Source organism: Mustelus asterias, chromosome 4 (genome assembly GCF_964213995.1).
Source record: "Mustelus asterias chromosome 4, sMusAst1.hap1.1, whole genome shotgun sequence".
NCBI classification, from domain to species: domain Eukaryota; kingdom Metazoa; phylum Chordata; class Chondrichthyes; order Carcharhiniformes; family Triakidae; genus Mustelus; species Mustelus asterias.
In genome coordinates, this window is record NC_135804.1 from 68168619 (window position 1) to 68240707 (window position 72089).

Here is a 72089-nt window from a genome sequence, read left to right on the forward strand (position 1 = left end):
TTTACAGCATAGAAACAGGCTCTTCGGCCCAACTTTTCCATGCCGCCCTTTTTTAAAACCCCTAAGCTAATCCCAATTGCCCGCATTTAGTCCATATCCCTCTATACGCATCTTACCCACGTAACTGTCTGAATGCTTTTTAAAAGGCAAAACGACACCCTCCTCTACTGCTACCTCTGGCAGCCTGTTCCAGATACTCACCATCCTCTGTGTGAACAAAATTGCCCCTCTGGATACTTTTGTCTCTCTCCCCCCTCACCTTGAACCTGTGCCCTTTAGTTTTAGACTCTCCTACCGTTGGGAAAATATATTGACTAGCTGATCTCTGCCCCTCATTATTTTATAGACTTCGATAAGATCACCCCTCAGCCTTCTGCGCTCCAGAGAAAAACATCCCAGTCCATTCAGCCTCTCCCTATAAGTCAAACCATCAAATCCCGGTAACATCCTCGTAAATCTTTTCTGCACCCTTTCCAGTTTAATAACATTCTTTCTTTAATATGGTGAGCAGAACTGTACACAGTATTCCAAGTGTGGTCTTACCAATGTCTTGTACAACTTCAACAAGACGTCCCAACTCCTGTATTCAATGTTCTGACCAATGAAACCAAGCATGCTGAATGCCTTCTCCGGTTTCCTCCCACATTCCAAAGATGTGGTTAGGTGAATTGGCCATGATAAATTCTCTCTCAGTGTACCCGAACTGGCGCCAGAGTATGACGACTAGGGGATTTTCGCAATAACTTCATTGCAGTGCCTACTCGTGACTAACAAATAAATTTTACCTTACTTTACATTGACGTAATTCTTGACTGGAGGTGCGAAAAGTATGGAGGAAGAAAACTTCAATCAAATTCTGGAACGAGATAAAAGTAGTAACAGTGTGTTTATCGCAGAATTAAATTATCCTAATATAAATAGGTAAAAACACTGAGCCAATGTATTCAACTGGAAAAATAACAGTGTCATTGAGCTGGAAATGGATCAGGGTCCAGCTGGCATTACAAAGCAAAACTTACCAGAAAACCAGGGTTCAGGGATATTTGGGTTTTGTGGAGAATCTGACGGTCCTTTGGTCAAAGAGGGATGAGGTTAGAATTAATTGAAATGTCAAAAAGTATATGAGGTATTCAACATGTGAATAGGAAGGAACTCATGACGATGGCAAGATATGTAGTTAAAGGAAACAGAATCAATGTAAAAATGAAAAGAACTAAGATGCGAGTTGTGCATTACTCCAGTTTTTTAAAAACAAATATGACTTCGTTGGTTATTGTGAGCTGAAATGCACTATGTGAAGGGATGGCGGAAACAGAGTTCAAAAATAAATTTGATAAATTGTCGAAGACATTTAAGTGCAGAATCATATGTATAATCCTACAGTGCAGAAGCAGGCCATTCGAGTTTGTGCTGACCACAATCCCACCCAGGCCCTATCCCCATAATTCCATGTATTTCCCTAGCCAGACCCCCTGGCACGAAGGGGCAATTTAACGTGGCCAATTCACCTAACCCGCACATCTTTGGATTGTGAGAGGAAACCCACGCAGACACGCGGAGAACTACAAACTCCACAAAGACAGTGACCCAAGCCCGGAATCGAAACCAGGTCCCCTGGCGCTGTGAGGCAGCAGTGCTAACCACTGTGCCACCATGCTGCCCAAATATCAATGGAACATGTGAATACAACAAAATGCTTGTCTCCCTAAAACAATTGGCAGTCAGGTGGCCAAAGGACCTTCATCTGCCTTTCATTTTTCTACGATCTTAGGGTTCTATCATGTCTTGAGATGGAGTACTGACAGTGAGCACTACAATTGGACAAAAGATATGGGATGAATTACATTTGCTACATCTTTCTGGATATCAATTAATGTTAGGAAGGGTCAGGGGGTGAGACATACGTAATAGCGGATTCATGCCTCACCAGATTTAGAGTCATAGAATCATAAAAGTTTCCAGCATAGAAACAGGCCCTTCGGCCCAACTTTTCCATGCTGCCCTTTCTTTTTTAAAACCCCTAAGCTAATCGCAATTGCCCGCATTTGGCCCATATCCCTCTATACCCATCGTACCCATGTAACTATCTAAATGCTTTTAAAAGACAAAATTGTACCCGCCTCCACGACTCGCTCTGGCAGCTTGTTCCAGATACTCACCACCCTCTATGTGAAAAAAATGCCCCTCTGGACACTTTTGTATCTCTCCCCTCTCACCTGAAACCTATGCCCTCTAGTTTAAGACTCCCCGACCTTTGGGAACAGATATTGACTAACTAGCTAATCTGTACCCCTCATTATTTTATCGTCCTCGATAAGATCACCCCTCAGCCTCCTGCGCTCCAGAGAAAAAAGTCCCATTCTATCCAGCCTTTCCTTATAACTCAATCCATCAAGTCCCGGTAGCATCCCAGTAAATCCTTTCTGCAATCTTTCTAGTTTAATAACATCATTTTTAGAATAGAGTGACCAGAATTGCACACAGTATTCCAGGTGTGGCCTTACCAATGTCTTGTACAACTTCAACAAGACATTCCAACTCCTGGACTCAATGTTCTGCCCACTGAAACCAAGCATGCTGAATGCCTTCTTCACCATTCTGTCCACCTGTGACTCCACTTTCAAGGAGCTATGAACATGTACTCCGAGATCTCTTTATTCTGTAACTCTCTCCAACGCCCTACCATTAACTGAGTAAGTCCTGCCCTGGTTCAATCTACCAAAATGCATCACCTCACATTTGTCTAAATTAAACCCCATCTGCCATTCGTCAGCGCACAGCCCAATTGATCAAGAGCCCATTGCAATTGGAGATAATTTTCTTCACTGTCCACTATGCCACCAATCTAAGTGTCATCTGCAAACTTACGAACCATGCCTCCTGTTGTAGGTAAATAATACCTCTGAGACTAGTCATGAGTCAAAGTACAGTGGTTTATTTTCACAAGCTTGTGGGAGAAGTCCGATTCCTAAAGCGGTTCTCCAGACTTCTCCCCGAATACAACTTAAAAGCAAATATTTATATATATATTTTCGCCCCTAGTCACGTCCGCATTTTCTCATGATTATTGCTACCTTGGTGGTTCTGCCCTTCGCGTAGCCATCTCAAGGCTGCGACTAACTGTTCTGTCGCCTCTATGTGGCAGACATCTGTGGTTTGTTTATCCAGCATACAAGATTATAGGTTTGCACAAACAAGTTAGCTGAAGTACGGGGGCCTATATGACAATTTATACCAGTGAGGATAAATAGTACATAATGAATATATATGAATCTATTATTATACGATCACAGAAGGCATGCAAGTAAGCTCCACCGTGTTAAACAGAAGTACATAATATCAAAAAACACAAAATAGATACTAGCTGGGTTAGCCACATTCCTGAACACAATGAGCAGGGAAAATCATAAGCCTGTGTACAGCAGCAGGGACAGCTGCTTCTTTTATCTGTTTTTGGATACACAAAAACAAGTTCCACAGACACGAAAACAAGTTCTACAATGCTTTTTAAAAATCTCTAAGTATTGCAAAGTTCATTAACCTGTTACCGTCTTCATTCCCCCCTTTTGGACGGGGCCAGGTCCAAGCATGGCCCCATGACCAATTCATGACCAAATGTTATCAGCATATGGGCCCAGCTCCTTTGTCAGGAGGTGTGCCCCCTCTGCCTGTACACTTTCGCCCGTCATAATCCGCGCTGTTACCGGATTAAAACAGGCGTTCAATAATGCCATACAAACAGAGCAAGCAATTACAATTACAATTAATACAATCAATCCATGCATCAGGTATCAACCCCACGACCCGAACCATTGCCCCAGCCAGTCTGGGGGGCTATAATTGTGATATTGGTTCCCCTCATCCTGTATTGCTTTCGCCACGTGTTTAATATGATCTGCCAAGCGAGTTATATTCTCCGAACCATCTGGAATATACATACAGCATTCGGAGCCAACTATAGTGTATGTTCCTCCTTCGGAGGCTAGCACATAAGCGAGTGCCAATCAGTTCTGTAACGCAACAGTCCGAGCAGCTCCGACCTCTGCAGATACTTCAGAGATGGCCGTGCACGTCCTCAAAATCATCTTCAGTCTCATTTGCAATTTTCTCTAGGGTCGAGACCATCCGTATAAGTTCCTGTGCTGCCTTTGCCATCCCACAAAATAGGTAGGCTATCATGAAGAACCGTTCTCACTAATGGCTTGCTTAGCCCGAGTAAGAGTTTTAACAACACCAGGTTAAAGACCAACAGGTTTATTTGGTAGCAAATACCATCAGTCTTCGGAGCGCTGCTCCTTCATCAGATGGAGTGGATCCACTCCATCTGACGAAGGAGCAGTGCTCCGAAGGCTGATGGTATTTGTTACCAAATAAACTTGTTGGACTTTAGCTTGGTGTTGTTAAAACTCTTATTGTGTTCACCCCAGTCCAAGGCCGGCATCTCCACATCTTGCTTAGCCCTAAGCAGGTGTATCTCGGGGTGGTCCCGTAAGTCAGTGTAATGGTGAATATAGGGCACCACATGTGCCAAATCAAATGATCCTGCCCAATTGCAGGGAAGCCACGGGTAGGCATTGTTTCCACAGACAAAATAGGTACCATTTTCTGCAGTCATCCTGTATACATAAGCGGAGAAGAGGCTATGGGGCACAGTATTGTGACGTGTTGTACCATGGCCCAAGCGTCATTAGTGACATTAATCTGCTGTATACAGTAGCTACGGCCAACAGGTATCGTTCCATTTCCTGTCAGGCAGATAGGTCTCCTTTGTTGATTTTTCACCACAGAGTAGGGTGGGGAATCTGATCTGTCATAGCTGGGTTGGTAATGTTTCTTCAAGGTCTATAAAGTGCACCCTCCGCCCCCTAGCCCTAAAACAACATCACTGTTGCTGATATTAAACGTACCCTGCATGGTGGTCCCCAATGGGGTTTTGAATGTCAGTTTCCTTGTCCCTTCCTGGGTTCCATTCTGATTTAAAATTCATTCTATCATTTCCGGAGCTGATAATGGGATCGGGAATAAAGGATTTCCTCCCTTTCCTCCGTGCATGGGAATGTGTGAACAGACCCAGCACTTGCTCAGATTTGATTGTGATGCATACAGGTAAGACATATACACAAAGATGTTCATACAATAGACAGAGTCATCGTTACAGAGATGTTCACTGTGCTTCATCCCTAAATCCTCATAATTCCATCTATACTTTCCCTCAATGGCTAACAGGGCCAGGGTCGTGAGAAACAGCATGTGAAGCATCTTCTCACTCACTAATAATCCGCGTGACTGTTATACAATGGTTCAAAGGCTATATCACCCGCGCGCAACTTCCCGCAAACCCGTTCAGCTTGCTTGGAGGTCAGCCGTCTCATGTATCTGTGAATTGAGCACATTAAATGTGTTCCAATTGGTGCCAGTGTATTCTTTCAACTGAGTCCAATGTTTCCAGACGCCCCTGCCTTGCATATCTATGCAGGCACAGGTGTCTCCATTGATGATAACCTCATAGGTTATTCAATTTGGGTCCGAACCCAGGTTTTCTGGGTAGTGTTTTCTCTAGGACGTGACTTCCCGTTGTTGGGACGGGAGGGATCCTTTCAAGCTCTCTCTCCGTGTCTCTTATTTCCTGATTGTCTTTTACCAATTTGCGCATCCCTTTTAGTGGGGTGCTTAGTTCCAAAACATATCTCCTGATTTTATCTTCTATCGGTCCCACCTGTTATGATGCCTCCTGGTAATTGCATCTCCCGTCCTGTCATTAGTTCATAAGGGGTTAATCCGGTTGTCTGGTTTGTGGTAGCCCTTAATCTCATTAGTATCGTGGACAATACCTCTGTCCACATTTTTCCCGATGTTTCTATGGCTTTAGCTGGTGCATTATACATTTAATTACATATCCCCCTTCCATAGAAAGCTTAGTGTGAATCAAATAACACTTTGCACTGGCTCTTTGGCTGCAACTTGACATCCATTCATTTGTATATAATCATCTCAAAAAACATCGCTTTCCCCATTAAAATCACATGCCATACAGCTCCGATCTTTATATGATATACTGTTACATTATATCTAATTTGATCATTTTTTGTGTGCAAGTGCCGCATTACAGTACTTCACAAAATGCCACGACCTTCCCTGCAAAGAAGTCCATTCAAATCCTCGCACCAACATTTAGCTTGGAATAAAAAGCCTTTTCTCCTACAGAATTATGTTTTTATCAATGCACAATATATATTATATAAAATTGGTTAAGGCTTTTCAGGATTTGGTTTTATTCTCGGGTCTATATGGCAGTGCTTATACTGTATAATCATCGAGCGGCAGTTGTATCATGCCGCTTTACACGTCATAACTGTGATATCCAAACCCTTTTAATTTAAGCCGTTTCCATTTTTAAACTGAGCTCCAGATCAAAAACCCCCGCACTCTCGGAAAATAACAGGTGCCAAATCAAAATCAAAGTAGGTATAATACATACTCGTTAGTTGATGAGAAACGTTTTGGTTTGAATCTTAACTGGCTAGGTTTTAAGCTTTGCAGTGTTTTTATATTTGGCGGACAAAGAACAAAGAACAGTACAGCACAAGAAACAGGCCCTTCGGCCCTCCAAGCCTGTACCGCTCATTGGTACAACTAAACCATTCGTTTGTATCCCTCCAATCCCAGAATGCTCATGTGACTATCCAGGTAAGTCTTAAACGATGCCAGTGTGTCTGCCTCCACCACCCTACTAGGCAGCGCATTCCAGGCACCCACCACTCTCTGTGTAAAAAAATGTACCTCTGATATCTGAGTTATACCCCGCCCCTCGTACCTTGAGCTCGTGATCGTCACCTCAGACCTGGGAAAAATCTTCCCACTGTTCACCCTATCTATTCCCTTCATAATTCTGTGCACCTCTATTAGGTCTACCCTCATTCTCCGTCTTTGCAGAGAGAACAAGCCCAGTTTACCCAATCTCTCCTCATAGCTAAGACCCTCCATGCCCGGCAACATCCTGGTAAACCTTCTCTGCACTCTCTCTAAAGCCTCCACGTCCTTCTGGTAGTGCAGCGACCAGAACTGGATGCTGTCCTTGAAATGTGGCCTAACCAGCGTTCTATACAGCTGCAACATCAGACTCCAGCTTTTATACTCTATACCCCATCCCATAAAGGCAAGCATACCATATGCCTTCCTCACCACCTTCTCCACCTGTGCTTGCACCTTCAAGGATTTGTGGAGTTGCACACCTAGGCCCCTCTGTGTTTCTCTACTCTTGATGGCTCTGCCATTTATTGTATAACTCCCCCCTACATCAGTTCTTCCAAAATGCATCACTTCGCATTTCTCTGGATTAAATTCCATCTGCCATTTCGCCGCCCAATTTTCCTGCCTATCTATATCCTGCTGCATTGTCCGACAATGTTCATCGCTATCCGCAAGTCCAGCCAACTTTGCGTCATCCGCAAACGTGCTGATAACACCAGTTACACCTTCTTCCAAATCATTTATATATATCACAAATAGCAGAGGTCCCAGTACAGAGCCCTGCGGAACACCACTGGTCACAGACCTCCAGCTGGAAAAAGACCCTTCGACTGTTACCCTCTGTCTCCTGTGGCCAAGCCAGTTTTCAACCCATCTAGCCACCTCCCCTTTTATCCCATGAGCCTTAACCTTCTTAACCAACCTGCCATGAGGGACTTTGTCAAATGCCTTACTGAAATCAGATAGACGACATCCACGGCCCTTCCTTCGTCAACCTTGAACAATAGATGGCAAATGATATTCCAACGGGAATTTTAACCAGTTACAGGATACTGAACTATCAGACGTTCATAATTCGCGATATTCTGCGGACCTTAATACTATATTGCACTGACTCGGTATACTTTAAACTGACTCATAGACAATATATTCACCTCATTCCTTTGTTCCTGCTTTTCTACTTCTCCACAAAATTACTTATTTTCTTCACCTAACTTCTCAACTACTCTCTTATAATTTCTACTTCAAGACAAAGGAAAGAGCACATGGTTCCTTCTGAGGTTTAAATCCTTTCTTAACATTAAAACATTAAAGAAAATGAAACATTCAAAGAGAATACAGAACGTTGATTAACATGGTCACTTTTATTCTTCTTTCTTCCAAACTGTAATTCAACTCAAAACAGAAGTAAATTCAAGAAATCTTATCACTTTAATCATTAACATTTTTAACACTTCCCCGGCCCACCGAGGCTAAACCAAGGTGCAAAGCACTGCATCCAATGTCTGTAACAAACACTCCACAAGAATAAACAGGCTTCAACAGCCCCTGCTCTCAATTGCAGTATCGTAAACTTTCAACTGGGGGAAAGTAATTTATTAAACTCACACACAGAGAAGCAATTCACTTTGACCTGCTATACCCTATTCCACCACATGAGGCTCTCGATCGCACAATTATATATTCTCTCTCTCTACGTGCCATACAGAGTCAGTGCCTGCTTGTTTCTTTTAACCCTTTACTCCCCTCTTTGGTCTATCACGCTTCAGACCAACCAATTTAACCTGATTTGAGTCCCTTCTGTCTTTGCAGCGGCACTGGCGCTGGTGTCTGTTACATTCATCGGGGCAATGACGGCTACCTTAGATTTCTGGTGGTTATCTACAGACGTTGCGGAACTTTCCAAATCATCATAATTGTTAAAAGGTACCAGCCCTGTCTTTAGTATCGCCTGGTGCGCAGGACTCAGTCCGTCACGATATAATTGGAGGAAGGCTGGGGTGGAAGCTGGGGTAGGGGTTGAGTTGGTGGTGGCAGAGGTGGATATAACGGTTGGGGTGGTCGTTCTAGTGGGGCACTGGGTCTATTCCACCAATCCTCCTCCTCCTGTTCATCCGTATCAGTATTTTGGAACAACTCTGGCAAGCCAGATATGTCAGGAGTTACCTCCGGTTTTTTATCTTTCCTTTGTTCGGCTTGCCGTTCTAATCCTTTTTCTCAGTCTCATCTTTTTCTTTGCAGTCTCTCTTGTTCTGCTCTATCTCTTTTGTCCTTCTCATACTTCTCCCTTCAACATTCCCCAAGTTTAAGGCTTTCCCTCATTATCACATTCACTGATCCCTCTCCTACGTGTATTATCTCCCCCCAGCTTTGATTTCTCGGTGAATTCATCATAATCCCGGGCACTGATTTTTTGGTGAGCTGTTGACAGCCCATTTAAAATGGTGGAGGGGCTGGCCACGATGGGGTGTAGTTTTAGGTGTTATTTTATTTAAAGCTGTATAATTAAAACATTAAAGCCAACAACAACAAACATCGACGCAACCACTTTGTTAAACACACACAGACACACATGGAAGCTTCCAACATTTTAATTTTTGCTTTGTCATCAGCTCATTTCTTGCCCAAGACTGAGGCCTGTTCAGTTAATCCATCCAATTGGTGAACTACCAAAACTCCAATTTTCTTCGTTCTGTCTTTCTTTTCCTTTTTCAACCGTTTCCGTTCTTGGTCTAGCGGATGGGATGAATCCCTCCCCTCTTTGCTCATCTGTTTCATGAATTTGTCCCTCTTAGTCGTATATTCGTTTATCAGGGATCCCGTGGTCCCCAATGTCCTTGTCCCGCCATAACACCGATAAGTTTATCCTCACCGCCTGGAGTCTTCTATTCTCCCTTCTCGCTCTCCCCCTCCTAGGTCGCTCTTGTCAGAATCCGGTGATACCTGCCAGGGGTGATCAGATCCCTCCGCACCACAGCTTATACTATTAAGCCGGCTTTTACATGAAGGCTTTTCCTTCTACTCCCGCGATCAATCAGACAGTCTCTTTCTCACTCACGTCTGAACATCGCACCTCAGGCAACCTTTTTCCGCACTCTACACCCACTTCATGGTCCTGACCATCGCGTGGGGGACTTCCCCTCTTAACAACTGGTCTAAGGCTGCGTGTTAGAGTGAATTGCCTCCTTGTCCGTATGTGCTCAGTTCAGACGTCTTTCACGCTCACACTCTCTCAGGACAGATGATCACGTACTGTAGTTTGACCCACCCTGTTAAGTTCGGTATTCTATTCCAGTGACCCGGTCATGGCTATTCGTCCGGACCCGTAAACAGATCCCAGGTTTCAACACCAATTTGTTATAGGTAAATAATACCTGTGAGACTAGTCATGAGTGAAAGTACAGTGGTTTATTTTCACAAGCTTGTGGGAGAAGTCCGTTTCCTAAAGCAGTTCTCCAGACTTCTCCCCGAATACAAGTTAAGAACAAATATTTACACATATATTTTCACCACTGGTCACGTCCGCATTTTCTCACAATTATTGCTGCCTCGGCAGTTCCGTCCTTTGCATAGTCTGTGTAATCGCGGCCATCTCAAGGCTGCGACTATCTGTTCTGCTGCCTCTATGTGGTGGACATCTGTGGTTTGTTTATCCAGCATACAAGATCATAAGTTTGCACAAACAAGTGAACTGAAGTATGGTGGCCTTTATAACAATTTATATCGATAAGGATAAATAGTATATAATGAATATATATGAATCTATTATTATACGATCACAGAAGGCATGCATGTAAGCTCCACTGTGTTAAACAGAAGTACATAATATAAAAGAACACAAAATAGATACGAGCTGGGTTAGCCACATTCCTGAACACAATTAGCTGGGAAAATCATAAACTTGTGTACAGCAGCAGGGAAAGCTGCTTCTCTTATCTGTTTTAGGATACACGAAAACAAGTTCTACAAACACGAAAACGAGTTCTACAATGCTTTTTACAAATCTCTAAGTATTACAAAGTTCATTAACTCATTTCCGTCTGCACCTCCTATATTCTCAGCCAAATCATTAATATAAATGACAAATAACAGTGGACCCAGCACTGATCCCTGAGGCACACCGCTGGTCACAGGCCTCCAGTTTGAAAAATAACCCTCTACAATCAACCTCTGGCTTCTGTCAAGAAGCCAATTTTGTATCCATTTAGATACCTCACCCTGGATCCCGTGAGATTTAACCTTATGCAACAACTACCATGCAGTACCTTGTCAAAGGCCTTGCTAAAGTCCACGTAGACAACATCAACTGCACTGCCGCATCGACCTTCTTGGTTACCCCTTCAAAATACTCAATCAAATTTGTGAGACGTGATTTTCCACTCACAAAGCCATGCTGAATATCCTTAATCAGTCCTTGCATCTCGAAATGTCTGTAGATCCTGTCTCTCAAAATGCCTTCCAACAATTGACCCACCACAGATGTGAGGCTCACTGTCCTGTAGTTCTCAGGCTTTTCGCTGCAGCCGTTTTTAAACAAAGGCACAACATTTGCCACTCTCCAATCTTCAGGCACCTCAGCCCTGACTGTCAATGATTCAAATATCTCGACTAGGGGACCCGCAATTTCCTCCCTCGCCTCCCACAATGTCCTGAGATACACTTCATCAGGTCCTGGGGATTTATCGACCTTGATGCGCTTCAAGACTTCCAGCACCTCCTTCTCTGTAATATGTATACTCCTCAAGAGATCGCTATTAATTTCGCGAAGTTCCCTAACATCCCTGCTTTTCTCAACAGTAAAAACTGATGACTATTGCCCTTCCCATTGAGCTCAAAATTAAGGTCACACCCGCTCCTAAAATTTTAAAACAGAACATCTTTATCTTTGAACTTTATCTGTTGTTTCTCTGGACTGATTATATTTCCTACGGTTTAATTTTGTTTGAACACTTTTAAATATTGTGGTTTTTTTTATTTGATATTTCCCACGGAATGCCATGTCCATCATGCAAACTCATCAAATTTCCCTTCAGATGCTGAAGGAAACAGCTGAAGTTATCTCTTCAGATGCTGAAGTTTGTGCTTCTGAGGGTTTGAAGCATAAGATCTGGGTCTTTTGCAGAATTCCAATGAATGACCTTTAATGTAACAAGCTATTTATTTGCATTGAACTGCTACCATCATGAACAGGGCGGCACGGTAGCACAGTGGTTAGCACTGCTGCTTCACAGCTCCAGGGACCTGGGTTCGATTCCCGTGCTTGGGTCACTGTCTGTGGGGAGTTTGCACATTCTCCTCGTGTCTGCGTGGGTTTCCTCCGGGTGCTCCGGTTTCCTCCCACAGTCCAAAGATGTGCGGGTTAGGTTGATTGGCCAGGTTAAAAATTGCCCCTTAGAGTCCTGAGATGCGTAGGTTAAAGGGATTAGCGGGTAAATATGTGGGGGTAGGGCCTGGGTGGGATTATGGTCGGTGCAGACTCGATGGGCCGAATGGCCTCCTTCTGCACTGTAGTGTTTCTATGATTCTATGAAAACTAACTCCATGGTTCATGTTTCCAGAGTACATTTCTATCACCTGTATTAAGTTTATCGTGGCTTCCATTTTGGGAGAAAGTCGCAATATTCTGAGAAATTCAAAATGACATCCCGATGCCAGCTGTGTGCACAGAATTTTCATTTTGATATCCACGCATAAATCGTGCAATTTTAGACAGATTTCACGAACTCGCAAAATATTGCCTGCTTTCTGTGTGTTTGTTTCCTCGCACCGGACGCGCATGCCCCTTAGTTGACGTTTTTTATTTGCGATGTGCTTCATTACTTACCCGGGAATCACGTGCGTAGCCATCTCTATTGTTTCATCCCAATGTCCCTCTCATGCTGCTTTCGGAATTTGCCTCATTTATTCATATTTGGTGTCTTATTATGATTATCAAATTAATTTTGCGCTAATTTCTGCTGAAAGTTTAGTTTCACTCTTCCCGAACAGCTGAGCTCATGAACACACTAAAAAAGTCCAAATAATGGGCCCTATTTCGCAATCTCTATTTTTTCAAGATAGCTGAGATATAGAACATAGAACATAGAACATTACAGCGCAGAACAGGCCCTTCGGCCCACGATGTTGCACCGACCAGTTAAAAAAAAAACTGTGACCCTCCACCCTAAACCAATTTCTTTTCGTCCATGAACCTATCTACGGATCTCTTAAACGCCCCCAAACTAGGCGCATTTACTACTGATGCTGGCAGGGCATTCCAATCCCTCACCACCCTCTGGGTAAAGAACCTACCCCTGACATCGGTTCTATAACTACCCCCCCTCAATTTAAAGCCATGCCCCCTCGTGCTGGATTTCTCCATCAGAGGAAAAAGGCTATCACTATCCACCCTATCTAAACCTCTAATCATCTTATATGTTTCAATAAGATCCCCTCTTAGCCGCCGCCTTTCCAGCGAAAACAATCCCAAATCCCTCAGCCTCTCCTCATAGGATCTCCCCTCCATACCAGGCAACATCCTGGTAAACCTCCTCTGCACCCTCTCCAAAGCCTCCACATCCTTCCTGTAATGTGGGGACCAGAACTGCACACAGTACTCCAAGTGCGGCCGCACCAGAGTTGTGTACAGTTGCAACATAACGCTACGACTCCTAAATTCAATCCCCCTACCAATAAACGCCAAGACACCATATGCCTTCTTAACAACCTTATCTACTTGATTCCCAACTTTCAGGGATCTATGCACACATACACCTAGATCCCTCTGCTCCTCCACACTATTCAAAGTCCTCCCGTTAGCCCTATACTCAACACATCTGTTATTCCTACCAAAGTGAATTACCTCACACTTCTCCGCATTAAACTCCATCCGCCACCTCTCGGCCCAACTTTGCAACCTGTCTAAGTCTTCCTGCAAACTACGACACCCTTCCTCACTGTCTACCACACCACCGACTTTGGTGTCATCAGCAAATTTGCTAATCCACCCAACTATACCCTCATCCAGATCATTAATAAATATTACAAACAGCAGTGGCCCCAAAACAGATCCCTGAGGTACACCACTTGTAACCGCACTCCATGATGAATATTTACTATCAACCACCACCCTCTGTTTCCTATCCGCTAGCCAATTCCTGATCCAATTTCCTAGATCACCCCCAATCCCATACATCTGCATTTTCTGCAGAAGCCTACCATGGTGAACCTTATCAAACGCCTTACTAAAATCCATATATACCACGTCCACTGCCTTGCCCCCATCCACCTCCTTGGTCACTTTCTCAAAAAACTCAATAAGGTTAGTAAGGCACGACCTACCTGCCACAAAACCATGCTGACTATCACCTATCAATTCATTACTCTCCAAATAACTATAAATCCTATCCCTTATAATTTTTTCCAACATCTTGCCGACAACAGAAGTGAGACTCACCGGTCTATAATTCCCGGGGAAGTCTCTGTTCCCCTTCTTAAACAATGGGACAACATTCGCTAACCTCCAATCTTCTGGTACTATACCAGAGGCCAACGACGACCTGAAGATCAGAGCCAGAGGCTCTGCAATCACTTCTCTTGCCTCCCAGAGAATCCTTGGATAAATCCCATCCGGACCAGGGGATTTATCTATTTTCAGACCCTCCAGAATATCCTGCACATCCTCCTTATCAACTGTAATACTGTCTATTCTACTCCCTTGCAACCCAGTGTCCTCCTCAGCTATATTCATGTCCCCTTGCGTGAACACCGAAGAGAAATATTGGTTCAATGCTTCACCAATCTCCTCCGGTTCCACACATAACTTCCCTCTGCCATCAATAACTGGCCCTAAACTTGCCCTAACCAACCTTCTGTTCTTGACATACCTATAGAACGCCTTAGGATTCTCTTTAACCCTATCCGCCAAAGTCTTCTCATGTCCCCTTTTAGCCCTTCTAAGCTCGCTCTTCAACTCCCTCTTAGCCAATCTAAAGCTTTCTAGTGCACTACCCGAGTGCTCACGTCTCATCCGAACATAAGCCTCCTTTTTCTTTTTAACCAACAAAGAAACTTTTTTGGTGCACCACGGTTCCCTAGCCCTACCAATTCCTCCTTGCCTGACAGGGACATACCTATCACAGACTCGCAGTAGCTGCTCCTTGAAAAAACTCCACATGTCGGACGTTCCCAGTCCCTGTAATCTCCTAGTCCAACCTATGTTTCCTAATTCTCTCCTAATAGCCTCATAATTACCCTTCCCCCAGCTAAAACCACTGGCCCGAGGTTCATGCCTATCCCTTTCCATCACTAAGGTGAACGTAACCGAATTGTGGTCACTATCACCAAAATGCACACCAACTTCCAAGTCTAGCACCTGGTCTGGCTCATTTCCCAGCACCAGATCCAATATAGCCTCACCTCTAGTTGGAAGTTTACTCGTGCAAACCTCGCGAAACGAATGTTGTCCAAAATGGTGCCTAATATAATGGGCCTCTAATTTACAATTAATTACTGTAGATGCATAAAATTACTGTTACGTTGTGGAAAAAAATCCTAAATCTGTAAATAAAATGGGTGGCTCGTCCCGAATAACTTTTTAGTGCTCGTGTGGGCATTTGCAAATCTTACCCGTTTTGCAAGGAGAGGTGCCATGTTTTTGAGGAAGAGAAGGTGTTACAGGCTAATAGGCTGGAGGAAATAGATGGTTGGAGGGAGGATGTCCTGGCAGTTCTGAATAAACTGAAGGTCGATAAGTCCCCTGGGCCTGATTAAATATATCCTAGGATTCTTTGGGAGGCAAGGGACGAGATTGCAGAGCCTTTGGCTTTGATCTTTGGGTCCTCGCTGTCCACAGGGATGGTGCCAGAGGACTGGAGAATGGCGAATGTTGTTCCCCTGTTTAAGAAAGGGACTAGAAATGACCCTGGTAATTATAGACCGGTTAGTCTTACTTCGGTGGTTGGTAAATTGATGGAAATGGTACTGAGGGATGGGATTTACGACCATTTAGAAAGATGCAGATTAATCCGGTATAGTCAGCATGGATTCGTGAAGGGCAAGTCGTGCCTCACAAATTTGATAGAATTTTTTGAGGAGGTAACTAAGTGTGTTGATGAAGGTAGGGCAGTTGATGTCATATACATGGATTTTAGTAAGGCGTTTGATAAGGTCCCCCATGGTCGGCTTATGATGAAAGTGAGGAGATGTGGGATAGAGGGAAAGTTGGCAGATTGGATAGGTAACTGGCTGTCTGATCGAAGACAGAGGGTGGTGGTGGATGGAAAATTTTCGGATTGGAGGCAGGTTGCTAGCGGTGTGCCACAGGGATCGGTGCTTGGTCCTCTGCTCTTTGTGATTATTATCAATGACTTAGAGGAGGGGGCTGAAGGGTGGATCAGTAAATTTGCTGATGATACCGAGATTGGTGGAGTAGTGGATGAGGTGGAGGGCTGTTGTAGGCTGCAAAGAGACATAGATAGGATGCAAAGCTGGGCTGAAAAATGGCAAATGGAGTTTAACCCTGATAAATGTGAGGTGATTCATTTTGGTAGGACTAATTTAAATGTGGATTGCAGGGTCAAAGGTAGGGTTCTGAAGACTGTGGAGGAACAGAGAGATCTTGGGGTCCATATCCACAGATCTCTAAAGGTTGCCACTCAAGTGGATAGAGCTGTGAAGAAGGCCTATAGTGTGTTCGCTTTCATTAACAGGGGTTTGGAGTTTAAGAGCCGTAGGGTTATGCTGCAACTGTGCAGGACCTTGGTGAGACCACATTTGGAATATTGTGTGCAGTTCTGGTCACCTCACTATAAGAAGGATGCGGAAGCACTGGAAAGGGTGCAGAGGAGATTTACCAGGATGCTGCCTGGTTTGGAGGGTAGGTCTTATGAGGAAAGGTTGAGGGAGCTAGGGCTGTTCTCTCTGGAGCGGAGGAGGCTGAGGGGACACTTAATGGAGGTTTATAAAATGATGAAGGGGATAGATAGAGTGAACGTTCAAAGACTATTTCCTCGGGTGGATGGAGCTATTACAAGGGGGCATAACTATAGGGTTCGTGGTGGGAGATATAGGAAGGATGTCAGAGGTAGGTTCTTTACGCAGAGAGTGGTTGGGGTGTGGAATGGGCTGCCTGCAGTGATAGTGGAGTCAGACACTTTCGGAACATTTAAGCGGTTATTGGATCGGCACATGGAGCACACCAGGATGATAGGGAGTGGGATAGCTTGCTCTTGGTTTCAGATAAAGCTCGGCACAACATCGTGGGCCGAAGGGCCTGTTCTGTGCTGTACTGTTCTATGTTCTATGTTCTATGCAAATGAAAAGCTTAGCGCCTATATTGTTAAAACATAAACATTATGAGTGCACGAGCCAACATCATGACAGATAATGCGTTAATCTTCCGTTCAAATTAAAACATTTTAAACGAAGTTGTATATTATTTATGATAGAGAATAGAAGAGATCATGTGTTTCACGCATCTCGAAAATAAATACTAAATATTTACAATAATACTATGTACGTTAAAGTCATGCAAGATTATTTCCTACCTTTTCAGTACAGGTTAAAATCGTTGCCCATTTTTTTCTGCACCGTCTCTCTCGTTCTGAACCCGTCCTCTGACGACGCATTCAAGACCGTCTCTTTCAATTAAATATGGCATTAATTATTTTTGCACAATGAGCCAATGACATCCGTTACCTTTTGTATAAATAGGATTGAATCCCAGAAGAAATTATGAGGAAGAGATATATATTCATAAAATAGTACTTTGGAAAGTATACATAAATACAGAAATAGAAGCTAAATAACATGAGAAATCAACGCAACCTCGAAAAGACCTGGAGCTCATCGCAGGCTATTAAGGGAAACTTGTTTGAAGATAGTCGTTGCGCCGATAATTGTCTTTTAATCGTCTCTGGATGTAAAAGTGGTGCCCCGGAATGGAGGATGGCACAATTGATACGAGGAGAAGCTGGCAACTCTTAATGCCCTCTGAAGCTAATGCCTGTAATGGGAATATTACTGGAGACGATTGTCAACGATAACAGTCATTCGACATGGTAAAGCGTACGTTAATAAGCGGTGGCCAGAACTGGGTTGTTAAAATTACATGTTTCCTCTGTAACCTCAATGAGTTATTTGATGTCGTACCAGAGGGACTATTTGAAGATACTTCACTGGATAAATGAACATTCAAAATTCAGTTAAAAAAAACATAAGTACCGCATACGAGAATGCATTGGCAAAGTGGAGCACATGGCATTACGGACACATACGTATGGATGTGCGCAATGTGTTTCATGACAAAATTAGGTGAATCGTGCTTTCATAGAATCATAGAAACCCTACAGTGCAGGAAGAGGCCACCTGGCCCATCGAGTCTGCACCGACCACAATCCCACCCAGGCCCTTCCCCCATATCCCTACACATTTTATCCGCTAATCCCTCTAACCTACGCATCTCAGGACACTAAGGGGCAATTTTAGCATGGCCAATCAACCTCACCCGCACATCTTTGGACTTTCTGGTGAGATGTTTCACCGATTCATTAACGACAAGTTAGATTGAATTTGATCTGTCTGTGCTGGACCGTTCCAGAATTGAAGAACACTGAGAGAAAGTACTGCAAGCAGTATGTACCAAACGATCTACTAAAGCAACTTTCCTGGAATTCTGCACATCGAGACACACACACAGTAATAGCCTGCACTTCCGCAAAATTGCTTCAAATACAACTTGAAAGAGTTGGGTGACGGAACGCGGAAGAAACTTCCCGTTGAACTAAAGGGTATATTTTGGGTATGGTACCTTTTTGTAGTAGATTTACTGGAATTATAAACAATTCTAGGCAAATTCGTGACATGCTCATTCCGAGTATGCGGCAGGAAATATCGTTCTTGGTGAAGCATCTAGTGACCTGCAAATGTAAATCGCGTGTGCACACGTCTTCTTCTTCTTCGTAGGAACATAACTTTGTAAAAGCAGCTACCACCATGTTAATCCGTGAGTAGTCACAAAGGCGAAGCCACTCTCATTTTGCGCAATGCGCAATGGAACTCTCACCTACCTTATTGCACAACCTCCACTTCAACTGATAAATGACATTTTCCACCAACACCGTGGTTAGTCGGTCCCACCTCTTCATCAAGCTCTATCTGGGACAGTCATATTTTCGTTGAACCAAATAGCGAGGGCAGAATGTGCAATGGTTATCTAATTGCTTTTCGGTGATCGATTTCTTTAACACACAAAGTTTATTTCCTGTAAACTGGCGTAGAAACAGTTTCTGAAACATTAACTCCAGCACTTTCCCCACTAGTCTCACTAGGAACAACCTACCAGCATTGCACGGAATCCACTTTTTAAAAAAGTTTTCTTTCCTGTCTTCACCATATTGTTCCATCGACACTGGTCAATTTTCAGCAAAGCAACAACCTCCTCTTACTTCCGAGCAGACTCATCCGCAGTTAATCATGGTTTCGCGTCTCATATCACGGACGCCCACTCTGCTTTTGTTCTCTGTTATAGGGTTTTATATAAGAACATAACAACTCGGAACAGCAATTCAACACAGCCATGCTCCGGCATTCAGTACGATAATGGTTGATTTTATCTCGGCCGCAACACGATTTCCCTGCCCATTCTCCACAACCAGTCATTGCATTACGAGTGAAACACCTTTCTATCTCCTAATTAAACGTACTTAATATCCTGGTATCCACTGCAATCTTCAGCAGTGAATTTCCTAGATTCACGACCCTTTGAGATAAGTAATTTCTCCTCATCTCATTTTAAATGGATGTCAGGTTGTCCACTGCGGTAGCAAAAATCGGAAGGCAAATTATTATTTGAATGGGTATAAATTGAGAGAGGTGGACATTCGGTAAGCCTTGGTGTCCTCGTGCATCAGTTGCTGAAAGTAAGCACAGGTACAGCAAGCAGTGAGGAAGGCAAATTGTATGTTGGGCCTCCATAGTAAGAGAATTTGAGAATAGGAATAGGGATACTGTACTGTAATTGTACAGACCGTCGGTCAAGCCACACCGGTAATACTGTATACAGTTTTGGTGTCCTTATCTGAGGAATGATCTGACTGCAATAGAGGGAGTGCAGTGAAGGTTTACCAGGATGATTCCTGGGATGGCATATAAGAAGATACTAAGCCAATTAGTATTGTATTCAGTAGAGTCCAGAAGAGTGGGTCGGGATCTTATAGAAACTTGTAAAATTCTAATAAGATTAGAGAGGGTAGACCCAGAAAGAGTGTTTCAGATGGTGGGGGAGTCCAGAACCAGGGGCCACAGTTTGACGATCAGGGGTAAACTTTTAAGACTGAGGTGAGCAGACATTTCTTCACTTAGAGAGTGGTGAATCTGTGGAATTCACGACCACGAAATGTAATTCAGGCCAAAATATTGTGTGATTTCAGGAAGAAATTCGATATTATTCTTGGGGTTAAAGGGATCGAGGGATATGAATGGAACACGGGATCAGGATATTGATTTTGAAAGTCAGACATGGTCAACCTGAATAGCGGAGCAGGCTTGAAGGGCCGAATAGCCGACTCCTGTTTCTATTTTCTATTTTTCTGTTTCTATGTAAATTTACAATCATCTGGAAAGCTTCTGTCTATGTCTTCCCTGACAAATCGGTTTATCATCTTATATACCATAAATAGAACTGTGCTCAATATTCTATTTCTCGAGTAGAGCTAAACTACTCAAACTCTCTTCATAAGACAACCCCGTCATCAATGGAATCAATTTAGTGAACATGCTCTGACATTTCTGCAATGCAACGACATCCCTCCCTAACAAAGGGGTTCACAGAGTACACAATACTCCAAGCGCAGCTTCATTATTTCATTGTACAGTTGCCGCAGCAGGTCCCTGCATTTGCATTATTTTTCTTCAGCCACAAACGCCAAAATTCTATTTGTTTTCCTTGTAACTTGCTGTACCTGCATAATTGTTTCCTGCAATTCGTGCCCGAGGACATCTGGATAGCTCTGCACCAAAGCACTCCGAATTTTCTCTCTGTTTGCAAATAATAAGTTGTCTTTCTATTTTTCTGGCAAAAATTGATAACCTCACACTTAGCTACGTTAATAACCAATTGCCAAATTTTGGCGCATTGTGATATTCTATCTATATGCATTTGTAAATTTCGCATTGCCTCATTGTAATCATAGAATTGCTGCAGTGCAGAAGGAGACTATTTAGCCCATCAAGTCTGCACTGACGACAATCCCACTCAGGCGCCATCCCCTTAACACTATCTATTTACCATGCTCGTCCCCTAACTCGAAGAGTCAATTTAGCACGACCAATCAACCTCTCCTGCACATCTTTGGTGTGTGGGATGAAACCGGAGTACCTGGAGGAAACCCACACAGACACGGGAAGAACGTGCAAACTCCTCACAGACTGTGACCCGAGGTCAATTGAACCCGGGTCCTTGGCGCTTTGAGGCAGCAGTGCTAACCACTCTGCCACTGTGCTGCCCATTGCAACTTACTATCCCATCTAATTTTGTGGCATCTGACAATGTAGCTATAGAAACTTCTATTCTGGCATCAAAAATATTAATAAGACGTGTACATAGTTGTGGGTGGAGGACTGAACCCTCTGGAAACGCACAAGTTACATGGTGCCGTCCAGAAAAAGACCCATTTATCCAGAATCATGGTTTCTGTTGTTTCGATGTGGAGATGCCGGCGTTGGACTGGGGTAAATACAGTAAGAAGTTTAACAACACCAGGTTAAAGTCCAACAGGTTTATTTGGTAGCAAAAGCCACACAAGCGTTCGGAGCTGCAAGCCCCTTCTTCAGGTGAGTGGGAATTCTGTTCACAAACAGAGCATATAAGGACACAAACTCAATTTACATGAATAATGGTTGGAATGCGAATACTTACAACTAATCAAGTCTTTAAGAAACAAAACAATGTGAGTGGAGAGAGCATCAAGACAGGCTAAAAAGATGTGTATTGTCTCCAGACAAGACAGCCAGTGAAACTCTGTGGGGGTTACAAATAGTGTGACATGAACCCAATATCCCGGTTGAGGCCGTCCTCGTGTGTGCGGAACTTGGCTATCAGTTTCTGCTCAACGACTCTGCGCCGTCGTGTGTCGCGAAGGCCGCCTTGGAGAATGCTTACCTGAATATCAGAGGCCGAATGCCCGTGACCGCTGAAGTGTTGGGGAGCACTTCAGCGGTCACGGGCATTCGTCCTCTGATATTCGGGTAAGCGTTCTCCAAGGCGGCCTTTGCGACACACGACGGCGCAGAGTCACTGAGCAGAAACTGATAGCCAAGTTCCGCACACACGAGGACGGCCTCAACCGGGATATTGGGTTCATGGCACACTATTTGTAACCCCCACAGAGTTTCACTGGCTGTCTTGTCTGGAGACAATACACATCTTTTTAGCCTGTCTTGATGATCTCTCCACTCACGTTGTTTTGTTTCTTAAAGACTTGATTAGTTGCAAGTATTCGCATTCCAAGATTATTCATGTAAATTGAGTTTGTGTCTTTATATGCTCTGTTTGTGAACAGAATTCCCACTCACCTGAAGAAGGGGCTTGCAGCTCCGAAAGCTTGTGTGGCTTTTGCTACCAAATAAACGTGTTGGACTTTAACCTGGTGTTGTTAAACTTCTTATTCTGTTGTTTCGCCAGTCCTCTACCAGAGCTAATACTTTGCCCCAAATCCCATGTAATCTTACCTTTTGTATTAAACTTTTGTGTGCTGAACCTTAGTAAATGTCTTCCGGAAGTCCAGATTTGCTCCAGCCACAGAAGCCCCATTATCGGTTTTGTTGGTATATCTTCGAAGGTCTCCATCCAATTACTCAAACATGTTTTCCCTTTCATAAAACCTTGCCGACCCTGATGGATTGCGTTTTGATTTTACAAATTTCCGGTTACTACTTCGTTAATAATGGATCCTAACAATTTGCCAACGACACATTTTAAATTAACTAGTCTATAGTTTGCTATTTTCTGTCTGCCTCGCTTTTTGAACAAAGGCATTCTATTAGCACTTTTTCGATTCGACTGAAACCTTTTCCGCCTCCAATGACATTTGGAATATTATAGCCAATAGATCCACTGTTGCAAATTGCTGCCAATTCCAATAAGACCCTACGATGTGGACCATCAGGCTCTGGAGACCTGTCTGCCTTCAATCCTCATAGCTTGCTCAATACTTATTCCCTCGTGATGATGATTGTTCTAGGTTCTTCTCCATGACGTCTTGCCCAAGGCCCCTCACTGCTTGAACAGAAAAATGCCACTCTTGTCCCTTCCTTTTTCTCCAGCATTCACTATTTTGAGAACAAGAAGGCGAATCTTCACCTGGCATATCACCCCTTCCACGTGAGATAGACCAATTCCCTCTATGCCCTCACTTGGGTGAAGATATTTGCTTTTGAAACAGGCTAAAACTGAGATAATGGGCAATGGATTTGTCCAGTAATGAAAGGAATCTTGTCTTTCATTTGATTTTATTTGATTGATTTTATTTGATTTGATTTGATTTATTAGTGTGACATGTATTAACATACAATGAAAAGTATTGTTTTTTGCACGCTACACAGATAAAGCATACCGTTCATAGAGAAGGAAACGAGAAAGTGCGGAATGTAGTGTTACAGTCCTGGCTAGGGTGCGGAAAAAGATCAAGTCAATGCAGGGTAAGTCCATTCAAAAGTTTGACAGCAGCAGGGAAGAAACTCTTCTTGAGTCGGTTGGTACGTGACCTCAGACTTTTCTATCTTTTTTCCCGAAGGAAGAAGGTGGAAGATAGAATGTCCAGGGTTCGTGGTGTCCTTAATTATGCTGGCAGCTTTGCCGAGGCAGTGGGAAGTTTAGACAGAGTCAATGGATGGGATGCTGGTTTACGTGATGGATTGGGCTACATTCACGACCTTTTGTAGTTCCATGCTGTCTTAGGCAGAGCAGTAGCCATACTAAGCTGTGATACAACCAGAAAGAATGCTTTCTATGGTGCATCTGTACAAGTTGGTGAAAGTTGTAGCTAACATGCCAAATTTCCTGGTCCACTGAGAAAGTAGAGGCGTTGGTGGGCTTTCTTAACTATGGTGTCGGCATGGGGGGACCAGGACATGTTGTTGGTGATCTGGACACCGACAAACTTGAAGCTTTCGACCATTTCTACGTCGTCCCCGTTGATGGACATGAGGGATGTTCTCCTTTACACTTCCTGAAGTCGATGACAATCTCCTTTTTGTTGAAGTTTTGTTTAGTTACATATCGCACAATCGTCCAGAACAATAAAGAATTTAAAACATGCCGATATCATCATTGCACCTTGTGCTATTCTGCACTCTACGTTTGTAATATCTAGTTTATATTAATAATGGCACAATTTCCACTCTTTTCCCACTGGACATTAAAGCCATCCATTGCTCAATGCCGTTCAATATTCGGAGGCACTTTCCAAATGGCCAATCCTCACCTTTTCGTAACATTTGCAATTAAACTGACAACGTCTGGAGGGGGTTTCACAGTAACTTCATTGCAGTATTTATGAAAGCCTACTTGTCACACTAATAAATCAACTTTAAAACTTTAAAAACATTTCAAGCTGCAATTGAAAAAGTGCGGGAAAGTGTCGTAAATAAGCAACGAATTATTAGGCGAGTGGAGGGAGAAACTGTGAAAATATTTCAGGTTAATTGCCTGCAAAACTGAAATAAATTATGAATATAATAGTCTTGCATTACAACGTGCAAGATAAATAAAAGCAGGGGCATACGTCGGAGGGAGGGAATGAATGAAAGCAAAAAATGATTGGTTCTGCGATAAAGTGAACGGAAGTATGATTAAGTGACAAAAGGGATAATAATGCTTGGAATAATATGGGCGGTAATTGGACTAGAAAAGCAAGAAAATTATATCTGGATTAATTTTGCATTTTGATTATTGTTTTAACTATTTTGCTTTGAACATTGCCGAATTGCACTTATGGTTTTTCAAATTAATTCTGTGCCCTAAGTTTCTCACACAATGCACTGCAGGAGGAAAAAGATGGAGCGGAAATATAAGCCAAATGGCACCACATATTTCTTCAGATGACGTGGATATAGCGCACCCAAAGAGAACATTCATACCAACTAGCTTATACCAATCAGTATACGAATTAGGAGAAGCAGTAGACCACTCGACCTCTCTACCCTGCTCTGTCAATCAATAAGAACATGGCTGACCTGACTGTTATGGAACTCCACATTCCTATCGACCCTAGGTAACCTTTCACCGGCTTATTAATCAAGAAGCCATCTCGGTCAGCCTTAAAATATTCAAAGACTCCGTTCCTACTGTTTTTCGAGGATGAGAGTGTCAGAGACTCAGAACCTTCTCAGGGAAACTAAATCGTATCTCTGACTTAAATGTGTGATGCTTTAAAAAAAACCAGTGCCTCTCAGTTTTAGAATTTCCGACAAGAGGAAATGTCGTTTCCACAGCCACCTTGCAGATATCCCCCCACGATTTCAATCAAGTCGTCTTTTACTCTTCTGAACACTAGCACAATGCGAACATTTCCTCATAAAACAACCAGTCCAGTCCGAGTATTAATCCAGGAAACGCTCTCGAAACTGCTTCTGACTAATTTACATGTTTTCTTAGATAAGGTGACCAATATTGTACATAACATTCCAGATGTGGTCTCACTAATGCGCTGCAAAACGTCTCTTCTCCCATAATCCATTTAGAAACATAGAAACATAGAAAACTATAGCACAAAACAGGCTCTTCGGCCCCACAAGTGATATGTGCCGAACATATCCCTACCATTTAGGCCTACCTACAACCCTCCATCCTATTAAGTCCCAAGTACTCATCCACGAGTCTCTTTAAAGATCCTATTGAGTTTGCCTCCACCACCACTGACGGCAGCCGATTCCAGTCGCCCACCACCCTCTGTGTGAAAAGCTTCCCCCTAACATTTCCCCTGTACCTACCCCCCAGAACGTTAAACCTGTGTCCTCTCGTAGCAGCCATTTCCACCCTGAGAAATAGCCTCTGAGAGTCCACCCGATCTATGCCTCTCAACATCTTATATACCTCTATTAGGTCTCCTCTCATCCTACTTCTCTCCAAGGAGGAAAGACCGAGCTCCCTCAGCCTATCCTCATAAGGCATGCCACTCAATCCAGGCAACATCCTTGTAAATCTCCTCTGCACCGTTTCAATCTTTTCCACATCCGTCCTGTAATGAGGCGACCAGAACTGAGCACAGTACTCCAAGTGGGGTCTGACGAGGGTCTTATATAGCAGCATCATTATCCCCAGACTCCTAAACTCAATCCCTCGATTGATAAAGGCCAGCACACCATACGCCTTCCTAACCACCTCCTCCACCTGCGGGGCCGATTTTAGAGTCCTATGTACCCGGACCCCAAGGTCCTTCTGATCCTCTACCGTACTAAGAGTCTTTCCCTTTATATTGTACTCCTTCATCCCATTCGACCTGCCAAAATGGACCACGACGCATTGATCTGGGTTGAAGTCCATCTGCCACTTCTCCGCCCAGTGTTGCATCTTATCTATGTCCCTCTGTAAATTCTGACATCCCTCCAGACTATCCACAACCCCACCAACCTTTGTGTCGTCAGCAAACTTACCAACCCATCCCTCCACTTCCTCATCCAGGTCATTTATGAAAATGACAAACAGCAAGGGTCCCAGAACAGATCCCTGGGGCACATCACTGGTGACCGACCTCCAATCAGAAAACGACCCATCTATACACATTCTCTGCCTCCATTGGGCAAGCCAGTTCTGGATCCACCGGGCAGCAGCCCCTCGGATCCCATGCCCTCTCACTTTTTCGAGAAGCCTTGCATGGGGGACCTCATCGAACGCCTTACTAAAATCCATATAAACCACATCTACCGCATTCCCTTCGTCAATCAGTTTAGTCACATTTTCGAAGAGCTCCACCAGGCTCGTAAGGCACGATCTGCCTTTGACAAAGCCATGCTGAGTATTCTTGAGCATACTAAACCTCTCTAAATGCCCTTAAATCTTGTCCCTCAGGATCTTCTCCATCAGCTTACAAACCACTGAGGTTAGACTCACTGGTCGGTAATTTCCTGGGCTATCTCTATTCCCCTTCTTGAAAATAGGAACCACGTCCACAATCCTCCAATCCTCCGGCACCACTCTCGTCTCCATCGACGATGCAAAGATCATCGCCAGAGGCTCTGCAATCTCTTGTGGCACGGTAGCACAGTGGTTAGCACTGCTGCTTCACAGCTCCAGGGACCTGGGTTCGATTCCCGGCTTGGGTCACTGTCTGTGTGGAGTTTGCACATTCTCCTCGTGTCTGCGTGGGTTTCCTCCGGGTGCTCCGGTTTCCTCCCACAGTCCAAAGATGTGCGGGTTAGGTTGATTGGCCATGCTAAAATTGCCCCTTAGTGTCCTGGGATGCGTAGATTAGAGGGATTAGCGGGTAAAATATGTAGGGATAGGGCCTGGGTGGGATTGTGGTCGGTGCAGACTCGATGGGCCGAATGGCCTCTTTCTGTACTGTAGTGTTTCTATGATTTCTTCCCTCGCCTCCCACAGTAACCTGGGGCACATCCGATCCAGACGCGGCGACTTATCTATCTTGATGTCGTTCAAAGATTCCAGCACAACCTCTTTGTTAAAGCCCACAAAGTCAATCTTTTCAGTCCACCGCAAGCCCACAGTACATCCACCCATGTCCTTCTCCTCTGTGAAAACAGAGGCAAAATACTCATGAAGCACCTCTGCCATTTCTACTGGTTCTGTACAGATTTTCCCGCCTTCACCTTTTATAGGCCCTTTTCCTTCACATCTCACCCTTTTACTCTTCGCATATTTATAGAACGCCTTAGGGTTTTCCCTAATTCTACTCGCCAAGGCCTTCTCGTGACCCCTTCTGGCTCTCCTAATTTCCTTCTTTAGTCCCTTCCTATAAGCCGTATACTCATCTAGATCCCGATATTCGCCAAGCTCTCTGAACCTTTTGTACGCTCTCCTTTTCTTCTCGACTAGGTCCCGCACAACATTCGTGCACCACGGTTCCTTTAACCTACCAACTCCTCCCTGTCTGCTCGGAACATTGTCCTGCAGAACCCTAGACAGACATTCCTTGAAAAACTGCCACCTCTCTTCAGTAGATTTCCTCGAGAATACGTCCTTCCAATTTACTCCTCTAATGTGCTGCCCTATGTCTTCGTATTTCCCCTTACTCCATATAAACGCTTTCCTAGCTTGCCTGATCCTCTCTTTTTCCAATGCACGCATAAAGGAGATATAGTTATGATCGCTATCCCCAAGATGCTCTCCCACTGAGAGATCTGACACCTGTCCAGGCTCATTGGTCAGTATCAGATCAAGTACAGCCTCTCCTCTTGTAGGCTTGTCCACATGCTGTGTCAGGAAACCCTCCTGAACACACCTAACGAACTCCTCCGCATCTAATCCCCTTACCCTTGGGATATTCCAATCTATGTTTGGGAAATTAAAGTCTCCCATCACAACAACTCTGCTATTATTGCAACTCTCCAGGATCTGTTTCCCTATCTGCTCCTCAACCTCCCTGTTACTATAATAAATTATAACATGATACTATAACAAATGATAGCATGATAAATGTCACTACAATTGATGATAACATTCTATTAATTTTCCTGTTTACCTGCTGGACCAGTATACCAGCCTTTTGTGACTCATGCACGAGGAAACTCTCACCATCCTGTCATTGTTTTAATTTTCCAAGCGAATATGGACAATGTCAAGTGTTCCAACATTATACTCCATTTGCCAGAGTTTTGCTGAAGCATTTAACCCAATTGTGGCCTTTCGTAGCATCCTTACGCTCTCTTCACAATTTACATTCCTATTTATGTTTGTCTCGTCAGCAAAAGTAGCCACCGAACCTCCAGTCCTCTCAGACAAGTCATATATAAATTGTGGAAGTTGAAGACCATCATCGATCCCTGTGATTTCGCAGGGAAAGCCAATAAATTGGACAAACATGGTTTTTCTTGCACAAATCCATGTTGACTCTGCCTGATTTCTTGATTTTTCCCCCCAAGTCCCCAAGATCTTTAGTAAGTGTTTCCAACAATTTCCCTGTGATAGTTGTTGACCAAATGACCTGTAGTTTTGTTTTATGTCTGTTGTCCTTCTTGAATAATGGAGTTACATTTTCTGTCTTCCTATATAATGGAACCTTTCCCGAATGTAAAAGTTAAAAAGTTTATTTATTAGTCACAAGTAAGGCTTACATTAATACTGCAATGCCTTCACTGTGAAATTCCCCTTGCGGCCAGATTCTGGCGCCTGCTTGGGTCAATGCACCTAACCAGCACGTGCTTCAGACTGAGGGAGGAAACTCCACGCAGACAGTGACCCAAGCTGGGAATCAAAACCAGATAGTTAGCTATTTGCTTGTTTCAACATCCATCGAATGTCTCACTGCTCCCCGCCCCCCCCCCCCCCCCCCCCCGCCTTGTGTTACTAGCTCCCATCTCTTCGTACTGTCGTTCCCCCTTATTATCAACCGGTTTGTCACTATTCGATGTTTTTTCGAGGAGAAGTTGGGTAGTGGAGTTATTATTAGCCTGTTATTGCAGAGGCCCAGGAAATTCTGTGGTTCCCTGATTCGTATCCCATCGTTGGTATTGGTAAAGTTTGAAGTGGAAAAAAGTGGAACTAAAGTTTGTGTTGGTTACCTTAAATCTATGCCTTCTTGTTACTGACCCCTCAACTAAGGGAAAAACGTTTCTTCCATTCTACAGTGGCACATTAGTTAGCACTGCTGCCTCACAGCCGCAGGGACCCAGGTTCAATTCCCCGCTTGGGTCACTGTCTGTGTGGATTTTCCATGTTCTCTCCGCGTGTGTGTGTTTCCTCCGGGTGCTCTCGCTCCATGCCACAGTCCAAAGATGCGCGTGTTATGTGGATTAGCCATGCTAAATTGACCCTTAGTGCCTGGGGGCTAGCTAGGGTAAATGCATGGGTTTATAGGGTCTGGGCGGGATTGTGGTCATTGCAGACCCGATGGCCTCAATGGCCCCCTTCTACACTGCAGGATTCTATGATTCTATGTTCTTGTCAAATTTGCATACCTCAATCAAGTCCCGAATGAAGCTCCTCTGCTCCATGGAGAACAATATCAGCCTAACCAGTCTCCCTTTAAGTTTAAACCCTCCAGCCCATGCAACATCCTAGTGCATATCAACTGCATCCTCTCTTTGAGATCACATCTGCCCTTTGGCATGGCGGCCAGAAGGGCACAGAGCATTCATTCTAGCTGTGACAGAACGACCGTTTGATAGAGCTCCATCACAACCTTCCTGCTGTTATGTTCCATGCCACGGTTAAAAGAGGCAATTAACCGTTCTGACCTTTTAAGCACGATATCTCCCTGTCTTGTTGTCTCCACACCCGAAGCATCTCCATCGGATAATGTCTCTTGTTGCATTTGCAAAGCTCTGCACGTCTGACCAGCACATCTCTATCGCCGTGTAATCTAAGGTTTTCTTCCACGCTACTTACCACACCATTATTTTATGTCCCCTTTGCCAATTTACTGAACACGGAACATTTCTGTCTCGATCATTGATGTACAAAAAGGAATATAGGATCCGGCACCAATCACTGTGTTATATCACTGGAATAAGGATATCACTGGACGAAGGAGCAGCGCTCCGAAAGCTTATGGCATTTGCCACCAAATAAGCCTGTTGGACTTTAACCTGGTGTTGTTAAAACTCTTACTCTGTTTACCCCAGTTCAACGCCGGCATCTCCGCATCATTATATCACTGGACACAGACTTCCAGTCACAAAAACAATATTCGACTCCCACCGTCTGATTTCTGCCACTAAGTCAATTTTGATTTCCAACTTGCCAAATTGCCTTGGATTTCATGGACACTTACCTGCTTGATTATTTTCCTATATGGGACATTGTGAAAAGCCTTAGTGAAGTCCATGTAAACTATCTTAACTGCCCTGCCCCCATCTACACACCGACTCACCACCTCGAAAAATGCAATCATCTGGATGGACATGATTTACCGTTGACAAACGGTAGATCACGAAGACCCTTCTTGGCTAACCCTTGCCTCCCTAAGTAGAGATTAATTGTGTCCCTCACATTTTTCTAAACAATTTCCGGCCACTGATGTTAAACTCTCTGACATGTAATGACTTGCGATTAGCAACTGAAAACCAGATACTCAGAGTAACTAGTTACCTGTCTTATAGTGCAGGCAGAGATAGTCCTAATATTGCCTAATCCCTCTGCCATTTATACCTTGCCGGATGTCACTGGCCCCTCCTCTCATCTCCACCCACCTCCCCGCCCCCATGTTACCCCTATGCCCATCTGAACCAGGTTTCCAACTAGCTGCTTGGTTGCTCACCCAAACCCTCTCGTAAATGTCATTTCTTCATTTTCTACTCATGAACATTCTTCTTGTCGTATTTGGCAGGGAAATAGAACATCGAATTCCAAAAAGTCACGACAGCCCTGATACAATTAACCATTGACTGTCACCAACTGAGATTGCTACCGATTTTTGTGGTCCTGGAGGTTTCCTGCACAAATCTTTGCGAGCTCAGAAGTGTGTGTAACCTTACTCCAAAACCGAAGGGAGGACATCGAAAAGAAAGCTGATATCAATATTTTGAAAGGAACTTCAAAAATCATTCCCTCAGTCAGAGTGGCTGTGTTTAGTAAATTATTTATATTTAATATAAGCCTTACGCACAATCACAGCATGTGTGACCAACGGAAAATGTGTCAACGTTATGCTGATTTTGGACAGGTTAGTGCACTTTCCTACTTCCATGAGGTAAAAGTTACGCCTGGCTTTACATGACACTTCAGCGCGCGCACATGCCTTTTCCAAGCCGTGTGAATGCCATGGACAGTGACTTTCAGTTTTCTTGTCCGTTCCTCCACAATTATCCAGGAAATAAAAGGCCGTCTCCCGTACCATGGCGGGGGATTTTGTGCCGCTCTGGCTACAATTAATTATGAGAGCTATGATAAGCAAGTCTAATAATTATTATTATAAACAAGTCTGATTTTCGTTTCATGTTATAAAATCCCCACCCGATACTTGTTGCATAATTGTGAAGTATTTCGTTCCTGATGAATTAGCAGAACGGAAACAATTTGACATAGGGAACGTTGTCTTCAAAATTTTATTCAATCGCAAGACCAATATTATAACGCATGCATCTTCAATAATAATTTAGCTGGATGTGTTTGTATGGGAACAGCGCGGAACACTAAATCAACCTATTAGACGTTAGTTTTAGCTGCACAATCAAAGTAATTGAACCAGGAGCATTCGCAGTTGCTAAATTTTGGAGGTTGGACAGATTGGAAGATAAGCCGTTTGCAAGGCGATAACCGTAGGTTACTATAAACCACATTGCGAGAACATGCTTGACGTTTTGAATCATTAGTTCTTTAATTTAGCTCATAGTTTAATTATGCAACAAACATTTTCTAAGAAGAGAGTCACAACGATGAACAAAATAGCAGCTTACTTTGACAATTATTCCAAGCAGCGATATTACATGTCACAAAGACGGTCACAATTTTTTCATATTACAGGCGACACAAAAATGTGCATCAAAGTTGAATGTGCACGAGACGGAAACACGACTTTTTTAATCAGTAAGGGGAAAAGGATTAATAGAATAGGCGGGAAAGTGGAGTTGAGTACTATCATATCAGATCAGTTCTGATGTAATTGAATAGCAGAGAAGACTCGATGTGCCGAATGCAGTAATTCTGCCCGTCTGAATTATGATCTAAAGCTAAAATCAGGTAATCTTCAAGCGCAGTAATTAACTACGAATATGTAAAAGGACATTTGCAACATTAAACTTGGCACAATCAAGAGCTGCCAGGAATGGCAGTTTGGCTCATTGACAGTTTCGTGGTAGCCAGACTCGTGATAAGTGCGACATAGGACTAACCCCACAGAAGAAATCAAATGTATCATCGGGTAAGACAGCAATGTAGTGACTGTACCCACTTCATCCAACGAGATAAATAACTTTCTGTTACATGTAATCTGTTTTCAGGTTAGTTGTTTATTCCCTCGGTCGCAAGGCAGATGTTTTAGTCTTGACATTTGCTCCTTGGCAAGAAATTGTGCCTCCAGCGTCACAAGTCAATGAAAGACCCACACAATCTCATCAATATCTAAATCAACGAAAAGAGAAAAAAACAGCCTTGGATATGTTAAATCGTTTGAATAAGTTGTTTCATTTTAACCACTGCTACATCCGTTGTCTTGTTTTGTAACCAACAGCATTCCCGTGAATAACTGTCACATTACCAGTCACGAAATTGTCACCTTTACATCAGCATATGACATCACAATCTAGCTTTTAATTTTTAAGGCATGTTTCAGCAGTAGCTGTTCTAATTTTTTATGTGCACAATATTAGTATTTGTAATAAAAAACGATTACGTCAACTAATAAAATGAAATTAATATTTGTAGGTTTTTCGGCTTATACGAAATGAATAAACGTTAAATAATTCTAGGCCATGTCTATAAATGAACACGATTTGGTGATGAATTTAAATTGTTAGAAGAGAAGCTGTAGCGGCTAAGTAAATTGTGTTCTCAGCTTTTTACTTTAATTGGTTAAAACAGCACCTTTACGATGCTTTTCCTTTTTTGGAAGCTACGAAATTGAGTAAAGTATGTGTAAAGTGGACGATTCCACTAAAAGTGTTTTCCGAAATAGTACAGCAATTTTCACTGCTCCTCATATATTTCGACATTCTTCCTCACAACTACTTATTTATATAAGTACCTTGCTGTCACGCTATGAGGGATACTTCACAATCAATATGAATTTCTCCTCTAAGATAACATGATAATCTTTCATAGCGCAGGCAAATTTAGACTTGAAGCTTCCTCTTTAATGACGAGCAATAAACAATGCACGAGGATGTTCGTATGCAATAATTCTTTAAGAACGCATCTGTTTAATAACATTGTACAAAACTTTGGCAAAAATAAGTTTTTCATTGTCAAACAGTATACATATTACATGGCGAGGGTGCCTCAAAGTAAATGGCGCTGCGCGAAACGAAGGAAACAATCACTCAGGATTTACGTCAATGAAAACGTTCAACATGGAACGCGTTCAGATTCACTAAAGTTCAACTTTATTCCGAGCTTTGCGAATAATTTTCGGCATTTACCGTTAGCGCTTCACCTAATTAGCACTGCTGCCACACAATGCCATGGACCTGGGTTCAGTTCCGGCATCGGGTCACTATCATTGTGGAGTATGCACATTCTGCGCCTGTCTGCAGGGGTTTCCTCCAGGTGGTCCAGTTATCTCTCACTGTTCAAAGATGTGGGTGCTCGGTTGATTAGCCAATGCTAAATTGACCGTTATGTTAAAGGGGACCAACAGGGTAAATACATGTGTTTAATGGGATAGGGGCTGGCTGGAATTGTTGTCAGTGCAGGCTCAATAGGCCGAATGGTCCCCTTCTGCATTGTAGGCACCCTATGATTATATGCGGTGTGCAAGCTGTTGTACAGTGAGTTTTTTAGTTGAGTTTATTGATTTGTGTCAAGTGGGGTTACATTAACCCTGCAATGAAGTTACTGTGAAAATACCCGAGTCGCCACATCCCGGCGCCTATTTGGGCACACAGAAGGAGAATTTAGCAGGGCTAATGCACCTAACCAGCACGACTTTCAGACTGCGGGAGGAAACCAGAGTACCCGAAGGAATCCCACGCAGACACGAGGAGAATGTGCAGACTCCACACAGACAGTGACCCAAGCCGGGAATCGAACCCGGGGTCCCAGGCACTGTGAGGAAGCAGTGCTAACCATTGTAGCACCATGGGTAAAACGCGCAAATGTTCTACCCCATGCTCTGTGGTAATATTTTTCTTACCTTTAAAACAGGCGCCTTTTGAAATGGTCCACAATGATAATTGTCAGAATGAGAATCACGAGGAATCCTAATACAAAACGAGGAATCAGAGCAACGTGGAGCCTGTGAACTAACATACAGGAATTACAGGAATAATCTGTTCATTATACGTGGCCTGTTTCGGCTATAATAAAATGAGACAGACAAATTCAGAATTTAAGAACGGGAATGAAATAAGTTGACCCATAATTTCAGTGTCTCTAATTACAATAGGATCGGCACTCTGTATGTGAATTTTGAATCAAGAAGGGAGGAAAATATTTATGTTCCGCCATACGTTCCCATTGTATTAAAAGCGGGAGAGTTGAGTTAACATAGGTAAGTCGAAGGATGAAGAAATCAGTCTGCATAAAATCACCGATGCTCCGCGATTTGCCAAGTTCAGCAAATCCAAGCAAAATGCAATTTTGCCTCAAAGTGATATCTTATTTATATCCAACAGAGTAATCATTTGCTAGTTACCAAATTACAGGATCACTTTTTTGAACTTGAAATATTCGCTTGACCACCACACTACACCGCACAACGCCATGTAATATTCCTCACTTTACCTTGAAAAATACAGCTGTGGAATACTTTATTTTTGGTGAGTAACGTTAATATTCCTGGAATTAAGGTCTCAGTAGACTTGCTGGAATTAGTTGTTTTTCCTTGCTATGCGCAATTTATGCGCATATTAGAAAATATAATGATTTTAGTTGTTATATGTTTTATTTTCAGCATGTGGATCAAATTATAGGCTTCCAGACCTTTAATAAGAATGGTAAATTGTGTCTGCAAAATGAGACATGGTTAGTAAGTTTACAGTGTACGCAAACCAGCCTCCCATCCATTGACTCTGTCTACACTTCTCGCTGCCTCGGCAAAGCAGCCAGCATAATTAAGGACCCCACGCATCCCGTACATTTTCTTTTCCACCTTCTTCCATTGGGAAAAAGATACATAGGTCTCAGGTCACGTACCAACCGGCTCAAAAACAGCTTCTTCCCTGCCGCTGTCAGACTTTTGAATGGACTTACCTTGCATTAAGTTGATCTCTCTCTACACCCTAGCTATCACTGTAACACTGCATTCTGCACTCTCTCTTTTCCTTCTATATGAGCGGTATGCTTTGTCTGTATAGGGCGCAAGAAAGAATTGTCACATGTTAATACATGTGACAATAATAAATCAAATCAGATCAAATCAAAAAAGTTATCTAGGTTTGCAACAGAATCTTGATCAATCGGGCCAATCGGCTGATGAATGGTAGATGGAGTTTAGTTTAAATAAATGCGAGGTGATGCATTTTGGTCGATCAGCTGTGGGCAGGACCTACTCAGTTAATAGTAGGGCGTTGGGGAGAGTTATAGAACAAAGAGATCTAGGGGTACAGGTTCATAGCTCCTTCAAAGTGGAGTCACAGGTGGACAGAGTGGTGAAGAAGACATTCGGCATGTTTGGTTTCATTGGTCAGCCCATTGAATACACGAGTTGAGATATCTTGTTGAAGTTGTACATGATATTAGTAAGACCAACTTGGGATACTGTGTACAGTTCTGGGCATATCATCATAGAAAGAATATTAATAAACTAGAAAGAGTGCATAAAAGATTTACGAGGATGCTACCGGGACATGATGGATTTAGTTATAAGGAGAGGCTTGAGAGACTGGGATTTTTTTCCTGGAGGAAGGAGGCTTAGGGGTGATCTTGCAGAGGTCCATAAGATGATGAGGGGCATAGATCAGCTGGATAGTCAACATATTTTCCCAAAAACAGTGGAGCCTAAAACTAGAGGGCATAAGTTAAAGTTGAGAGCGGAGAGATTCAAAAGTGCCCAGAGGGTGGTGTGTGTCTGAAACAAGCTGCCAGAGGTAGTAGAAGAGGCAAGTACAATATAAAAGTACGATAAGGAGAGGTTGGATGGATTGGGACTCTTTTCCCTTGAGCACCTGAGGCTTAGCGGTGATCTTATAGAGGTCTATAAAATATTGAGGGGAATAGAGAAGGCAGATAATCAACATCATTCCCCAGTCTAAAACAGGAGGTCATGAGTTTAAGATGAGAGCGGAGAGATACAAAGAGGTTTACAGGGGCATTTCTTTCACTCAGATGGTGGTCCATGTCTGGAACGACCTGTCAGATGCAGTAGTCGTGGTGGTACAGTTTTGTCTTTTAAGGTGCAGTTAGACAGTTCGACAGCTACAAGTGTAAGATGGGTATAGAGGGATATGGGGCAAACATGGGAACTTGGAACGAGCTTAGGTGTGAAAGGCAAGGGCGGCATGGACAACTGGTGCCGAAGGGCCCGTTTACATGCTTTAAACCTCAAAATGAAATTCCAAAATGATTTCCAGGTGAAGATCCTTGCGTTAACTATTCACCTACCGTACATGAAGTGCAAGATATTTGTACTACATAGCTGATTACAGAGATGTGAATTGAGGCTTTAACTGAATTTATTTAACGTCCTGAATAGCGGTATGCTGGCGATTTTGGAACATCGGGGCATAATAACAAACGTCCTGCTTTATTCGATGAACAGACTTATCAAGTTTTACAAATTAGCTTTGAGACGTCGTAACAGAAAAACATGACTTGCATTCTGGTTTTTGAGCATTATGAATGCGATAGGCAAGATTATCTTACATAAACATAGGCGTAGAATACATAAATAACAGGAATAGGAGTAGGCCATTCGGAACTTCAAGACTCTATCTCCATTCATTCTGAGCATGGCAGATCATCCAAGTCAGCAAACTGATCCGGCCTTCTCCCATATCCTTTGATCTCATTCGCCCCAAGAGTTATATCTATAACTCCTTCCTCAAATCGTGCAATATTTTTGGCTACAACTGCTTTCTCTGGTAGCGAGTTGTAGAGGCTTACCGCTCTCGAGGTGAAGAAACATCACCTCATCTCAGTGTTAAAAGGTTTACCCCGTATCTTTAGACTATGCCCCATGGTGATGCGCTCCCCAACATTACACCAAACTTCTTTTACCATATTGTCTAGTCCTTTTAGAATTTTCAATGTTTCTATGAGATTCCTCCTGCTCATTATTTTGAACTCCAGCGAATAAATTCTTATCCGAATAAATCTCTCCTCATAAGTGAATCCCTCCGTTCCGGCGATAAGTCTGGTAAACATTCGCTGCACTCCCTCTGTAGCAAGAACGTCCTTCCTCAGATAATGAGACAGAAACTGAATACAGTATTCCAGGCGTTGTCTCTCCAAAGCCCTGCATATTTACAGCAAAACATGCTTGCTTCTGTAATCGCATCCTCTCTCTATGGTGGCCACAATGCAGTTTGTCTTATTTATCGCCTGCTGCACATACATGCTTATCTTGAATGACTGATGTACAATTTCAGCCAGATTTCGTTGTACATTCCTCTCTCAATCGAAAGCCACTCAGATCATATTTTGGCTTCCAGCTTTTGCTGCCAAAGTGGATAATGTCACATTTATCCACATCATCCTGCACCCGCTATGCATTTGCCCACTCAATCAATTTTTCCAAACCTTTGTATCCCCATCAAAACTCACCCTCCCACCCAGTTTTGTGTCATCTCCAAAGTTGGAGATATTGCATTCAGTTCCATCATTTAAATCATCCATATATTGTGAATACCTGAATTCCTAGCAGTGATCCCTGCTGTACTCCACCAGTCAATGCATGCCTTTCGGAAAAAGACCAGTTTATTCTAACTCTTTGTTTCCTGTGCGCCAGACAGTTTTCTATTCATCTCAATATACTGTCCCCAATCCGAAACGCTTTTATTTTGCACGAGGTAATAAGCATAAGAAAATAAATGTCAACATTGAATAGCTATGGTCGATCTTTCTTGGACAGAAGAAAAAGTCGACTAAGGAATCATGATTCATAGAATGGAAAGACATTACAGCTACTGTTCATGACATTCGAGAATATTTAAAGAGGAAGTATTGATTGAGGACTGCAGCTGTGGAGCAAACAGATGCAATTTCTGCAAGCAAATGTTATTTTCAATGGACAAGGGAACAGGGCTCTTTCCCATGACAAGTAATTTGATGCAGATAAAACATTGGGCATAAAGGACCAGTGTTTTCGAAAGTTATTCCGGGAAATGGAACGACAGAATTGGAAACAGAAAATTCCACGGTCTTGGTCTAGATGGGCTTCTACCATTTAGCAATGACTTTACTGCATACTCCAACCACAACGTCCGTTTGCAGAGTTGAAATGTGTCAGTGTGAGGAGAATGACAGTTGATTTTAAGAAAGTGGACGATACCCATGAGACGCCATATAAGGACATTACTTTCAGTATCGGTGAATCGTGGTCTCTCGTCTCGTTAATAATCTGTAAATAAATAATCTTAATAAAACTTGTTTGCTCCACTATTTGGCTCACCTTTCCAATTTAGAACATTGAAGCTGGCATTAACCGGAATAATAAGCGTGCGATGAGTTACTTGGCACGTTACGTAACGGTCAGTTCGTGTGACAACCAAATAGCTGAAAAGTTCATAAAGTCCTTCGGAATTTAGATATTTAAATGTATTTATCCCAGTTGCAACACGAAAGCCATCCTTGTACCAAGTTACATTGATACCATCCGGGTAAAAAGCCGCCGTTTTACACGAAATAATTAGAGACTCGGGTGTCTTATTTGCAAGTAACTCGGACTTGATGCTCAACGGAATTGGAGGAACTGCAAAATAAAGCAGAAACAGACGCATTACAACGACTATGTTCATCTCTGCTTTGTAACCAACATTTCGCCCAGTCATTAGATTTGCACTGTCCTTAAATTTACTGTGATACTTTGCACTGACGTTCACGACGATTAGAGAGCAATTTTCTATTGCACCCTTTAAAGGGTATAGAGAAATAGTGTGAGGAGTGCAAACAGCTGGGCATCTCTTTTATGCATTAAGTTCAATACAAAGAAAACGTGTAATGTCTTTCTAAACCATGGAATATTCGCTCGCATATCCAATTCAATGGAAACAGACAGACAAAGTCAAATTGCGAACAAATAAATGTATTATTAAGGAAAAGTGATGAATGAGGCAGAAAAAAATCAAACATTTGCATTGTACTAATATCTTCCTAAATTGCCAACCATAAGTAAAATCTGGACAAATGCGACTATCGTTATATTAATCGTTGCAAGAGAGACAGCAGATTAAAAACATTCTTTGCTTGAGTTCTGAATTGTTTGGACGAATTCAGTAGTTACGATTTAATTAAGTATAATACACTAACGCCTTTCCAATGCTATCTCGGAGAGCTACGGTTTCACCGAAACGGCTAGAGAAACCGCACTCTGCGAGAAAAAAAAATCCCGATATCGTTGTTTGACTGTTCTTAGCTGGTGGATCAAATTTGCTCCAGCATTAACAAAGGGAAGTCCTATTATGCACCGCCGTCAAATGTAAAACGAAGTCGACTCTAAAGTGGTGAAGTTTCACAAGGGGCGAATCGATAGAAAAGGGGACAACAATTAATATTTTAATCCAGGGCACCGAAAATACAATTATAACTAATTCTCGAAATTAATGTTTGATATAATCCTATCTTAAATATGTCGCAGTTGAGTGATTTTCGAGACACTGTTGGATTTTATTTTTCAGGACTGAAAGCCTGGTGTTCAATGCAGTCTATAAAGAATCGAGAGGATAGTTTCAAGAACAATAGTTTTCCTTCCGAACGGCTAGATTTTCATGTTGGCCGATGCAGTGATGGAAGCCAATTGGTAGTTCCATTACACAACACTTCCCAATGCATTTTATTGACTTAAATTTAAATATAAACCACAAGAGCGTAAAACGTGCTCCCAATTCGTTACATTCCGCTTTGGCGGAAAGTCAGGATCGACAGAAACTTCTTCATCAATCGAATAGCAATGGTGTTGAATTTCAGTTCTCACACACAACCCTGGATTAATTGAATTGTTATCACAGTGGAAATCGCTTTATATCGGCTTAATATTTTCTTGTGTCTACCACCTCCCCACCGCTCCCCCCCCCCACCCCCCGCCCTTGACTTTTTATGTTATTTTGCATCACCGCATTAAGACTTCGAGTATAATTTTCAATTGTAACGCAAAGAATGGATTGATTGCAAATGTTTCTCATCAGAGCTATTGGAAAACGATAAGCAATGAACATAGTAATTTCATACATATGCGATTTCACCTGTTATGAATTATAAAATGAATGATGTGTGGGCGATTTTCGCTTACCGTAGATAACAAGCTTTGACCCAGTTCCATTTGCAAAGAGGCGATCCAGATGTTTTACTCCGCAATAATAGACCCCTGAGTCCGCGGCGTGGACTTTCAGGAGCTGAAGAGTGGCTTCACCTTTCTTCAAAAGACGAATTACTTTTCTGCTGTCCGATCGTGACTGCAGAAAGTCAGTATCGCCCAGTTTCCACCAATATATATTCACATTCGAAATATCATTAAAAAGAGGAAACGCGCAATAAAAGGTGACGTTTTCACCTGCCAGCCGGTGAGCACTTTCGGGGGCTTGGGACACTTTTCTCTGACCATCAGCAACATCTGTGAGGAAGAAATGCAAACAATAAGATCATCTATGGCAAAAAAGGAGAAAAAAGGAAAGATTTCGAACCGATCGGAGAGATGAGGCATGGCTGAGGGGGGTGGTGGGGGGCGGGTGGTTAGGGTGGAAGGGAGGATGTGTTCGGAGGGGGAGTGCGGTGGTAAGGCGTCAAATACTTACCTGCGTGAATAATGATGAGAACATTTACACATAGATGCAAAACAGCGTCCAGAAGCATTTCCAACAATAGAAACTATCAGTTCGCTACTCGGTGAAACTTGAGCCTAGTTTGTTCCGAAATAGAATACAAAATTAACTCGCCAAGTTAGGTCCATGTGCTGTCCGTGTAGCGGATGAGGCAAGGCAACCGATGTGGGAACGATTAGTCCTGAGCATCATACGTAGTCAGCACATTTGAATAATTATTCGTGAATAACCGCAGAGCTTTGTTTCTGGGCTGATCAACCTAATGGTCGACGTGGAAAACGTGACAGGAATGGATAATTAAACTGATATTCATAATTAAATATAAGTGGCTGATAAAATTGAAAATATTATTTCAGCACTGAATTATATTTTAAATTAGTTTAACGGGTTCACCATCATTGCTCAAGGCTAAAGATGGTGAAGTGTGCGACAAATGAAAATTGACGTGCATTCATTAAACAAATCGCATCGGGAAGGTTAAGAACATATGTATTAGGAGCGGGAGTAGACAGTTCAGCCCATCGAGCCCGCTTCGCCGTTTACTATGGTCTTAACTTCGTCTCAACTGCACTCCCCTGTCTGCTCCCTATAACCCTTTATCCTGCTTTTTAGCAGAACTCAATCTATTTCTTTCCTGAAGCAGTTGATTGATTCTGCCTTCACTGCACTCTGGGGTAGTCAATTCCACAAATTCACGATCCTCTGAGAGAAGTAGTTTCTCGTCCTCTCAGTTTTGAATCTACCTGCCCTCACTCTATATCTGTGACATCTAGTTTTTGATTGTCCCACAAGGGGAACATCTGTTCAACGTCCACCTGATCATTCCCCTTTAGCATTTTGTATATGTCGATCAGAACCTCCGTTCTGAACTCCAGCAGGAACAAGCCCAACTGGTAACAAACTAACTGCGCTGAGGCTAATGCACGTGGGTGCCTGTTCGTAATTTCTGCGAACCCTTCTCCATATAACAATAAAACCATAGATATGACCATTTGGCCCGTCTTGTCCATGCTGACCCATTGACATCTAGGTGTCCTTTCTAATCCCATCTTCCTGCACACGGCCCATGGTGCTGCAGAGTACAGCACTTACAGAGCAGAAATGCGTACTTTTCGAGGGTTAAGGGTTTATGCTTCTACCACAAACTCATGCAGCGAGATCCAGACACCCACCATGTTCTGCGTAAAAAAAACATTTGCTGAAATGCCCTGTAATCCTGCTGCCACTTAGCTTGAATCTATGACCCTTAGTTATTGAACTCTCTGCTAAGGGAAAGAGGTTCTTCCTATCTAGTCTCTTCCTCTACCCCTCACAAAACACCTCAATCCTGTCACCACTCAGCCTTCTCTGTTCCAAGGAAAACAACCCCAATCTCTCCAATCTCTCCTCGTAGCCCTGGTAGCAAATCGTCTTTGCAGTCTTTCCAGCGCAATTCTGTCCTTCCTTGAAAGTAGTGACCAGAACTGCGCACAATACCCAAATGTGGCCTCACCAGGGTCTTACACAATCCCATCATTATATCCCGAGTTTTGTTATCTTTACTTCTGTCAATGAAGGAGAGTTTCATATATGCCTCCTTTACAACTTTATCTACCTGTGCTGCAAATTCTAGTGACTCTGCATGTGCAAGCCAAGATTTCTCACTTCATCTACCACTCTCAGCATCTTCCGGTGTATTGTGTATTTCCTTCAGCTGTTTGACGTCGTGAAATGCACCACTTCGCACTGATCAGAGTTGAACTCTATCTGCCACTTTCCTGACCACTCCACCAACTCACCTTTGTCATTTTGGACAGTTATCCTCTATCCGGCATTTTTTTGTTTCGCGTGCAAATTTCCCAATTGTCTCCCAAATCATTAATATATTTTTAAAAGTAGCTGGGGCTCCAGGACCAAGCTCTGTGAAATACCACTTGAAACCGCTTTCCATCTGCAAGTCCACCCATCGACCATTATCATTTGTTTCCTGTTGTTCAGGCAATTTGCCACATTACCCTGTTTCCCATGATTTTTTTATTGTTTTGACCAATCTACCGTTGAATCTGCGTCCATCCAATATTTTTTGTTGTAGCCAATAGTTCCATCTAAAGGTTGCCTGAATGGCACAGCCAGGAAGTAGCTCCATATGAAATAAAACCTATCTGACAATTTCATCCTCTAATGTGCTGGGCAAAAAGCGCAGGAATGCAAATCACAAAGATTTGAGCATTTGCATTTCCATTATTACTGCTTTCCAGCGCCATTGCTTTACAGAAGTTCACAATTCCTGCTTGAAACTGATGCATATCCAAAGCTAATCAGAGGGGACATTCAAAACAGAGCACACAATTGTAAACGTAGCCATACTGGCTATCGTCAGCACACATTGAAAGTAAAGCAATTATGACATCACTTAGGTGTGGATGTTCAGTATTTAAATATTTCTTTCAACTTCTAGCATCTTGTATCTTTTCAATACAATCGCTTACCCATCCAAATGTCCCCGTGTAAAGATTGGCCAGCTGAATATAATTAAAACATGTCGCCATTTAGTCCAATTATTAACACAAGGTAGGTCAACATACAATGTTGGTCAGCTTTGCATAAATCATACATTTTCATTGAATTTTAATACACATTGATGCTCGAAAAATTATCTAGTTATCTGACGATACAATATGTAACTGATAGTTCAGGTAAAGGGGAGCCAGTCAATGCAACGTGTTTGGATTAGCAAAGCAATATATAAGATGCTAATCAAGAGCGCAAGAGGAGGTCTCACAGAATTAGTACAATGTATTAGCGTGAAGTGATGATGAGATAGGAAAAGGAAACACAACATTTTATGTCTTGGATTAAGTGGGGCCAGGATCAGTTAAGGGGATTTAGCTATTTGCAATCTATTTCATTCATCTGGACAAAAAGACAGAGCAAAGTGTACCAACCTGATTGATGTAAAGTTAGAGGGCAATATAACTTACAAGAAATGAATAGAGAGCACAAAATTGGTCTAGATGGTTAAGTGAATGGCCAATAAGGTGAGAGGTGGAGCATAATGTAAACAATTATGTGGTTATCTTCTTTGATAGTAATAATATGAAAAGAGATTTTTTTTTACAAGAAAAGCTTAAAGTTTCAAAGTTTCAATGTTCAGAGAGATTTGGCGGTACTTGAGCAATGAGTGCAAAAAGTTAGCCTCGAGACCATTCGCAGCATTTGCGTAATATTTGACACTGACATGAGCTTTAGTCTTCATATCTCCATGCTTGATAAGACCAATCAATTCCTCCTGTACAATGTCACTGGACTTCACGTCGGCCCCGGAGTACTGATTTTGATTCAGTCATTCCCACATTCATTACCTCTTGAATTGTCTATTCTGGAACATTGCACTCAATCTTTTCCATGATACCTCGATAAACTTAAAGACATCCACACCTGTTCCCGTTGTGCTTCCATGCACCATCTTCTGTTCATATTTCACAACTGTGTCTGCTGGTGTACAATAGCTGCACCACAAGCGATGCTTGCAGTTTGAAATTCGCAACCTTCCTTCCCAATCTCTCCATGGTTTAACGGTTCCACTATCTGTAATATTGTCCAGTATCACAAACTGTCGATATAACTATGTTTATGCAACTAGAATACAAGAGGAAAAATAAATGTAAAAATAGACAGGAAGAATTTCTCCAAACGTAGACAAAAAAGAACGTAGCTAAGGCAAATATTGCTCTTGAGCTGTTACGAATTAATAATACGAAACAGCGGAATGGCAAAGACTTCTAACACGTGGTTGTAACTGTCTCTGAATTAGGGGAGAAAGCAATTGTAGAATATTAAGAAAATAAAGAGTGGAAAGCTCTTCAGAAAAATTCATAACATTGATTGCAAAAAGTAAATGCTTGGTATGTTAATAAACCCCTGGCCCGCAACCTGATGGGCTGAATCCTAGGGTCTGGAGAAAATGACTGCGGAGATAGAGGAGACATTGTTTTTAATCTTCTACAATGCAAAGTGTTTGAAAAAAACCCATGTTATTGGCAAGCACATTCATTTGAAGAAAGGATTAAGTCAGAAACCAGGGAATTATACCAGGAGAAAACCAGGAGGAAAATCTGTTTTAGAAGACTTTATTACATACAGTTCGTTGAGGAAGTATCACACAGAGTGCATGAAGAGGAACATGTAAATGTAGTGTGTTTGGATTACCAAATGTCATTCAATATAATTTGCGGGAAAAAATGTTGCAGACGAGGGAGGACATTTTGCTGCTGAGTCTATTGTTTTAGCATGGTTGGATGATTAGCTAATAAACAGAAAACAGCATCGAGATCGTTGCGTCATTTGTAAATTGGTAGCTTGTAACTATTACCATGGGGGCGGCACGGTGGCAGAGTGGTTCACACTGCTGCCTCACGGACCAGGGGCCCAGGTTCAATTCCAGCTTTGGGTAACCGTCTGTGTGGAGTTTGCACTTTCTCCCCGTGTCTGCGTGGGTTTCCTCCGGTGCTCTGGTTTCCGCCCAGAAGTCCAAATGTGAGTGGATTAGGTTGATTGGCCATGCTGAGTTGCCCCCTAGTGTCAGGGGGATTGCGACTGTGAATATGTGGGGTTACGGGGATGGGATCTGGTTGGGATTGTTGTTGGTGCAGGCTTGATGGGCAAAATGACCTATTTCTGTACCGTAGATTCTATGATTAAGTACTTCAAGGATCAGTGCCAGGGCCTCAACTGGTTACAATCTATATGAATGGCTTGGATGAAAGGTCCTAATATATTATACTCACATTTTCTGACAACGCAAGATAGGTATGAAAGTAATTGATGAGAATGATACAACAAATCTTGAAGTAGATATAACCGCCATCACTGAGTGGTCAAAATTTGTACATGGGGTTAAAAGTGAGTATGACCACCTGAATGGAAAATCCATAAAAACAAAAAAGGAGAAAAACTTCAGAGTGTTGTGTCACAGATCGATCTGTCTTTGTGCATGTAGTCCGAACTGTAAGCATGCAGGGGCAACTAGTAACTATAAACGCAAATTCAATTTTGGTCTTTATTGCAAGGATGGACCATAAAATTAGGTAAGTCTTGTTACACGTGGGGCAAGTATTGATCAAACTACACCTGTGTTGGTGCGTAACCTTCTGTCCTCCTTATTTGAAAACGGATAATATTTGCTTTGGAGACAGTTCAGAGGAGGTTCCTTATTCTAATTCATGAGTTGAACATTTGTTCATATGAAACACATTCGACTCGTTACTTCTATAGTTACTGAAACTTGAAAAGCTGAAAGACGACCTTATGAAAATAAAAAAATATCATGTGGGGTTCTGAAAGGAGGATGCCAACAGGACGTTTCCCTTCTTGAGCAATCTAGGATTAGGGGCACAGTTTCCAAATAAGAAGACATGAATTTGAGGTGGTAATGGGGAGGAATTTCTTCTCTCAGGCTATCATTTATCGCGGGAGTTCCCTGAAATGTAGCACACAGAAGGTTGAATTATGATATGGATTCGAGGCTTGAATTGGAGGGATTTTCAATTAGAAATTGTTTGTACCGGAGAAAAGTCAGGAAAGTTGAATTAAGACCAGTCACATCAGCAATGACCATATTGAATGGAGGCTGGAGGGCGAAATGGCCTGGTACTTGCTCCTATCATCTTCATATGCGCAGGTTCCCTTGAGCATTCATGGTTGACTGTTCTCCAACACTGATTGCCTTCCGTTCAGGTTCCTAGGCCCTGCACTCTGCATTTCCCACCCTAAATTTCTCCAACTTCCTAATTCTCTTTAATCTTTTAAGGGCACTACGAACTTAACTGCTCAGGGAAGCATTTGATCATCTGCCCTAATATTTCGTTCTGTAGCTTGATGACGGATTTGACCATGTAACTCAACTGCAAGGCATCCTGAGACATATCATTACGTTAACAGCATAGCATTACTCGTGATATACTGAATTTTCAATGTTGTGCATATCAAATTTAGTATTTCTTCCACAAACTATTGCACAGAAGAGAAAATACTGAGTTTGCATGAGCAACTTTATTGCCAAATTGCTCTCAGCGCAACAGTTTTGAGAAACTGGCAAAGGTATCAGCAGTTTTCAAATTTGTGTCATTTAGTGTTTTAGCAACTGGGTAAACAAAGATTTTGCCGATGATTGGGGAAGTATCCCTACAATTCTAAGTCTGCTGTGAGCCTATAGTTGTCAGCCCCTTCTGAAAAGCTATGATGCTTTAATGCATTCTTACAGTGTGACAGGAGGGCACAGGCATCCGCAAAACAGCAATTCCCATATCATCATTTGTGGTAATAGGTGAAAATTTCAATCGGCTCAGCTTAAAGAGATTACCATCTTTTCAGAATTTGGTGTATATTTCATAAAAATTCGCATCGAATGGCACAGAAAGCAGGGCAAAAATGAATATATTGAAGAAGACAGGGGCTATGACAGGCCTTGCAGCATGCTACTTGTTGCATAAAAGAGAAACACGGAAACATAGAATATTGGAGCAGAATTAGGGCATTCGGCCCTTCAAGCATGCTCCCTTCTCAATATGACCATGGCAAATTACCCAACTCAATAGCCTGATCTCACTTTCCACCAGACACCCGCCCCACTCACCCCACCTCCCAAACACATATTTTGATTCCCGTCGCCCCAAGACTTGTATCTAACTCCTTCTTGATAGCATGTAAGGATTTGGCTTCAACGGCTTCCTATGATAGAGAATTCCTCAGATTTAGCACTCTTTTGGTGAATACATGTCCATTCAGCTCTGTCCTAAAAGGTTTACCTTGTATTCTTAGACTATGATCCTTCGTCACATATTCCCTCATCATCGGGAACATCCTTCCTGCATCTACTGTGCCTGCTTTTGCTAGAATTTTGTAGCTTTCTATGAGATCCCCATTCCTTCTTCTGAACTCAAGCGGATATAGTCCTTACCGACTTAATCTGTCCCCATTTGACAGTCCCGCCATCCGAGGAACAAGTCTGGTAAACCATCGCTGCACTCCCTCAGAAGCAATAACATTCTTTCTCAGATAAGCAGACCAAAACTGCGCACAAGGCGTGGCTTCACCAAGGCCCTGTATAATGAGCGCAAGACACTCCTGGTCCTGTACTCGAATCCTCTCACTCTGAAGGCTAATAAATCATTTACGTTCTTTAGCGTCTACTGTACCTACATCCTTACCTTCAGCAACTGGTGTGCGCGGTCGCTCTATGCGCATCCCCTGTCTCAAATATAACCATTCATATCATAATCTGCCTTGCTGATTTTGCTACCAAAGTGAATAGCCTCACATCATCCACATTATAACACATCTGCCATGCATTTGCCTTCTCACTCAGCTTGTCCAAATCACAGAGCCGCAACTCTGCATTTTCTTGGCAGCTCTCCCTTCAATTCCGCTTCGTCTTGTGTGATAAATTGGAGAAATTACATTTAATTGCCTCTTCTAAATCATTGATGTATATATACATATATATTTGAACTGTTTGTCAGGATATTTAAATCTTTCCAAAATACCTCTATGGCCTTATATACCCTCCTTTTTCCTGCCTGGGGAATATGTTCTACCCACTACAGATACAATAAGCAACGGGAAGGTTTACGCAGGAGGTGCATTCGGTATATCATGGGAATTAAATTTCCCCCACACCAAAGTACTTCAAAAAGCGGATATGTATGTGTCATCAGGAATCAGTCCAGTCAAAGTGGACAGTTAGTATAGATAACTGGTGATAGAATCCCTTGGGCGACCAAGTATTCACGATGTTAACTTCTGTTCTACCTGCAAAGTGGATCGGTATCAAAATTCGAGGTCTTATTTATGGTGAATGTCACCAACTATGGCATGGTCTGCACGCTTGGCCAAAAGTGCGCGAGGAAGTACTTCCTGGCAAGTAATCTAAAATAATGGCATTGTCTCCTTCCAACAGCAAATAATTCACGAAGTTAAGGACATATGCATGAGAGATAGCGCTATCTGAAGAGAGATGTAATTATCTTAGTGGGACGAAAACTGTAGTGGAGACCACTTACGTAATACTGCGAGAAATACAATTGTGACTTTCTGCAACATAACGACAATTAACGCACACAAGAAGAGCTGAACCAGTTTCGTTTCCTCTGTGGTCAGCAGCTTGGACCCAATCATTCAATACCTCCCAGATGTTTTACTTCAAAACAGTTTAAAAAGGTATTTCCGGTTTTTAACGTTATTGCAGTCAGATATTTTAACAAAATCCTTGACCTACTTTTGATATTTTTACGATTTGCAGAAAGGGCAGCGACGGAGTTGACAGCTAGAATGGTAATTTGAATGTCTGCAGAGATTCATATATAGCAAGATTTACTGTCTAAAGCTGAAGTGCAAATTGACAAAATTATGATATTATGGAGAGTCAGAATATAGAAATAATCGTTATGTTCGTCGAAGTAGTTAGATCAAAATTTTATGCACCTTTATTACAATCTATTTCACATGGTGAATTAAGTAGACGTTTCTAAGTATCGACATTGTTGCTGTGGGCTGCCTAATATCTGTGCCTCATTTGTTCTTAACTTGCTCTACTTTTTGACACAGAGTGAAACAAGACCCTTCATTATTATGTAATATTATTTCGATAAATCTTTAAGATTTCACAATTTATAAATATAGTGATACCTTCAACACCTGGAGTGTAAATTTGCGATTGTCTATTCATGATCTTACTGCTGTCGCGTAGCTTCATTCAATGTAGTTTTTTTTTGTAAATGGGTAACAAGAAGTGAATAAGCTCACACGAGCTTATAGTGATCCATGAATTGCAAAGGCCACGTATCATTTCCCAAACACCGGCACGCTATCGTTCTTGAAATGCTATTCAGCAGTTGCCTTATTTTGTAATTCGTTACAGTAACATCTCCGTATTGATTATAACTTGTTTATTTTTTTTATCTAAGTTGAGTTCTCAACCTGTTCCTGTCAATTAAAATCTAGTCGTCGCAAATATAGCGGACACGTCCATTTATCAATAATTTACATTTTTCCTCGTAATTTTGCTTTGCACTTTTCCAGTACGATCACCTGCTGTTTGTAATTGGCTGACGAATAAGATACCCAAAACTCTAAATTTGGAATACCCAGTGTTTGATCAATCTACAATAACCTCCATTCTTTTCAGTACTAAACACAATTATTCCCGATGTCTCCTGACAGAGCAGAATTTTACATGTTCCCGACCGTTGTCCTTTTTTTCTCTGGGGTGCTAGGGGAGGGGGAAGCAAAATGACATGGATGCCCATCTAAGTACCTACCCTTCCATCCCAAACTGACCCTCTAATTCTATGGATGGGCGGACGACAAAATCGCCATGTAAAAATGACAATTTAAAATCAATAACACGTCTTAGGAAGCCGACCAAACCTAATAATATAATGACCACACCATAAACCGTTAACCTCAATGAATAAAGGGCGGGAAGAAAGGGGTTGCCACTCTCCGGTGGCCGGCTTTTGCCGACAGCGGGTCGGCGCCTTTAGATTGATCACCAACTTCCTTCGTACCGCTCCTTTTCTTAGCCCCTTCCGCCCACCTCTAATCCCATGCCACCAACCCAAACCCATCTACCCTCCCCCCTCCACGCCCCCCCCCCCTCCACGCCCCCCCCCCTCACCCACACTCCACCCCCGCACGCCATGCACTGCCCTTAACCTGAAGACTTACCTGAAAAGGGGAGTCCTCGGCTTCGGGCTCTTCTTCTCAGTTAAGGTGGCGGCAGCTGCCATCACCCCATTACCAGCGCTGCCAGGGCTGGTAGAACTGCCGGTCCATTGGATTAGTAGGTAGCTCCAGAGGGCGGGCGCAAAGATGCATTTGGTCTTCGTTAATGAACCTTCTAGTGCTTTAATGCTGAGGGATTTTTCGGCGTGTTGTCACTCCGCTTCACGCCGACAAGTTTTGAGGGAGGCGCGAGGAATGGGCACGTGCCTTCTGCCCACATAGCAATCGGGCACCGTTTGGAATTGGTCTCTCTCTATCCATTGCACAGGCGTGTTGGCATCACGTGCAACATTCATATATATTTCCGCTATTTTCAAGTGCAAATAATTGCTGCATAAGCCGATAAGGAAACGATCTCGTCGGAGCTCTGTGGAACCCCTATCGAAAGAACAATCCAGTCAAAATAAAATATCTTGCCAACCTTTGCTTATTTTCAGTGAGGGAATAGTGCATCCCATTCCCCTGGGATTCAATGGTCTTTTACTTGTCTTGCCGGTCAAATGTTTCTTGAAATTAGGACGACTATATCAAACTCACCAATCTCTTCGACGTGTTGTTTTATTTCCTCGAAAAATTCAATCAAAGTCGTCAAACGCACAATTGTCTCAACCATCGCTCTGGGTACCCTTAATTAATCCGTGTCATTCGAAAACACAATGAGTAACGCGCCACAAAATGACAAATTTATACACTGACGGGTCTGTCATTGCTGCCGCGAATGTTTTGTTTTAACAATACTACTATGATAGAGGTACCATATTCCTTCTGAAAGACGCCTAAGGCGACAGAGAATTGGAAAATGATGTGCGGATCATTTGCTCTCTTCTCCGTTGTTTCTGTTTGTAACCTTATAAATTTCATCCGCAGCATCACACCACGGTTATCTGCACAGCAAAAATGATATTTCATGTATTTCCATATCTCGTACTTCATCTGGAAAATTACACTACAGTCATCATGATGGCAGTGTGTCTGGATTTTACATTACTTGCACGATTTGAAATGTTTTTCCCAACGCAGGGCATGGCAAATGTAACATTAAAAGCAGCCGTCCTAAACGGGTTGTTGCGGGTCATTATTTTAGATATTCGTTTCGCAATCTGAGGAGGCGGAGTAAAGGAAAGAGATAGCGAATCCGATTAATTGGTACGACAACAATAATCTCTCCCACAATGCCAATAAAAGGAAGGAGATATTCATCGATTTCAGGAAGTGTGCGTTAATGGGGATGAAGTGGAAGTCTTCCACAACTTCAGGTTTCAAGGTTTTCAGATCACCAACAACCTGGCCTGGTTCCTCCAAGCCGACGCTATGGTTACGAAAGCCTACCAACGCATTTACTTTCTCAGGAGGCGAGGAAATTCGGCATGTCCGCTGCGAATCTCAGTAACGTTTACACATGCACCATTGGAAACATCCTTTCCGATTGTATCACAGCTTCGTATGGCTTCTGCTCTATCCAAGACCGTAAGAAACTCCAAAGGGCCATGAAGAAGCCCAGTCCATCACGCAGACCATACTCACATCCATTGACTCCATCAACACTTCCCGCTGCCTCGGAAACGCAGCCAGCTAAATCAAAGGCCGCGAGCACCCGCATAACCAAAGACCCCATGCATCCCAGACAAGCACTTTTCCACCAACTCGATTGGGAGCAAGATAGAAAAGTCTGAGTTCAGGTACTAACCGACTCAGAACAGTTTCTTCCCTGCTGCCATCAGACTTTGAAATGGACCTGCCTCCTACTGAGTTGATATTTCTCCACTCCCTAGTTGTGACAGTTACACTACATTCTGCACCCTCTCTGTTAAAGGGGTGATTTGTCTGTGTACAGCGCAAAATCCAAAACTTTTCTCTTTATACAAACACAGGTGACAATACTAAAACAAATCAACATGAAATAACAAATAATACAACGAATACCACTGTTTTCTGCTATCCGTATATTAGTTTCATGTCCATGTTGCCATTGTAACTTTAATGCGGTGGTTTTCAATGAATCTAGGAAAGTTAATATCTGGCATCTTATAATAAGTCTGCCAAGCGTTCTTATATACAACACTACCACCATGAACCAATTCATCGAAATGACTGGAATGTCATGATTTAGCAATAAAGTCTTGGAACTTGCTCTATGCTGATCCTATCACCCTCATCCCAAGTGGTCCATTAATCACAGTGACGGTAGTGACTATAGTGACCATAATGACCAGCGAAACGTTATATTTTCTCACTTTTGTTAATGAAATCTTACGGAGCAGCTTTGAAGTCATTCCGACGGCCCAGTCCGTATTTTTTGTGCAATTCGGGTTATCCTTAGTCATGTTCATGACCGTCTGATGGATGAAATGGTGCTTCCACACAATAAAGATGGCAGCATTTTGGTAACGTAAAGAGGACAACAACAGTAAAATGTTTTGTTTCGGGCAAGAGTTCAAATCCAGCCAAGGCAACCCTTGGAATTTAAATTCAGATAAGGAATCATGCTGCAGTTCAAAACTAATCATGAACATATATTCGGTTTGGGGGTTAGCAGACTGAGTGGAAAGTGAGAACTTGGTGCAATTATGAATTTCTTGGGGAGGCTTAATATGCACTTGTCAAGTTCGAGTGGAACTACCAACGATTCGGATTCTTAAATTAAAATCGCTGTTCAGTATATAGATATCGAATATTTACTTTGTTAGCTCTGTTACGAAGGGTCGGTTGATCTCCTGTCCGAGAACGAACACTCAACCACACAAAGAGAAGTACCTCCCTTCACAATCTATTAAAGTCTGTATAAGAAGGGATAATGTCAGCATTTCAGCAGCCTGGAGTGACCAACTCGAAATAACTACCTGAGACTGTCTTTGCCTCTCATACATTGTTTCAGTCTGTGTACCGCTTGCACCTACTTCTCTTCAGTACAGAACAAACACTATCTTTTCTAAAAGAGCGATGAAATTTTACAATTTCTAGCATTTCAGAAGATTTTTTGATAATTTGGCAGATACTAATTTCACAATACCTTCACCACTTTAGAAAAGAATGAACCTTCATCATGAAAAGTTGGCTTCATTTTTAAAAAACTCATGTTAAAACATATGCAATAACATTTTCATGACCCACAACATGTACAATCTGTAAGTTAAATGCTTGTAACAAGTGACACTTTATTTATCTAATTAACAGTAAACAGGTTAACGAAACTATTAACAAACCAAATAAAACATTATGCTGACAGAATTCTGTTTAAATAAATACAATTCCCACTTATTAAAAAAATGAAATATTTCGTCACACTCAAAATACAACTTGTTGTTATCTTCCGGAATCTTGTTTATTCTTTATCTTCACTTTTCACTATCTTCTGTTGGCATCTTTGTAATTAAGATTAGGTTTTTGTTTAAGATATAAATGTGGCTATTACACTGTTAGATGACAGTTGCTGGCTATGTGCATTTCTCTCAGAGCAGAGCTAAGCTGTTACTCAGCAGGTGACAGGCGTTCTTCTACCGTTTGTGCCCTTGATCCTGTCTTTTATACTCCTAATGATATACCAAAATCCCTACAATAGGATTGGTTTGCAGGTTATCAAAACATCAAATTCAAATCTGATATGTTGCTGCTATTCAAATGCCTATCTCAAATTGATTGGTTAAAATTCAAAAAGATGTTCTGATTCAGATGCCTGAAGTCTGTTACCAAGTCAACCCTGCTGTCTTTGCCTCTCATGCATTGTTTCAGTCTGTGTACTGCTTGCACTTACTTCTCTTCAGTACAGAACAAAAACTACCTTTCCTAAAAGAACCATGACATTTAAAAAATTTCTAGCATTTTAGAAAACTTTTTCATCATTTGGCAAACACTAATTTCACAACACCTTCACCCCTTCAGAAAAGAATGAACCATCATCATGAAAAGTTGGCTTCATTTTTAAAAAGCTCACGATAAAACAAATGCAATAACATTTTCATGACCCACAACATGTACAATCTGTAAATTGTACATGTAACATGTAGCTTGTAACATAAGACTCCAACAAAATAGTCTGGCCATCTTATCCTTTAATCTTTCCAGAAATGTCAAAGGATTCTGATCAGTATACACAATCAATTCTGATTAATTGTTTGTAACATAATCATTAAAATGTTGTAAAGATATTACTAAAATTATTAAATACTTTTCAAAATTGAAATATTTTGTCAGGCAGATATTGTGGGGTTTTTTCGAAAATTAGGCGATTAGCATTTCAATTCAAAAATTATTCTCCTGTAACAGCACAGCTCTAACACTTACATTGCTGACGTCAATAGTGACTTTAAATGTTTTCAAGAAGTTTGGTGTGGCTAAAACAGGTTCGGTGGTTAACACTGCTTTCAAATTCTGATATGCCTCTTGGTATTGTTCTGTCCACCAAAATTTCATGTTCTTTTTTAACAAGGTCGTCAACAATGCCACTGGCTGCTAAAATTTCATACGTACCTTTGTAGAAGCCGCTCAATCCCAAAACTCACTGCACTTTCTTCTTCAATGATGGTCTTTGAAATTCCTCGATGGCCTTCGTCTTCAGATTTCTCAGTCTCATCCATCCGTATCCCATATTGTGTTCTAAAAATATCACTTCTGCCTCCGCAAATTCTTTTTTGCCAAGTTTATGACCAATTTTGTGTTTCGTAGTCTCTCAAAGAACTCTGCCAAATGCTCCATGTGATCTTTCCAAGAACGATTAAAAATCACTAAGTCACCAATGTAAACATCGCAATTCGTCAATCTGGCAACAACTCTCTTCATAAAGGTAGCGGGTGCATTTTTCATCCCAAAGGGCATTACTTTAAATTGACATATCCCAATTGGGGTTAGAAAAGCAGAAACTTCTTTAGCTCTCTCTGACAAAGTTACTTGCCAATAACCGTGAACTAAGTCCAACTTTGTGATGTAAGTAGTTTGTCCAGCTTTTCCACACAATCCTCCAGCCTTGGAATTGGCTATGAATCAGATTTAGTCATAGTGCTAACCTTGCGATAATCTATGCAGAATTGTTGAGTACAATCAGGTTTGAGGACCAACATTATCGGCTAAGTTCACTTGCTTTGACTTGGCTCTCTGATATCTTCATGTAGCATTGCTTTCACTTCCTTCTGAACCTGAACTGCTTTGGGAGGCATTCGCCTTTAGGGTATTATTTTATAGGAACAGCATTCTCTACATCAACCTCATGTACTATATCTTTAGTCCTCCCCATTGTCTTTTTACATAGGACCTCATAGCCCTGTAACACGGCTTTAAATTCAGTTCTCTGGTCCTGAGGCAGGTAACTCACTACCCCTATTCCATTCCTTAAGTTCTTCTTCATTATTCAATTTATTCTGAGGCACATCAAAATCTACATCATCTGGATTTGATTCCTCACTCTGAGTGGCAGTATCTAATACTTGTTTCTCCGGTTCCCTGTCCCTGTTATAATAGTCTTTTAGCATGTTCACATGACATACCCTATGCATTTTTTTCCTATCTGTCATCTTTACCAGATAATTCACCTGACTATATTTCGCCTCAATCTGAGAACCACTGGCCACTAAACCTGGCCAACAAGGGATCTCCTGCCATTGGTAATAGCATGAATACTTTATCCCCATGGGCAGACGTAGAATTTTAGATTTCTTATCTGCTTCTTGTTTCATTAGTTGCTGTGCCATTCACAAATGTTGGGTAGCTAATTCATCCATTCTGTTTAATCTTTCTTTCACCTGAGCTATATAATCCAACTGTGAGATCTCTGACTTTGGACCTACCAACTTTTCCTTGACGAATTTTAAAGGACCTCTTACTTCATGTACGAATATCAAATCAAATGGAGCAAACTGAGTCGACCAAGTTGGACAATCTCTAATCGCAAATGATATAAATTTAAAGGATGCCTTAATCCCAATCAGTTGGGTAATCCTGGCAATAAATCCTCAACATGGTCCTCAGGGTATGATGCCAACTTTCCAATGTTCCCTGGGATTCAGGATAGTACACACTTGAGATGAAGTGTCTGATACCTAAAGCAGCCATGACGTCCTTAAATAATTTGGCAGTAAAATTGAACCTTGGTCTGACTGAATCTCCCTGGGTAATCCATAACAGGGAAAGAAAACAAGCAATTCCTCCACAACCTTTCTTGCCTGGATAGTCCTCTGGAATCCTGGTGGACACATCCATTACAGCGAGAAAATACTGGTTCCCACTTTTGGTTTTAGGGAGAGGATCTACACAATCAACTATAACCTATGTAAAACGTTCTTCAAATGCAGGAATTGGCATCAAGGGTGCTAATTTTATCGCTGCCTCTGGTTTTCTTATCATCTGACATGCATGATAGGTTTGGCAACGTTCAACCACATCTCTATGTAATCCAGGCCAATAAAAGTGCTTCTGTATCTTAACCGGAGTCCTCTTTCATTCTAGATGACCATCTGCAGGTAATTCGTATGCCACCCACAATACTTCCTTTTTGTATTCTACCAGCAACACAATTTGGTGAATTTCTGCCCATTTCCCACCTGCAGTTACCTGCCAAAGTCTGCAGTTTTGCCTTAAGATTTTATCCTTCAGGTAATAGCTTCCTGGAATACACTCTCATTCCTTTTCTGTATCGGCTTCATGATATAAATCTGTCATCATCTCATCTTTCTATTGTAACTCCATTAATCGTTCAGAACTAGATACCTCTGCCTCATCCTTTATCTGCTTAGATGTTTTCCTTTACCATCTCATCGAACATAGTGACATACCAAAGTTCCCACAATAGAATTTGCTTACATGTTCTCAAAATATCAAATGCTTTTCAAATTGATTGGTTAAAATGCCTATTTCAAATTGATTGGTTAAAATGCAAAAATATGTTCGGATTTAAGTGCTTGAAGTCTGTGACAAAGGAAACCCTGCCGTTTTTGCCTCTGGTACATAGTTTCAGCCTGTGTACTGCTTGCACCTGCTTCTCCTCAGTACAGAACAACACTACCTTTTCGAAGAAAACCATGAAATTTCACAACTCTTAGCATTTTAGTAGTTTTAAAAATAATTTTACAATCACACTACACAGCAAAGAACAAAGAACAAAGAACAGTACAGCACAGGAAACAGGCCCTTCGGCCCTCCAAGCCTGTGCCGCTCCTTGGTCCAACTAGACCAATCGTTTGTATCCCTCCATTCCCAGGCTGCTCATGTGACTATCCAGGTAAGTCTTAAACGATGTCAGCGTGCCTGCCTCCACCATCCTACTTGGCAGCGCATTCCAGGCCCCCACCACCCTCTGTGTAAAAAACATCCCTCTAATATCTGATTTATACTTCGCCCCTCTCACCCTGAGCCCGTGACCCCTCGTGAACGTCACTTCTGATCCGGGAAAAAGCTTCCCACCGTTCACCCTATCTATCCCCTTCATAATCTTGTACACCTCTATTAGTTCTCCCCTCATTCTCCGTCTTTCCAGGGAGAACAACCCCAGTCTACCCAATCTCTCCTCATAGCTAAGACCCTCCATACCAGGCAACATCCTGGTAAACCTTCTCTGCACTCTCTCTAACGCCTTCACGTCCTTCTGGTAGTGCGGCGACCAGAACTGGACGCAGTACTCCAAATGTGGCCTAACCAGCATTCTATACAGCTGCATCATCAGACTCCAGCTTTTATACTCTATACTCTTGTCCTATAAAGGCAAGCATAACATATACCTTCTTCACCACCTTCTCCACCTGTGTTGCCACTTTCAAAGATTTGTGGACTTACACACCTAGGTCCCTCTGTGTTTCTATACTCCTGATGACTCTGCCATTTATTGTATAACTCCTCCCGACATTATTTCTTCCAAAATGCATCACTTCGCATTTATCCGGATTAAAATCCATCTGCCACCTCTCCGCCCAATTTTCCAGCCTATCTATATCCTGCTGTATTGCGCGACAATGCTCTTCGCTATCCGCAAGTCCAGCCATCTTCGTGTCATCCGCAAACTTGCTGATTACACCAGTTACACCTTCTTCCAAATCATTTATATATATATCACAAATAGCAGAGGGTCCCAGTACAGAGCCCTGCGGAACACCATTGGTCACAGACCTCCAGCCGGAAAAAGACCCTTCGACCACTACCCTCTGTCTCCTATGGCCAAGCCAGTTCTCCACCCATCTAGCCACTTCTCCTTGTATCCCATGAGCCTTAACCTTCTTAACCAACCTGCCATGTGGGATTTTGTCAGTTCAGTATCCCTGTGGACTGGGACTTATTGCACCTGGAGGAGCGAGTGTTCTTTAGGGGAGGAATGTCTGCCTTCTAGCTTCCCTCCAGATGAACAGCACTGTGACTGGCTCTTCAGTGCCCTCTGAAGTGACGCAGAAAGCCATTCAGGGTAATACGTGGTGGACAACAAATTACTGTTTTCTCGACCAATGACCAGAACCCAGGCAAAAATTAGAAAAAAATTAACAAATGTCATGTATACTAATCTTGATGATGACGGGCTGTAATAAACTTTGAAATGGCTTCGTGATTTGCAGATTTCTGACTCGGAAGGCTGAGTAGGAGATGTGTCCTGCACCCCCAAGACAATGTTAGTTGATGGAGAGTAGGTTGATTAGAGGGTAATTGGACAGCTTGGATTTGTTCTGTGTTTTGTGCAAAGGTGTTAATACAAAGTAAGAAAGTGAGGTTCAGTCACGATGGGACGTAGGTTCAAGATGAGGGTCAGGAGGGTGAGGGGGATGTGAGGGAAGACTTTTTTTTACCCAGGGGGTAGTAACAGTCTGGAATGCATTGCCTGGGGGAGTCGTAGATGTGGGCTGCCTCATATACGTTTTTTTTAAAAATACCCGAATGAGCTCTTGGCAAGTCATAACATTAACGGCTTTGAGCCAAATATTGACAGATGGGATAAGTGAAAGTTTAAGCTTTTCTAACGTGTCGGTGTGGACTTGATAGACCAAAGAGCCTCTTCTGTGTTTCATGTTTCTATGATTCGAAGCTAAATATTACATATCACTGCACACAACTTAGATACTTAAGAAAAAGCAAGCTTAAAATTTGATGATTATAAATCTAACAGAAAGGTGCAATATGATTACCATGTGGGGCTAAAGAAATTGCGACTTTTTTCTTAAGTACCTAAATTGTGTGCAGAGATATGTAATATTTAGCTCCAAATCATAGAATCATAAAACACAGAAGAGGCTCTTTGGTCTATCAAGTCCACACCGACACGTTAGAAAAACGTAAACTTTCACTTATCCCATCTGTTAATATTTGGCTCAAAGCCGTTAATGTTATGACTTGCCAAGAGCTCATTCGGGTATTTTTTTAAAAAACGTATATGAGGCAGCCCACATCTACCACTCCCCCAGGCAATGCATTCCAAACTGTTACTACCCCCTGGGTTAAAAAAAAAAGTCTTCCCTCATATCCCCCTCACCCTCCTGACCCTCATCTTGAACCTATGTCCCATCGCGACTGATCCTCACTTTCTTACTTTGCTTATTAACACCTTTGCACAAAACACAGAACAAATCCAAGCTGTCCAATTACCCTCTAATCAACCTACTCTCGATAATACATAAAGTAATATAACAATCCATCAACATTACCATCAAACAGCATCTGCTCAGCAACAACCTGCTCAGTGATGCGGAGTTTGAGTTTCGCCAGTGTCACTTAGCTCCTGACCTCATTAAAGACTTGGTTTAAAAATGAATGAACAAGCTGAATTCTAGAGTTGATGTGAGAATGACAACCCTTGGAATCAAAACGGCATTCGACCAAGTGTGACATCAAGAAGCCTTAGGGAAACTGGAATCAACGAGTTTTAGGGGGCATACTTTCCTTTGGTTGCATCACTGAGCAAGTTGTTGCTGAGCAGGTGCTGCTTGATAGCGCTGTTGCTGGCAGCTTCCATGACTTGGTACAAAGGAGGATCATTTTGGTTGAGGGGGACGGCCATCTCAGCTCCAGGACATCCCTGCACGTCTACCTCAGGGGAGTGTCGAAGGCCAACCACCTTCAACTGTTTCATCAATAACCTTCCCTTCGTCATCAGGTCAGAAATGAAGATGTTCGCCGATGAGTGCACATATATTCAGAAATATCCCTGAATCTTCACATACTGAAGTAGTCAATTTCAAATGCAAAAAGGTCTGGGCAATACACAGGCTTGAGCTGAGAAACTGCAAGTAACGTTTGTGCCACACAAATGCCAGGCAATTACAATCACGAATAAGACACTATCTAACCACTGCCCCTTGGCACTCAATACCGTTACCATCACTGAATCCTCCACTGTAAACATTCTTGGGGTGGCCATTGACGAGAGCAGGTCAGATGGTAGATTAACCGTGGCGAGTAACTCACCTCGTGACTCCCCAAAACCTGTCCACCTTCTAAAAGACAGAAGTCTTGGGTGGGATGGAAGACCGTCATGGGTCTGGATTGGCGCAGCTCCAACAACACTCACGCAGCTTGACACCATCTAGGAAATTACAGCCACAAATTGGCATCACAAACACAAACACCCATTCCCTCCACCACCGACGTTCAGTAACAGCAGTGTGTACGATCTACAAGATGCATTGCCGAAATTCACCAAAGATCCTGAAACAACACCTTCCAAACCGGTCACCACTTTCATCTAGAAAGACAAGGGCAGCAGATACATCAAAAGACGACCACCTGCAGGCATTGTGTGTTATCCCAGAGCACGTGAACTGCCGAGTTTCAAAAAGGCAGCTCACCACAGCCTTCTCAAGGGCAACGAGGAATGGGCAATATATGCTGGACTGCCAGCGGCGTTCATGACCCACGAATGAATAAAAACAATCAGTGGATATTTGCATCGTTAATTTTAAGGAACCAATAGAAAAGCATCAGTGTGGGTTAGTCTGTTGAAGCAGCATCTACCTCAAACACACACCGTCCTGTTTATGAGTTAATTTTAAGATTCCCGTTAGCATACAAGGCCTACTGGATCATGGAAACTTAAATTAGTGCGCCCCGTCGGAACCGCCGCATGCCCCATGATGCAAGTAGCCCGTTTCTTGCACGTGAATCAGTTGTTCAACCTCAATCTGAGATTGAGAGGAGAGAAACAAAAAGGTGTCAGGCTAAAAGTGCCAGTACCTGCAGCCGTATCCAACAGGCATTTTAACATTCATGAGCTGGACAGACCAGTTTAATCTGAGAAGTCGCGGAGCCATGATAGTGCGAACCTTCGTAAAGTCAGTTTACATGTTTTCACAGCACCAGGAAAACGTTTCCCAAATTGGATATTCGGCCTTGTATTGTGTGGTAACTGCAAGCTGGATTGGTGTCATAGATTTATTTAATTTGAATGTTGTTTGGGTTTGGGGAAGTCTTACGATGTTCAGGGAACACAGATATATATCTTGGAACAAGGAGCAATTATAAATGTGTGTCTGATAATTAATATATGTAATTATTTTACACTGCTAAGTTCCAGTCGTGTGTTTGTTTTCTTTCGTTTAATGATTAGTATCTGGTGATTGCCACACGACGACTGGGCTGGTTATTCTCAACGGGCTTTCATATGACCCCTCACACCCTTCTAAAAACCAAACCATAAACCACCACAAACATATGGTTCAATTTCTGACATGCTTGCGGGTACCATCCACGTGGTGGTTGGCACATGATTTGGCCAATTTTCCCACGCAGCCCCAATATCTGAGAGCATTGTAATACCTCAAGGCCAAGCAAGATGAACACATTTGTAAACCGAGCAAACAATTAACAGGTATCCTCACCAAGCATGTAATGATTATATCAACAGAATGCACGCCATTCTTACTCACAGTTCCAATTTCCCATCCATCCGGCCTGCCACTCAATGGGACAGGACAATCATGCTCCAAGGGAGACCAACAAACGCCTGTTGGACCAATGTGAGAACAAACTGTAAGATGCTATATATAATATGCCTCGTGCTCATATCTTCCTGCGTCGGTGTATGGGCTGTTCAAGACAAATAAAGTGATGTACGCTGATGCGTTGTCTTACGTATGACAGGCATGAATTGATCAAATGGTTGGGTGAGTTCTTACAACCAGCTTTGAGCAGGTTTTTTTCATTTGATCTTGCTAGGCCATTCACCAAAGTGCCACTCAAAGAGGTCATACACATTTGCACTGCAGTGCTGTGTGATAAGATCATAAGAACTTGGACACATGTAGCCCATCGAGTCTGCTGCGCCATTCAATGAGATCGTGACTAATCAGGTATGATAATCCTCAAGTTCACTTTCCCACTTTATCCCCATGAACCTTGATTCCCTTGCCAATTAGAAATACGTCCATCTCAGCTTTGAGCATACTTAACTCGTCGGCCTCTGCAGCCCTCTGCGGTAAAGAATTCCATAGATCCACTGCTCTCTGAGAGACCAAATAAATTCTCATCATCCCCGTCTAAAATGATTAACACTGCTGCCTCACAGCACCAGGGACGTGGATGCAATTCCTAGCTTGGGTCACTGTCTGTGCAGTGTCTGCACTTTCTCCCCGTGTCTGCGGGGGTTTCCGTTACATGCTCCAGTTTCCTCCCACAGTCCAAAAGACACGCTGGTTCGGTTCCAGTGCCCATGCAAAATTCTACCTCCATGTACACGAGTGGGTGGCAGAGTGTGGCGAGTAGGGGACTGTCAGAGTTTCTTATTGCAGTATAAATAAAAGTCTACTTGTGATGCTAATAAATAAACAAAAAAAAGACTTACTATGAAACTTTGCCTACTGGTCTTAGACTCTTCCACAAAGAGAAACGACCTGTCAGTGTTTACTCTTCAATCCCACTGATGAGCCAATGTGGCACAATGAAGACAAAGAACAAAAGAACAAAGAAAATTACATCATAGGAACAGGCCTTTAGGCTCTCCATGCTTGCACCAACCATGCTGCCCGTCTGAACTAAGACGTCCTACCCTTCCGGGGACCACATTCCTCCATTCCCATCCTATTCATGCATTTGTCCAGACGCCCGTTAAACGTCACTATCGTATCTGCTTCCACTACCTCCCCCAGCAGCGAGTTCGAGACACCCACCACCCTCGTAAAAAACGTGCCTCGTACATCTTCTTTAAACATTACCCCTCGCACCTTAAACTAATGCATCCTCATAAACGACTCTTCCACCCTGGAAAAAAGCATCTGACTATCTACTCTGTCTATGCCCTTCAGAATCTTGTAGACTTCGAACGACCTCCGTCGTTCCAGTGAGAACAAACCAAATTCCTCCACATCCTTCTGATATCCTTCAGGACGCCTCTCATTTTTCTAAACATATCGAACATACTCGTACTCTCCTCTTAAGAAAACCCCTCCACATCTGGGGCCACCCTAGAAATCGTGCTTGACTGCGTCCAACGCAATATATTTTTCGTTATATCAGGGGGCCACAACTGTTCACAGTGTTGCAGGTTTGATCTAACCAATGACGAGTAGAATTCTGGCAAGACTTTCCTGTTATTATACTTAATTCCTTTCGAAATTGAAGCCAACATGGCCTTTGCCTTCTCTATTAGCTTTCAATGTTTTATTTTGCAATACATGCATGAGGACATCTAAATCCCCCCCCTCTAAATCAACTCCAGCAAAGATTTATGTTGGGTGAGACGAGAAACTAGTCTTCAATGGAATCACACCCAACCAGTGAAACCTTGTACAGTTCTAATATGTTGATGATTTGGGGCAGCATGGTGGTACAGTGGTTAGCACTGCTGCCTCAGAGCACCAGGGACCCGGGTTCGATTCCCGGCTTGGGCCACCGTCTGTGTGGATTTTCCTCCGGGTGCTCCGGTTTCCTCCCACACTCCAAAGATGTGCGGGTTAGGTGGATTGGCCATGTTAAATTGCTCCTTCGCATCACGGGAACTAGCTAGGGTAACTGCTTGGGGTCATGGGACAGGGCATGGGTAACAGTGCTGTCAGTGCAGAGTCGATAGGCCGAATGGCCTCCGTCTGCACTGTCGGACTCGAGGATACATTTGTTAGACTTGAATCCACAGCTAGAGAAAATAATTTAATTTTCTCTGGACATTAATGTGCCCCATCTTTCGCTCCCTTTCACCTTTGAAATTCAGCTTTCAATGGGTTTCCTTTCCTTGACATGCGATTTCAGTATTCGGCTGATGTTGCTTACTATCATCTGCTTCTAACACGCGATCTCTGATCAATATATGCGTTCGGATTCCTAGAATTCCATGCGCTAAAAGATTTGCTTCATCAAAAAATGTCAGAAATATGACCCAATTCGTTTGCTTGCTATGCACGCTTAATGGCAAAATTGGACCCATCAAAAGTAATCGAAGGGGTAATGGCTATGCTGATTAAGCATTGCATATCATTACTCCCTGTAGATATAAAAGCATATGACTACGGATGCTGGAATCTGAAAGAAAAACATAAAATTCTGGAAAATCTCATGGAGCTTTGACAGCATCTGTGGAGAGGGAGCAAAGCTAACATTTCACATCTGGGTGGCTATGCGAACAGCCCTACAGTGTTCCGTAGGCTCATGAACGAGCCAAAGGCTGCCACTTCGTGTCCTGCAAATTGTCCTGAAAGGGACGGTAGCTCAGGGGTTTCAGCAACAGCTGAAATGAGCTGTTTCGCTCTGCTATTATGCAATAGGAATAGGAGTGGTATTCGCCAAGACCAGCGAACTGCCAAGAAGCCAAAATATAACTCCACAGATACATAGACTCTGCACTTTGCGCCATCGGATCTCCATAAGCTAACGTCTGTAATTTCGTCATCTATGGAGCAAATCTGCAGGAGTTCTAATTATTAATTTCACTTGATTTCAACTCATAATCCAGAAATTTTGCACTGTATTGGTTATATGAAATTGGAACCTTAAATTTTAATTCTTGCCCTCGCCGTGTTGATTTGACATTTATTACATTTCACAATATTAGCCGTTCACATATTACCAATGTGCATCAGCTTTTGTTTTAACATGTAAACGTGTGTGGGGTCATCGTCTTGTTGAACATAACTGGTTTTCAGTGCAATAAGTCTCACCGAAAAATGTCACTTTTGGATCACACGCCTTTCTTTAAACAAACTGTAGTGTATTATACTCTCCTTTTCCGCCTGCTTCGTCTAAACAATGTAAGTAATTCAAATGTTACTCGAATGTTCTACGGTCCAATTCATATGATCCACAATGAATCAAAATTAATTCTGAGTTACATTTTTTCTAACAGCAATAGCGTTCATTATATTGTCCAATCACGCCTTCGGGCTCCCTGCAACGATCGGTGGTTCATCTTGGTAAGTCCCATCTGAAAACACTTTCTTCTTCACACATCTGCATATACAAAACAGTTGGCATCCTCTTAGCTGCTACATCAGAATAAACGATATTTCACTCTCAATAACCAGTTCTCCTCTTTGCTAACTATCTTGTTACTTTGTCCTTAATTATCTTAGCAGCCGCCAAATCTTGATGATCATGACGATATCTACTCGTGAATCTGTTTTTCTTTTCTGTTTGGTCTTCGTTTCATTTTCAGATCTATAAAAGCTGCGGTTTAGGCCTGTCGCGAATCTTACTGCGATATTTCCTTCTTGCCCTACCGGAAGATCGTTCTATCTATATAATTATTTTCTGGTAGAAGAATTACTTCTGAACCTATCATCAATAATTACGGTCTACCGTTCTTGCTCTCCATTATTTCCTTCAATTTCCCCATCCCTTTTTGAACATTACCCTGAATATTCAACAATATTTAGTGCTAAAATTACACAGGTAGGAAATGATGATCAAACTGTTGAAGCTCATTTGGTAGCCAAATGAACACCGCTCGACAGTCACCAGGCATGAGCATTCTCGTCCTGTCGAGGAACACTTCAACAGTCAAGGGCATTCAGCCTCTGATCTTCGAGTTAGCGCTCTCCATGGCTGCCTTCAGGACACACGTCAACGCAGAATCGCTGAGCAGAAACTGATAGCCAAGTTCCGCACACATGAGGACGGCCTCAACCAGGGTCTTGGGTTCATGTCACACTATCTGTAACCTCCACAACTTGCCTGGGCTTGCAAAATCTTACTAACTGTCCTGGCTGGAGACAATACGCATCTCTTTAACCTGTGCTTAACCCTCTCTGCGCTCACATTGTCTGTACCTTTAAGACTTGATTGTCTGTAAAGACTTGCATTCCAACCATTACCTTGTAAATTGAGTTTGTGTCTTTATATGCCCTGTTTGCGAACACAACTCCTTACTCACCTGAAGAAGGAGTGACACTCCGAAAGCTTGTGCTTCCAAATAAACCTGTTGGACTTTAACCTGGTGTTGTGAGTTAGCCTCAGGGTTAATGGCAATTAATTGAAAAATATTGGACGGGACTGGAAGGGACTGAGGTAACCTATACCGCAAATGCACACATGCCTTTTGAAAGAATGATCAAAAACTATAGGTGGTAACTCGGGGCAAAATGGTAGGAATCAGAGTAATGATGGCACACCTCATTATCACAGAATCATAGAATCCCTACAGTACAGAAGGAGGTCATTCAGCACAAGCCTGCACCGACAACAATCCCACACAGGCCCTATCCACGTATCCCCACGTATTTACCCTACTAATCAGCCTGACACAAAAGAGCAATTTTCAATGACCAGCTCGCCAGCACATCTTTGGGGAGGTGGACAGAAACCGGACCATCCGGAGAAAACCTATTCTGATAGGTGGAGAACGTGCAACTTCGACACAGCCACCCCAGGCGAAATTGCACCAGGTCGTTGGCACAGTGAGGCAGCAGTACTAATCACTGTACCACCTTGCCGGCTACATCAACGACCTATCACATCAAAAACGTAATTGGCACACAGGGTAATGAAGCGAACGACTTTGCAGTTTGTTTACAGCAATTGTACGGGCAAGTTTCAATATCTACATTGGCCTCTAACGACCTGGCTCCCCAGCCGTGGATTTGGTGAGTTCTACGAACATGCACTGGGGAATCCTTTTCGGAATTCCAGGCTGGCATTGGAACCGAAATTGTCCAGATCTGCAAACATCCCCGCATTTAGCCCTGTGCTGGGAAACATCCGAAAAAGTGATTATTCTGCTTGCGTTAACCTAAGAGTTATTCCGAAAAACGTTATAAGAAACAAAAGCATATCTAACTTCAACGTAACGTATTTGAATACCCAGAAAGATCTGGCCGTGCAGCAGCCGCAATCCCCTCCCCACCCCCGCAAACATCCTGCTCCCCCCCTTCCTTCGCCCCCACTTTCACCCTCACACTGGCCCACATTACTCCCTCTATATCTGCTGCAAACACCCATCCCCCATGATATCCATCAGCAAACTCCCGTGTACGGAGACCCACCCCTCCACATCAGAAGCCCACATCCTCGCCCAACGCACCGAAATACCCACCACGCAGCATGACCTACCCTCACGCCCCCCCATTGTATGACCGTCCGCCGTCCCATATCCCACCCCCATGTCCTATCCTCCACCTCCCAAATGCGAGCCTCCATACCTTCCGTTTGCATCTGACCCACCACATCCTCGATGTCTGACCCCAGCACCCACCGAGTGTTCGAACCCTACATTTCCGAACCAGCACCCGCGATATCCGACCACCCAATTACGTATCAGTTAAACTCCAATCTACGCCGATGTGCCGCCCTCAGCACACTCCCACCACCACAACCCCCCCCCCCGCCCCCCCCCCCCCCACTTCTCCATGTCCATCGCATCCCCATATCCAAACCCACCCCAGCCCCATCTGCGATAACCCGCAGTGGACCGTCCTCATGTCCAAGCCCGCAGCTTCCAATTCCCATCCAATTCCCTTCGACCCTTAACTTCCCGCCGGCCTGTTATTCGCAATGGGACATCTAAACTAAGCTGATTGATGGCCCTAAAAAGAGGGAGTTACTTGCTTCGCTGCAATTGTTTTTGGAATATGTCACTTGACCGCAGGACGCTCTGCGCTGCTTTGATCTCGTCCGGTCTGAGTCAGGAAAGTCGGGCAAGTCTGACATTCAACGGAATTTGAATAGTTAAGTAAACACTGATTGGCATTCCAACGCTGGTTACCACTCCAGGGAAGTTATAGTTTATTGAACTCCCCTTTCCATTCCGTACAACGCTTTCTTTTATAATACGCTATATCTGCAAAACGAAATTCTGATTTGAACGGTACATGTGAAAGCCCATCTTGCTGCATGTAAAGTAGTGGAGTGTGATGAGAAAAATGAAATGACCCAAATTCTACTCTGTACCAGAGCAGGAGCACTATCGCACAGCACATCTTAACTGACAGTAACAGTGCCCAACCGTCCAGAGTGACTGTTTTGCATAAATCGCCAATTACAGGACGGTGGTGCTCTGGTCCATTCATTAAAATGCCACAGAGCATTTGATAAATCTCAAGCTATGTATTTATTTTGTTCAACGATCTTCCAATGGTGATATTTACGAAGATAATTTCCAGAATTTCTCGTGCATCCCTAGAATTTTCATTAATAAAGTAAAGAATAATTTGTTGCTGTTATATGTTCGATCCATGACCATTTCTCCCAAACGTTTCCCTTTTCATTTCATTACGGAAATACTTAATTTGTCGGACTTACCTCACACCATTCTTTTCCTCACAGCATTAGAACAATACTTAATTTCAATTAAAGTTATGTATCACTGAAAGGCTTGCAATAAGACGTGTATCGAACCTGTATCCATCTCTAGGAATTGCACGTAGGCCAGGAATTCCTGGTATTTTACGTCTCCTTAACGAACTTCATGTTCTTCACTCTTACTCGCCCCTGGTTACCATTTGTTGTGGGAGATTGCAGACAGGCACACGTGTACTGCAAATCTCTATAATTATCTTATTCCCCAAGGATTTCTTGTGTTTTTTTTCGACGGATGCGTTTCCTCATTCGTGCATTTTGTTAATTGCAAGGGATCTTAAACTTTATTGTTTTCCTTCCTAGACTTCTTACCAAATATTCTATTTCCCCTCTGTTCTCCAACTTTGGTTGCCTGTTCTTGGACTTTACGAATCTTCTAGACTACTGTGAAATATTATTATTCATTTCTTACCTATTAAAATACTTCTGCTCCTTAGAAAGTCACAGATGGATCTTCCTTGTATAGGCTCTGTTATTAATAGACCATGTTTTCTTTGAAAATGTTGAATAATTTATTTAAATGTCCACTTCCTTTCCTTTGCTCAATCACTATTAGCCACATATTGCCCACAATTTTTGTATTTTCTCTGTTCAAGGTTATGTTTTTTGTATTACGATATGATGTGCCGTTTTCAAATTTAATATGGTCTTCCACCCTATGATTTTACTTTTTCCAGTGGAATTTTCCGCTATCATTTTACTAAGGGGGTTGGAGTTTAAGAGCCGTGGGGTTATGCTGCAACTGTACAGGACCTTGGTGAGACCACATTTGGAATATTGTGTGTAGTTCTGGTCACCTCACTATAAGAAGGACGTGGAAGCGCTGGAAAGAGTGCAGAGGAGATTTAACAGGATGCTGCCTGGTTTGGAGGGTAGGTCTTATGAGGAAAGGTTGAGGGAGCTAGGGCTGTTCTCTCTGGAGCGGAGGAGGCTGAGGGGAGACTTAATAGAGGTTTATAAAATGATGAAGGGGATAGATAGAGTGAACGTTCAAAGACTATTTCCTCAGGTGGTTGGAGCTATTACAAGGGGGCATAACTATAGGGTTCATGGTGGGGGATATAGGAAGGATATCAGAGGTAGGTTCTTTACTCAGAGAGTGGTTGGGGTGTGGAATGGACTGCCTGCAGTTATAGTGGAGTCAGACACTTTAGGAACATTTAAGCGATTATTGGATAGGCACATAGAGCACACCAGGATGATAGGGAGTGGGATAGCTTGATCTTGGTTTCAGATAAAGCTCGGCACAACATCGTGGGCCGAAGGGCCTGTTCTGTGCTGTACTGTTCTATGTTCTATGTTCTAATTAACCAAGCCTCTATGCGCAACGTTTAACTTAATATAGCTTTGCCGAAAATTCGTGCCAGGATTGTTCTAGGATACTGATACACAAAAAAGCCAAATTCGTCTTCCAGATGCTCTTGTAATTGTCAATGAACCAATTTGAATAAAGGTGGAAATTTATGTGATTCTATTATGCGAAAGAGCCTTAATGCTCTTTCCAGTAACATGCGTGCATTTATAGGAAATTTTAAGAATATCTTGCCTAATGCTCTGCCTATTAGTACAATTATTTGTATAGGGGTTTTAGCATAGTCAGAGTTATGTTTCATAACCCATGATGTTATTAATATCCACCCATACGGATTCGGCTTTCTTCTGGACAGTCATCCGTTTCTTTTTCCGGATGTCATCCTTTAACATCAGCTCTGAGTTCCTTAATGTTCCTTTTCTTAATGTTTCCAAAAGTTGGAATAATTATTTCCTAAGCTTAATCACCTATCTGGAATCTATATCTCTATTCATCGTCAGCTCACCTGTCTTGTAATTGCTCCGATTTCTGGAAATAGCCGACGTAAATTTATTCATCATGGTACAAAAAAAATGCTGGGAAAACCTCTGGCCACATCTATAGAGCTGGGAACGGAGTTAACGTTTCGAGCCCCTGTGACATTTCGCCAGCGCTAAAGAGATTTATTTATATCTGTTTTTTTTCACAGGAGGCAGATTCAATAATGCAATGTTACCTTAAAGCTGTCTCTCTCTTCTTGCCACACTCTGTCTTTACCAAAATCGCTATAAAACCCTATTACCTATTTTTTTCTCTTTGTGTTCCTCAGACCTACTTCACTTTAAGCTTCATCTGCTTCTTATAGCTAAACACAGTACTCAGACATGAT

The 72089-nt window shown here is 42.6% G+C and overlaps 1 protein-coding gene across 1 annotated transcript; it reads right to left on the bottom strand.

Moving 5' to 3' along the window:
• Positions 1 to 32199: 32199 nt before the first annotated feature.
• LOC144493122 (natural cytotoxicity triggering receptor 3 ligand 1-like) lies at positions 32200 to 55811 on the bottom strand. The gene is made up of 7 exons (XM_078212023.1): positions 55705 to 55811; positions 52226 to 52290; positions 51993 to 52121; positions 40947 to 41267; positions 39111 to 39410; positions 34695 to 34803; positions 32200 to 32965 (listed from the first exon to the last, which is right to left on the bottom strand). The coding sequence occupies exons 1-6, from the start codon at positions 55809 to 55811 to the stop codon at positions 34697 to 34699; spliced, it is 1029 nt and encodes a 342-aa protein (XP_078068149.1). The 3' UTR covers positions 32200 to 32965; positions 34695 to 34696.
• Positions 55812 to 72089: the final 16278 nt, after the last annotated feature.

Bases quoted from the DNA above. Each gene is read 5' to 3' on its own strand.
- LOC144493122 (XM_078212023.1), bottom strand. From the start codon at position 55,811: ATGGATGAGACTGAGAAATCTGAAGACGAAGGCCATCGAGGAATTTCA. The intron at 39,411-40,946 runs GTAAGCGAAAAT...TTTATTTTGCAG, and splicing joins GTCAAAGCTTGTTATCTACG to TTCCTCCAATTCCGTTGAGC. The intron at 34,804-39,110 runs GTGAGCCAAATA...CCTGTATGTTAG, and splicing joins CAATGTTCTAAATTGGAAAG to TTCACAGGCTCCACGTTGCT.